The 63,084-nt window shown below is 47.5% G+C and overlaps 3 protein-coding genes across 5 annotated transcripts in view; 2 read left to right on the forward strand and 1 right to left on the reverse strand.

The window, feature by feature from the left end:
- Window positions 1-14,198, forward strand: part of TTC22 (tetratricopeptide repeat domain 22) — a 22,663-nt gene extending 8,465 nt beyond the window's left edge. The window contains exons 2-7 of the mRNA XM_072974373.1: window positions 5,384-5,439; window positions 5,644-5,759; window positions 6,404-6,522; window positions 7,850-8,011; window positions 11,179-11,331; window positions 11,858-14,198. Of these exons, the coding sequence (XP_072830474.1) occupies window positions 5,384-5,439; window positions 5,644-5,759; window positions 6,404-6,522; window positions 7,850-8,011; window positions 11,179-11,331; window positions 11,858-12,394 (1,143 nt within the window). The 3' untranslated portion in view covers window positions 12,395-14,198. The remainder of the gene's footprint in view (window positions 1-5,383; window positions 5,440-5,643; window positions 5,760-6,403; window positions 6,523-7,849; window positions 8,012-11,178; window positions 11,332-11,857) is intronic.
- A 10,792-nt stretch (window positions 14,199-24,990) lies between these two features.
- On the forward strand, window positions 24,991-29,808 carry PARS2 (prolyl-tRNA synthetase 2, mitochondrial). Of its 3 annotated transcripts, XM_072974374.1 has the most exons (3): window positions 25,003-25,045; window positions 25,413-25,459; window positions 27,114-29,808. In XM_072974374.1, exon 3 carries the CDS (start codon window positions 27,593-27,595, stop codon window positions 29,018-29,020), a length of 1,428 nt encoding a protein of 475 aa, XP_072830475.1. In that variant the 5' UTR covers window positions 25,003-25,045; window positions 25,413-25,459; window positions 27,114-27,592; the 3' UTR covers window positions 29,021-29,808. The 3 variants fall into 3 exon arrangements, with proteins under 3 accessions (XP_031540171.2, XP_072830475.1, XP_072830476.1); XM_031684311.2 differs by lacking the exon at window positions 25,413-25,459 and having other exon boundaries at window positions 24,991-25,045; XM_072974375.1 differs by lacking the exon at window positions 25,413-25,459 and having other exon boundaries at window positions 25,008-25,045; window positions 27,390-29,808.
- Window positions 29,809-38,256: 8,448 nt separating this feature from the next.
- TTC4 (tetratricopeptide repeat domain 4) lies at window positions 38,257-60,220 on the reverse strand. The gene is made up of 10 exons (XM_006200528.4): window positions 60,029-60,220; window positions 59,306-59,423; window positions 58,372-58,533; window positions 54,632-54,709; window positions 53,096-53,220; window positions 49,208-49,294; window positions 46,548-46,765; window positions 45,879-45,960; window positions 40,665-40,747; window positions 38,257-38,600 (listed from the first exon to the last, which is right to left on the reverse strand). Exons 1-10 carry the CDS (start codon window positions 60,137-60,139, stop codon window positions 38,498-38,500), a joined length of 1,167 nt encoding a protein of 388 aa, XP_006200590.1. The 5' UTR covers window positions 60,140-60,220; the 3' UTR covers window positions 38,257-38,497.
- Window positions 60,221-63,084: the final 2,864 nt, after the last annotated feature.

A 63,084-nucleotide genomic window follows, 5' to 3' on the forward strand; every position in this document is an offset into this window, starting at 1 on the left:
GGCCGCTGTTTCCTCACCTATGGAAGGAGGAGGGCGCATTACTTCTTGTCGGCCGCTGTGCTGATTCAGTATCACGATGCAGTAAAGTGCCCAGCAGGCAGTCCATGCTCGAGAAATGTTCATTCTCTTTCGTCCTTCTCTTCCCCCTTCCCCTGAAAGACAATTAGTCAGCTCTCAGCAACTGATTCTGAAAGGCAAAGTACAATGTCACTAGGCGCAAAGTTTGAACTGCAAGGCGAATATTTTCCTTAAGAACCAATAAGGACTTTGTATGGCAGACACAGAGATTTGTAAGCCGTTAGTATAGTAAGAGATCTTCCATTGAAATCTTCTAAAATAGCCAATCCCCCACAACATTTCCTTTTTTGGGGACCACCTCTTGAAGTAAGTGGAGTAGCCAGCCAAGACCCATCCTTTTATCTGCCGAGTTAGCACAGACCTCACTGTAATGTCCAGTCCTGATTCCAGTTTTCTCTGCAGGCTCTGCCAGCTCACCTACCTTTGTGGATTACCCTTCCAGCTGTAGCAGCTTGGATCTTCAGGCTTCCCCAAGGATCACAACTGCTGATCCTTTCACCCTTTTAAAAAGAGATACACTGGCCTGCCATTTTCACTCGGCTCTCCGCAGTCCAAGAGCCACGGTTCTACCAAATTCCCAGGTGATGCTGATGCTGCTGGTAGGGGGACCCCACTTTGAGAACCACTCGTCTAGGGTAGTTCCGTGCAGGGACCCTGAGGCTAGGCTGCTGGCTTCCCAGCTCTGCGACCTTCTAGCTGTGCCCCTCCAGGCCACAGTTGCCTCTTCTGTAAAGTTGGGATAATCATAACCCCTACCTCTTAGGTAACCCTGGAGTTAACACTTGTAAACTACGTGCCTGGTGCATAGTAAGTGCTCAATAAAATGTGCTATTATTAGTATAGCAAAAAAAAATGGTAGCACTTTCAGGTTTCGTTCTGGGCTTTGACACTGGCCATGTGACTTTGAGGACATCATCTCACCTCAGTGTTCCCATCTGTATTAAGACAGAGATGAGAACCCACTTTACATTCCACGCAGGGCTGTCAGGATCATGGCATCTGTGTGAGTGCACTTTGTCTGTGGCAAGTGCTGTACAAACACCTGCAGCAAAGTTTTGGGGAAATAACATGAAGTCAGAGAGACCTGGCCTGAAATATCAGGTGAAGTTGGCATGTATCTGCCTCTTTGAGCCTCACTAAAATGAGGGAATTCCTAGTCGGGGCCTCAGAGGAGCTGGGAAATGTCCTGAGAACCCTCACCTGAGGTCTGTGCCTCACCATCCCCCTCAGCCAGCACCAGGATGTAGCCAGCCAGTCAAGGTCAGTGCTGGTGCCTGGGTCTTGCCCCGCCCCTTCCCACAGAGCTGCCATGGAGCAGCAGCCAAATGTGAGCCCCTCTAGCTTGGGACCTGGGCTGACTCACATGCTGGCCAGTGCCCCTCACAGACCCAGAGCCCCCGGCTTATGGTCCTGATGAGGATGAACAAGAGAAAGGGTGGGGTGTCCTGCCTGAGCCCACACAGGGCAGGCCTTCAGTCCACATCCCTCTCCAGGCAGTGGTCCTGTCAGCCCCTCCCATGCTGCCTCCAAACAGATTGCCTCTGGGAGCCATCAACTCTGGAAGTGAATTCCTTGCAGCAGTAAGAGGTTTCACAGCAACTTCATTCTCTGCGAGAGAGGAGAAACAGCCCCTCCCTTCTCTAGGAAGGGAGGGGGCAGTCAGAGGCCTGTTTAATTTAATTTAACGCACCGTGGCTTGCCAGGTTGCCCCTGGTAACAGCTTCAGCTACTGCTTCAGTTACAACCAGATGGATTTTTAAAGAGACAGCCCATCTGAGGACCAGAATTGCACAGCGGAGTGAATGGTCTCCACCAGCTTCATCACAGGGATAGAGGATTAGAACTCAAGCACGATGAGGCCTCAAACCAGGTCTGTTTATACCATTAACTCCATTCTGAAGCTGCAACCTCATAAGCCCTCCTGCAAACGGTACTCTAAAGTGGGATCTGAGGAGGGGCCACGCTTGGGAATAATCATGGAGATGTCACTCAGGTAGCTACTTCTCCGAAAACAGTTTTCGTCTTCAAGATGAAGGGAAGGAGAGTTAACCTATATGGGTTGCCCCGCAATTCAGGCACTCTGCCACCAGGTGGTAGTATTGCTCGCTTAGTGCAAATCCTAACCACCTCTTGAATTACTCAAGACTTAGAGTGGTGGTGAAACCACTAGGTTTTAAGTCCTGATACTAACTAGTGTGTGCCCTAGGAATTTGCTTCACCTCTGCAGTCTCAGTGTTCTCAGAGATACAACAGGGAGATTGATCAAGATAACTGAGTGCTATGGACAAGGCTTGGGGCTAGGACTACAAAGGCATGTGTTTACATCCCAGCTCTGTCATGTACTAAATGTGTGGTTTGGACACAGAATTTCTTGCATCTTGAATACGAAACAAGGGAGTGGCTACGAACCAGGGACAGCCCTGGACACCACGTTGCTCTCCAACACTGGGAACTTATGGAGACGAGAAGGGTGCAGGGTCCTGGGGCCCCACAGAAGACCTGAGGCCCTGGGAGCACAGCAGAGGTTGGAGATCAGGGTGAGTTAGGGTGGCTCTGATTCCAGGGCCTGAGACCTTGTTGCCCCACCTTGAACTGAAACAGGGCAAAGCAGCCTCCTAGACCCCATAAGCCCTCTTGGCTCTGACTCAAACTAGGAGAAAGGGGGCAACATTTGTAGCACACTACTCACAATGCCCCTTTGCCGATAAGGACACAGCATCTAAGGGGCAGTGCATCTGCCCAGGGTCACCTGCCTCATGTGGCCAGGCCTGTTGGCCACCCAAGCCTCTGCTGTGTGCGTTGCAGCCCCCCCTGGTCTAGTACACCTGCTGTCCTTGTGGCCACACCTCTTCTTCAGGAGTCTGAAAGGGGAAGCGGGTTCTCCGTCTCTCCACTATGACTCAGTTTGGCCAACCTCAAAGCAGGCAGGGGGCCAGAGGTCATGAGATCACACCTACAGGCGGCCAGGGAGCCTGAGGCACACATGCCTTTGGTCCTTCACACAGTCAGGTCCTGACTTTATATCAAGGTCTTTGGCCAGCTTGGCCCACAGTAGGTGCCCCATGAATCTGAGTCCCTTTCTCACATCCCAGGCCCTGTGTAGGTATAGCAGGTAAGGTTATCTGGCAGCCCATCCCAGCCTTTTGCCTCTGCCGATGTTCCCCACTGAGCTCTCAAGGGTGCCCTTTGATCCTTAGGACCCGCCGCTCTCCCCTCCAGACAGTCCTGTTCCCAGCTAAAGCCCCCATATACATATTGCCGCCTAAGTAAGAGGACAACTCTTCAAGGTGATGTGGTTGCAAAAACACACTGGATCTTAGTACTCCCCAGCTCTAACCCCTTCCATGGCTCCCCACTGCCTTGCAGATGACCTCCCGGTCCTGACCCTGCCACTCAGGGGTCCCTCCTGATGTGCCCCTGCTGGCTCATCCCCCGCCCCTTACAGCCCCGACACACCTGCTCGCTCATCTCTGAGCTTTTGCACATGATGTGCCCTCCATCTGATGCCACCTCTCACTGTACCCACCTGGGTGGTTCCTCCTTGCCCTTGAGAACCCTGCTCCAGTATGTCCTCCTCCTCTGGAAGCCTTGGGGGGGCCCCCCTCCGGATCATGCAGGACACCTTCTCCCATAGCTCCTGGTGTTCCTTCTGCTCTGTGTCTTTCAGCTGGCTTTCCCTCCAGACCAGGCTTGGGCCTGGATTCAAGAATTCGCCCCTATGGGCAGTCACACCACTCAGTGGGATCTACTCACAAGTCTCCCTTCCTCTCTTCCTCCGAACCATCCAAGGCCGCCCCAGAGCAGCCGCAGCCTAACTTGCCAGCATTAGATCCCCCCACACCCCATTCCCACTCACCGTGCTCCATGCTCACCAGCTGCCCACACGTCGCCATGCTGAGCCCTCGTCTGGAATGTCCCTGTCCCCCACCCCACCCTCTGAACTACCACTGCTGTCCAAGACCCACCTTACAGCCTATCCTCTGTGAGACCTCCTGAGAGTCTCCTGGCTGGAAGTGGCATCTCTGTCCTGTGGCATTTGTCTGCATCTCCCTCGTGGCCTTGATCAAACTCTGCTTCATACTATGGTTATTGATAAGCCAGTGCCATGAGGGGTGCGTGAGCTTTGAAAACTAATAAATGGAGTTCAAATACCAGCTCAGACTCGTGCATGCTATGTGACCTTGGGCAAGTCAATTTACCTCTCTGAACCTATGTGCCTGTAAAATGGGATGAGCGAGCAGGTGTGTTGGGTCTGTAAGGGGCGGGGATGAGCCAGCAGGGGCACCTCAGGAGGGGCCCCTTATAAGTTGTGGTGAGACTGAGATGATGGGTGTCAGGATCCTGGCAAGTGGCAGACACTCTGTCAAACCCTGTGATTTATGCCTAAGTCTGTCTCCCCAGCCCAATTGTGAGCCCATGTGGGCTAGGGTGCAGGACCCATTCAGTACCACTGCCCCAGAACACCCAACACAGGGCTGCACAGCACAGATGCCCAGAAGTGCTGGCTGGACTGAAGGCTTCATCCTAGCTGCTGAGGGTGGGGGTGGAGGGAAAATGGGGGCCCTGAGCTGAGGAGGCCATTACGGGTTGGGGGTGGGGTGAGTGCAGAATGGAGACCAGAGATCAACCAGGGAGATGAATGCGGAGGGAGGGGCTGGAGCCTGAGGCAGAGCCGCTGAGATGCACTGGGGGTTTTATTGGTTTTCATTAAAATTCCTTCCCGAGGCAGGAGCAGCTACTCCCATAAATAACGGCATAAATATTTTATCTTGTGCCCCAGTCAGTCTAAATGCACGGCAAAGTTGGCAAGAATAACAATGGAAAAACAGTTCAGGGCGGTCCTGGGCTTCAGCCGAACTCACTCACAGGCCCAAAGGGGCTTTCTCAGGAAGGCGGAAGCTAAGGGATGGTGCCAAAGGGAAGAAGCGGGTAGATGGTTGGGGGAGAAAGAGAGTGACCTGTGGAGTAGGGGCCCTGTAGTAGGGGGATCCAGAGCACAGGTCTGGGAGCCAAGGGGAGGGGAGCTTAGCCTGGAAAGCAAGACAGAAAAAGGAGATGTAACCCATGCCTGCTTGGTAATGGGCACCTTGCTCGGAGCATTTACTCAGGTCATCTTGTCAAGTCCTCTGTGACCAGAGAAGTGAAGTGACTTGTCCAAGGTCACCCAGCCAGCCAGTGGTAGAGCCAGGACTATGATCAAGGGTATACTTGCTGCTACACAGGGTTCACGGAAAGGGTGGGGATCTATGAACAATGTCCCAAATGCCCTAATAACAGCAGTACGAGCCATTCTCTGCTTCCCTAGATCCCAGTGGAGGAGAAAAGGGGCTGGTACTTCACCATGACAACGCTCTTCATCAGGTCAGGCTGGGGGGTGGGGATGGGAAGGTGGGAAGGGAGATGGGGAGAGGTGGGGCCTGGAACCCAGGGGAGAAATGACTGAGCCCATCTTCATGGCAAGGGCTCCCCGAGTTCCCCTCCCTACGTCGGCCTGGGGAGGACTTGCAGCCCCGCTGGGGACAGCTGGAAGGGTGCTGACCAGCCGAATCCCCTTCTCCACCACAGGTTAGATGGCATCTTCCTGGAGCTGGGCAGTGAGGAGCAGAAGAGGCTGCCAGCCTTCAACCGCACGTTGGCCCTGCTCCGCCAAGTCCTCAAGTCCTCAGAACCCCACCACCGAGGTAGGGCCCATGGGGACTGGTGGGAGGGCAGCCTCTGCCCGGTACTCCCTGTTTCCGTCACTAGCCCTGCCGGTCTTGTCATTGTCCCCAACTCTAGCACTGTCTCCCTTTTTTGGACCCTGTTTCTCTCTCTCCTCACCTTCTGTCTCTCATACTCACTTGTTCATCTCAAGGAGCTCACACATCTGGTACAGGTGAGCGTGCCGACTGCAGAATGTGCTGACTACAAGCGCATGTGTCCAGGTCTGTCTGTGTCTGTGACCTAGAGGGTAAGAGAGAGAGTTCTCCCCCTTCCAGTCTCTTCTCCCCATTTTGTGGTTGGGGGAATGAAGGCTGTGTTGGAGAGGAGTCATTTTCTCACAGGGATTAGAACTGCAGAGCTGGGGGAGAGTTCGAGGCAGGAGAAAGGGAGGCATCCTATGTGACACAGTAAACACAGAATAAGCACTGAAATGGTTCATCCTTTCCCCACCCTTGTTTTTCTCGATCCCTGGGTGGCCCATGGTGATTTCAGGCCACTGAGCCTCCCTTTGTCTTCCAGGGGGCTGACCCTGGGAGGGGAGCCGGCCCCTCCCTCCTTGTGGCTCCCTTCCCTTTCTCCACCCTGCTGCTTCCTGAGGCCCCTCTCCTGCCCTCACCCCCAGCTCTGGCCTGGTGCTACCTCGGGATGCTGCTAGAGAGGAAGGACACCTTCTCCACCACCCCCATGGGCATCCACGATTGCGGCTTCTCAGGGACCGACCCCCTGGACTGCTTTGGCAAGGTATGTGCCCCCAGCCACACCCACTCTCCAAACCACCCCCTGGACTGCTTTGGCAAGGTATGTGCCCCCAGCCACACCCACTCTCCAAACCAGGACGGACCCCAGCCTCCTCTCCCAGAACCAGCTGCCTCTCTGAGTGTCATCCCCGCACCCATCCCCTACTCCGGAAGTGCTCTTACTCCAGACCTTTCTATCCGCCCAAACAAAACCAAAGTCCTCCCTTGTCCTCTTTGCCTATGAATCAGCCCCTCCCCACACCCAGTCTGGCCCCAGCCCATTTCTTGAGGCTTTTACTTTTAAGCTATTCATAACTTCCCTGATATATCCTCAGGCTCTTCTCCTTCGGGTCTTTGTTCACATGTCCCTCCCCATCCCCAGGAGCACAGTGGAAAGAAGATGGGTTTAACTGGGGTCCAGATGCCAGCTATACCCACAGGTCACAAGACCCTAAGACAACTCACTTCCATCTCCGAACCTCCTTATCTATTACGTGATCTGTCTACCTTGTAGGACATTGAGAGACTCAAAGGATGTGGTGGACGAAACTGTTCACTGTAAACTATAAAGAGCTGTTCAAGCTTTATTCTTGGCACCATGTTTATGTGGCAGTTTCCACTCTTTTCTCAGTTTTGAAGTCTTTCCTGGAGGCCAAGGACCCTGTAATTTTCACTCCCCTGTACTTTCAGCATGACGCCCTGCATGGGGCATGTCCCTAGTGTTTGCTGGTGAATAGTGAGCAATTTCTTGATGAGAGATCTTAGAACAGAGCGGAGCATAAACGCTGGTTCAAGTGTGTTCCGAGAGCTGTGTCCAGTTTAACACACTGCCTCTGCCCCTCCTTGGTGGAAGATGGGGCCCCTGCTCTACAGGAATTCACCATCTCAGGGGCAGCAATGAACACAAGGCAGGCAGCTGTCAGTAACAATACAGTGTTGGGGGGAGAAGTGCTGTGTCCAGAAGAAACACTGTGCTGTGTGAGGATGGGGGAGGTAGAGGCTGATTCTCGCCCTCTTCCCACCTGCCCTGGGAAAATGGGGGGGACATGCACCAGATGTGTGTGAGGAAGAGGGGTTTGCCTGGGGTCTGGAGGGATTCACTGGACCTGTCCTGTGAACTTGGCAGAGAGCATAGCAGTGAATCAGGGACTTAGGAGCTAAGTGCCAGTGAGTTGTATTCCCAAATGTTAGGTCCGATGATATGACCCAACATACTGGCAGGTGGATTTGAGGAATAAGAGCCTTGGGGTGATATGGCTCTACCCAGAGACCAGGTTCCAGTTTTGGCAAACCTGACGAATGGTTTGCTCTTACCCTCCTCCCTTACCCAGGCCATCGAGCTTGCCAAGGACCAACCCCCTATCCTGAATCGCCTGGCCAAAATCTTCCACTTCCTCGGAAAGCAAGACATGGCCATTGGCACCTGCAACATGGCCCTGGACGTCCTACGAGATCCAGAGCTCAACTGGCAGGCATACTGCACAAGGGCCAAGGTGAGTGGACCCACAGCTCCACCTCATCCTGCCATCAAGAATTGGACAACAGGGGCGAGGGGCAAAGACCCTGTGGCCAGAGCCCATGGGTCACAGGGCCTTCATGGTGGAAGGGGGCTTAGGCGTCAGAAGGCTCACAGTTTGTGTTCTCTAAGATTGCTGAGTGAGAGAATGAAGGAGCTTCCCCCACTGCACATCCCTTCCACAATGACCTGGCCAGCGGCCCGCCAGCCTCGTCCTGGATTAGCAGCCAGGGCAGTCAGACTAACCCGGTGGAATTCTTGCCTCTCCACTTACTGCTGTGGGACTTGGGGCAAGCCACTTACCCCTCCAGACCTCCGGTCCCAAAGATACGAATAATAACATCTATCTTAAAAAGTTATCAGAAGACTAAGTGAAGTAACATCTAAAGCATGTGCCTGGAGCACGGGAAGTGCTTGTGAAAGGCGCAGGGTGTGTTAGAGGTGGTCTAATGTCGTAGATCAGAGCTCTGGCTCTGAACACCACTGGTCTTGGCCCACATCACCACTTACATGCTACCAGACCATAGACAAAATACTCTTGCCCAAACTCCGAGCCTCAGTTTCTTCATCTGTAGACTGGAGGTGATTGTACCTGCTTCACAGAGTTGTTAAGAGAATTAAACTAGAATCTGTGTGTAAAACTCTGCACTAAGCACATAGAGTTCATAAGCGGTTGAGTACTATTATTAGGCGTATTTGTAACTGGCTCACTGTCTCTCAAGGCATCCACTATGGTCGCTCAGTTCTGCAGATTACTAACTTACTGAGAGCTGCTTCCCTCTGGCTGCCACCAACTGGTCCCACATCTGCCCTCTGGAGCCCCCACAGTTCCCATCTGCTTGGGGATGGAGCCCTGGAGCTCTGAGTTTACTGCTCCAGGCTAAACAGTCTTCTCCACTCCCTTTCACGAGACATGGTGGTGAATCTGCTCTCCTGGTCTTGGCCCATATGACACAATCATTTTACCAGCAGGTACTAGGCCGTCAATTCTCTCATTGCAGTTGATGTGATCATTATCAATAGTAATATTACTCCTACTAGTAAATAATAACACTTTTCCATAACACTCTGCATTTCACCCAACACTTCACGTTTGTAGTCTGATTTAATCCTCACAAGACCCTGTGAGAGGCCAGATTCTACTAAGGATGGCACAGAGGCTCGGAGAGGCAGTGACCTTCCCCAGGTCCTGCATTCAGTTAGTGGGAACTCAGACCTCACTCTCCTCCCCCCCATCATAGGTTGGCTTGTACTTACACTCACTGCCTCCCTGTACCTCCAAAGGTCATGCTTACTACTCAGATGACCAGACTAGCACCGGGATGGAGGCAGGGGATAGTGAGGAGGAAGGAACAGAAGGGAAGGGAGCTCAGTGTAAAAGCCTCAATCCCTGTTGTGACCCTAAGGCCCTACCTGGCCCACTACCTCAAGCCACCCCTGGCTCAGCGCCCTCTCTCCCAGCCCCACGGGGGTCCTTGCTGTTCCTAAGGCCTCAGGGCCTAGAACCTCTTTTCCCAAATATCCAATTCCTCCCTCCCTTCTTGAGGGCTTGAAGAAAAGGCAGCTCCTAGCAGCCATCTTACCGAAAATGTCAACCTCTCGCCAACACTTCATGTCCTCCTGTCTTGGTTGATTTTTCATTCTTAGCACTTATCATTCCCTAACATACAACTTGCTGATTCAGCATGTTTATTGTCTCTCCCCTCAGCTAAAATACATGCTCCGTAAGGACAGGGGATTTCGTTGTTTTGCTCTCTACTCCAGCCTCAGTACCTGGAACAGAAGCTGGCACACAGCAGGCTCTCGAAGACTTATTTGTTGAATGAATGAATGAAGGAATTGAGTACCTATCGTGTGCTAGGTCCTTTCTAGAATGTGTTCTCTCCAACATCATGGTAACTCTCAAGGAAGATTTTAGTGTACTTATTTTTCAGATGTGGGAAATGAGGCTCACAGAGGTCAAGCTAATAAAGAGAGGGAGGAGATGGAATTCAGCCAAGTCCAACTGGCTCCAGAGCCAGAGTGTCCCACTCACACCCCACCCCCACCCCATGAAGCTGTCTTAGAACCAGAGCCCCCAGACGGCTATAAAGCACTAATACCTTCAACAACAATGACCCCTTTTTTCTTTTTTTTTCTTTTTTTCTTTGTTTATTTAAAAAAATTTTTTTTCATCTTTTTTCCTTTTTCAGTTTTATTAGGTAGAATTATTACAGTTTGACTGTACATATATATTGCATGTAAATACATATATACAATATACTGCACTTTTTTTTTTAGTTTACATATGTGTACTTATCATTGTTTCTAAGAACAGATTAGAGCTTTAGCTTTTTAAACTTACATGGTTATCAAAGGAATATAGCCAACCACAAAATAAGAATCAACAGAATGTAGTTATCCAATCATAAAGGACAGAATGACCCGATTTTCCTTCCTCCTTCTCCACCTCTTCACAATCCCTCCTGAATCTCTAGATTTTCTGAATGCTTCAAATAAATGTGAGGAAAAGGGAGGAAGTGGTGATGAAAGCAAAGATCTAGGATCATTTGTAACGTGATGCTTGTAAGCTGGGGCCCCCTGCCATTCTTCTCACACTGCTTGCTTATGTAGACTCTCACAAAATCAGTGCTGCCATCTCATCTCAAATAACCCCTCTCCCCCAGTCCCCTCTATCCCATCACCCTGTTTATTTTTTCACAGCACTTGTCACCACTTGAAATGGTCCTGTTTACTTGTTTATGATCATCTCCCTGATTAGAAGGTTAAGTTCTGCCAGGGCAGGGACCTCATCTGCCTTGTCACCACTGCACCCCAATACCTAGCACAGGGACTGGCTTACGGTGGGCACTCAATACACATTTGTTGAATGAATGAGTGAGTGAATGAATGGCTCTTACTTCATCCAACCCCCTCCTCGTACAGAGAGGGAAACTAAGGCCCAGAAAGGGGAGTGGCTAGCCCAAGTTGGCGCACGACTAGGACCTAGGACTCCCAAGTTCCAGTCTCAGGGGCTTTCCACAGAACCATAGAACCTCCCTGATTGCTGCTGAGGGAAAAACAGGCTTTTTGGGGTGGGGGGTAGAAAGGAGGGCAGGGGTCCTTGCTTGGAGCATCCTTTCTGAGCGGACACTCTTTGGGCAGATCCACATCAGAGCCTATCTGCACGACTTGGAGCGAGGCAAGATGGGGCTTGGGGGCATACCTGATAGGAACCATCTGGCCTGCGCCAAGGCCGACCTCGAGGAAGTGGTCAAGGTGTGCCCAGGCTTCAGGACCTACCTGGACATCGGGCAGGTAAGGCAGCCTCTTGGCTTGGGTAGCATGGCTTACTGAAAAAACCTATTAACTCTCTGCCAGGCCAGGCCTGGGCACTGAGAACACAGGGAGGAATACTGGATAGTACCCACCTCCTGCAGCCATGGTGAGGATTATAGGATATAATACACCTAGAGCATTCAGAACAGGGACCGGTTCTTTCTAAGCACTCAGAAAGGGTGGACCATTATTCCGTATCCAGAAGTGCCTTCTGTGTACAGGGAATGATTATCAAGAGATGACAATATCTTAGGTATGAGAAAACTGAGGCCCAGAGATTGCCCTGCTCAAGGTTATAATGCCAAGAGCCGTGGGGCTGGAACTGGAATTGGAGTACTGTCTCCTTCTCCAGGACAGCAGTACCAACATTTATGATGAATAACTGTCGAAGGAAGGAGGGTGGGAATGAATGCATGGAAATTTTGAAACAGCAAGCGTGGGAATGGTATGAGCGGGGAGCAGCGATGGCAGGGGAGAAAGGCTCACCCCGCCACTGCTACCCCAGGTCTACTACTACATGGGCGTGGACGCCGTGCAGGAGCTGCTGGCGGTGGACGAGGCGGCGCTGAACCAGGCGCTGGTCTTCCTGGCCAAGGCCGGCGAGTCGGAGCTGGGCGCCACGCTGCCGGAGCTGCAGCTGCTGCGCGGCAAGTGCCTGCGCATCAAGGGAGAAGAGGCCAACGCGGCGGCCTGCTTCAAGCGCGCCGTGGAGCTGGACGACGCGGGCTCCAGCCACACCGAAGGCTTCCGCTGCCTGCTCGAGGCGCTGCTGGCGCAGTGGAGCCAGGCGCAGCTCAGCGACGCCGAGCTGGGCCACGAGGTGGACGCGTGGCTGCGCCGTGCCCAGGACAAGTACCCGGCGGCGCGCCTGCGCCAGGAGCTGCAGCGCGTGTGGCGCGGCCACACGGGCGAGGTGCTGGGCCTGGCCCGGGCCTTGGTGGCTCAGGGACGGCCAACGCTGGTGCGGCTGCTCCTCGAGACCATGGAGCGCAAGGGCGAAAGCACAGGCCCGCTGCGGGGCCGCCGAGCCTACTCCTTCTGAGGCCCCGTCCCGTCGGGGCGCCGCCCACAAATGATTGGACCTGGTCTGGGTGCTGGAAACCGGCTCTCGCTGCCATAGGCTGGCGGGTAGGCGGAGCCAATCAGATTCTCTTTCGAGAATTGGAACCGGGAAGTTGAGACATTGGGGCGGTTTGATGTCATCACAGAGGAGAAAGGGCCTGATTCAGGAGAGCAAGGGAGGCTGGAGGCAGACGCGAGGGGCCACTGGGAAACTGCCAAATCGAAGGACTAAATTATGCAAATACGCAGAAGAAACAAGATGGCTGAGAGTCTCCTAAAAGATACAGAAGATAATTGGCTCCATTTTGGCGACTTTCTAGTCCTCGAGTGCCCGTCTTTGGATTCCCGTGAGTCACTCTCCATCCTTACCATAAGACTCCCTTTACTTAAGTTGAGTGGAGTAGGTGTCAGGTCCTGCAGCCGAAGAAGCTGTGGCTAGAGCAGAGGGCACAGCCATCAGTGAGCAGGTAAGGGCGGGGCGGTGGTCTACACCTGGCTGCTCAGGGCCCTTTCCTGACTCTCTAGCAGTCTTCCAGCAGGCCTCATCCTCGGTCAGCTTAGACTGAAAGGCCCCCAAACTCCCTGAAATAAAGCCTATCAATAGAAACTTTGCTTGACTTCCCTGTTCTCGGCAGAACCTAGAGACCCCACCCATCAGGAAGTGTCACCTGCAGCCAGTCTCAAACCTACAAGAGAGTGAAGAAAATCTTGGCATTTTACACCCTTGGAATCGTAGTTGTAGAATTTTAGATGTGGGATTTTATTGTCAAAGACTTAGGCTCTGATTGTCAGCAAATCTTAGAATGGCCAAGCTGGATTCTTGTGGCCCTACTCACAAGAGCGAATTTAACCTGAAACTCCAGATTAAGTTCTTTCCAGACTGCAGGAATGCTGGTTGTACATAACTGCAATGGCAAGACTCCTTGCTGTAGTAATGGTTTGTGGTTTATTTTGTACTCTCCTCCCCCGACCTTTTTTTTTTTAATAGTTATACCCACTGCTTTGCTCATTTTCCTGATGCTCAGACTGTACTAGGGATAGGCCAGCTTCCCTACATCGCTTCTCATGTCCCAAGTAACAGATGGAGAACAGACTGAAAAGTGCAGTCCTTGGAGATCATGCACTCCAATCCCTCACTGTGCACATGGAGAGGCTGAGAGCGGTGGAATGAAAGTGGCTTTCTCAGAGTCACACTTCCTAGCCTCCCTCCCCCTGTCCCTCCAATTTTCAGCACTTTTCAGGTTTGGAAAAATGCTAATAAACTGGAAACACTAAAGCATTAAGTGTTTTATGTATTAAGGGTTTATGTGTCACCTGTCACCTGGAGCACGCTGACATCCACTGGGATAATGCTGGTGTTCCAGGCACCTGTGAAACCTGGGCAGTGAGACCACCCTTAGGCCCCTGAATTCCACCTTATAGCTCATCATGGCTCATCACTTTGGGTGTGATCTCTCCCTCCTTCCTTCCTCTCATCTCCATTCCAGCAGAAGCCAGGAGATGACTGGACAGCACGCAGCCTACACAGCCCTGTCCACTTCTCCCCCATCCCTTCTCCACCCGTGACTGTGACCTGTGACCTCCCTAAGGACAGGAATCCATCTCTTTCTTCTGCTTTCCCAGACAAACTGAATTCAATGTGGTTTGCTGGCGAAGTTGGAAAGTTGTTGATGTTTGTCCCTTTCCCAGGCTTCCCAGTTTCTTTCCTTCCTTACTTTTCCTGCCCTCAGAGTCATGCAATTCCCCCTCCATTGCCTCCTACTCCTGCCAGACCTTTTTTATAAACTTTCTTTCTGATAATCTCATTCACATTAATTGTATGAACGACAAACCACCACCCACTAGAGCTTCTCTCAGGGGTTTCTGCATGCTGGCCAGGAGCTGAAAAGAGAAAGGAAACCCCATTTCCAGGACTGCCTCCCATGTGCAAGGCACTTCATACATGGAAGCTCATTCAATTTTCTCACCAGTGCTGAACAGTCGGCATCGTGATCCTCATTTTATAGGTGCAGACACTGAGACACTGAATGAGGTCACAGATAAGCATGGGAAAAGCCAGGATTTGAACCAGATCTGCCCCATTGTGTGCAGCCTCCTGGGACACAGCGCTTCCTGGGAGATGTGTCACGGGTAGTCTGGAGTTGGGTCTGTGATCACCAACACAGCACGACCCCGCTTCTTGCCCCCAGTGTACTGGTCTCCGTGCTCCCAAACCACCTTACCTCTGTGCCTTTGTGCATCCTGTTCCTCTGCTGGCTTTTTTCCTATAATTTCTATCCCAAGTGCTCAGCTCAAAGGTGCTTCCTCCAGAAAGACTTGCCAAATCTCCAGCAGTCATTAATCACTTTGTTTTGTGCACAGGTCCCTCTTGGGGCATTGTGTCTCACTATGTTGCATGTAGTCCCTTGTCCTTGTATCATAATGATGTCAACATGTCTGTTGTCCCCACCCAACTCTGGTTCTTTTCAACAGAGACCACATCTGATTCAGCCCCATGATACTGCATGGAGCTTGGCACACAGGCAGACTCAGTTTTGGTTGTTGAACTGAGGGAACTCAAAGTAGGGGCATGGCTGCCTTAGTCCCAAGCAGGTGACTCCATCACCAGGTCCCCAAGGGCTGAGGGTGGGGCCAGGTCTGCCATCCAGGGGCCTTTGCAGCAGAGCCCTCAACCAGAAAGCACGTGCTTTCTTTCCACCTCCTCTCCAGCCTTAGCTCAAGTCCCCAGTTTTGCAGCTGGAACACTGAGGCCCAGGTAGGGAAACTGAGACAAGAGAGGGACTTGGCCAAGGTCAAGCAATGAATTGATGACAGTTACGAACTTGAACCCCACCTCCAGACTCTTGGGTCAGTGTTCTCTGCCCTTTTGGATAGAGATTACTTCTCCTTTGCCAAGTTTACTTCTGCCAACTCCAGGAGGGCTATAGGCCTTTCAGTCACTAACTCAACAGACATTTATTGAGCCCCAGCCAAGTGCCAAGCTTAGTGCCAAGCAGTGGGGCTACAATGGAGAAGGAAATAACCCTGCCCTTTGCCTTCAGGGAGCTCCCAGGCTAGAGCATGCAGAGCGGGTTATGCAGGGCCTCGTGGGGACAGTAGGGACTTGGGAAGCCCAATGGGGAGTTCTGGAGGTGTTAGTTCTCAGAGCTGGCTACCCCACCCTCTACAGCAGTCACTCTCACACTGTGTTAGTGGCTTTTCCCCAGCCCGGTGGGGAGGAGAGGATGGCTGTCCCTGGGGCTTGGGACCTGGCCTTGGCCACTCCTCTTCAGCAAACCGCTGCTGAGGCCAGGCCAGGCAGTCCCCCAGGACCATGGTAGGGGAAGGCTAGGGGCTGGGTGATTGTTTAATTCCAGCTTTGAGTCCTGTGGAATACCCCTGCCTACTGGGCGGCTGGGGGGACAATGTCTGTCACACAGCTGCACAGCAGGAGTTCCTTAGGGGAGCACTGCTGTGTAAAAAGCCCTAATGACCCCATAATCAGAGTGATGAAGATGAGTCATACCTTGTGCTGCCTGCCTATTCCTTCCTCTGTGTCTAGAAGCCAACATCAGTTGGTTAGAAACTCCTGTTTGGCCAGCATGAGCAAGGCATGTTAAAGATCATGAAAACAAGTGAGATTTTTCAGTTTTCGGTTTCTAGAATTTCAGTATTGAAAAGACGCTTAGTCTTCACCTCTTCCAGCCTCTCCATCTAAGTCAGAACTCCTCTTCACGGTGAATCTTCTGAAAGGAGTATCTAAACCACTTGCATGCCTCAGGCAGACAGGAAGCTCACTACATCTTGAAGTAATCCATCCATTTCTTAGCAGTCTAAGTCTTCTGAGTTTGTCTTTCTATTAAGTTGAAACGTTCTTTTATATGATTTCTATGTCGATTCAAGTTCACCTTCGCCACACAGAGCAGACCCCAATAAGCAGAGTGGCCTTGAATAAGTCACTTTGGCCCTCTTTCTCTTTTTCTGTCATGGCACCTATTACAGCGTTTGAGTTATTCAGAGGATGGCTGGCTACTCTGCCCGCAGCCAGGCTGAGCTCTGCCGGGGCCCAGCCTGGAGCCTGCACAGAGTGAGTTCCAGCAGCTGAAAGCTGAACAGAACAGGGCTTCTCCCCGTCCCTAATCAGGCCCCGGGGGAGCACCCTGTGAGGATGATGGTGGCTGGATGCCAAATGAAGTGAAATATCTCCTTTTCTCAGGCTGTTAACTTTTTTTCTTGTTTAAGGAAGGGGAGGATAATGACATTTAGCACTTTACAACCCAGCAGTAAAATGAGCAGATGGAAACAGATCCCCGGCATTGTGGGCATGCTTCCAGCAATAAACCCTCCCCAGCTCTGGCTCTGGCTCTGGCTCTGGCTCTGACTCCGGGGGCTGAAGTCACTGGCAAGGCTTGCTGATGGGGTTAGGGACACGGCCAGCTCCCCCCTGCCCAGCTCTTCCCACGGGCAGCCACTCCGGGCTGCACATCTTTACCTGTCCCCACTTCTTGCTTCTTGCCCCTCCTTACCCTGTTCCACCTACATGGAGCACCTTTCCTATCCCCCCAGGTCTGTTTAGAATATGACCTCCCCTAGTTTGGAGATGAGGAGGGAGCAGAGGTGGGGGTTGTGCTTGGAAAGACAGTGGTGAGCAAAAACTCCCGTGGAGCTGGGGAAAAGTTCCGGCTGGCCTCTAGGTGGCCACAGAAGAACAATTTGAGCAGGCAGGATTCCGCAGGGAAGTCAAAGAAAATCATCATCATCATTATCATCATCAAAACTATTTACTGAGAACTCGCCATGGGCCAGTCCCCGTGGCCCATGTTTCAAACACCTCACTCTCTTTAATCTTCACAAGCCCAGGAGCTATGTATCAGCATTGTCTCCATTTTACAGTTGAGGAAACTGAGGCTCAGAGAGGTTAAATAACTTTCCCAGGGTCCTTCCACTGCCCTGAGTGGCTAGCAGGCTAAAGAGTAGTAGTGAATGGCTTTTTAACTATTTGGGGTTTAGATTACTTTCTCTTCTTTCACGTATGTTGCTCTATAAACTGCACACTTAGAAAATCTGAATGCACTTTTCATTTTTCTGTTTCCAAACCAGTTAAGAGCTTTGTGATGGGGCTTGTTCTATTTTGGCATGTAAATTGTTTCATTAAACTGCAGCTCCACTGTGAGTTTTACTTGTCACCCACAAAGTAAAAGAAACAAACAGAAGAACCCTTACTGTGGTGGTGAGCTATTGCTTCCATCTGCCCAGCGCCTCTCCCTGTGGGGAATGGCACCTCTTCTATGCTCCTTCCCTAGTCCAAGTGGTGGCAGAGGGCTGCCAATCATAATACCCCGCCCCCTGACTGCAGATGCTGACATATGACCCAGGTTGAGCCAATCAGCGTCCTTTCCAGAGAGTTTCCCAACTAGATGCAAGGGACAGAAGATGCTCTCTGTCTGTCTGCTGGAACAGCTATTAGTGACCATCCCTGTTAGGATTAGGCTTAGCTGTGGGCATCAGAGACCTGAAAACAGTATCTCAGACAGGATGGTGTGTGCTTATCTTGCAAGGCCAGCTCAAGTATCACCTCCATGCCCGCCATGTCCCCTCTCCCCTTACCCACTGGGTACCTGCTAATGTCATCCTACTGCAAGCACCTGCCACTCTCCACCTGGCTGGAAGCACTGGGTAGTTGACGCCCTCAGGAGTAGACTTCAACCAAGGGGAAGTGGAAATTGGAGGATAAATACCCAAGCCTCATAAGCAGGGGTGGGGTGGGGGTGTAGGATAATTCAGAGGAATGTGAGACTGAGGTCCAGTGGCCCATAGTAGGAATCTGCTCATTCGTTATCACACCTTCTATTCATTTCCGGCCCCTTCCCTCTCTCACTTCCCTACTCTCCTACTAGTGTTTCCTGAGATCGCCTCCCAAATAAACTGCTTGCCCTTGAATCCTTGCTTTGAGGTCTGCCTCTCAGGAAGGCCGGCTTTAGACACCCTTGAAGTCCTCCCTCATCCCAAGAGGAGGACTTTGCCACCTTCCAGTACTTCCATGGGACCTTGTTTGTGCCTCTAACACAATACATCAGGGCCTACCTTGAATTTATTACATATAAAATAGAAAGGAATAAGCATTTTTTGAGTACCAGCTGTGCACCAGTGTACCAGGTGCTCATTCATTCATTTATTCACTAATTAATTCATTCAACAAATATTTATTGAGCATTTACAATGTACTAGACAATGATCTAGGCCAGGGGTTGGCAAACTATGGCCCACAGCCAAAATTAGGCCCGCTGCCTGTTTTTGTAAATAAAGTTTTATTGGAACACAGCCATGCTCACTTGTTTACATATTTTTATGGCTGCTTTCATGTTACAACAACAGATTGAGTAGTTGTGACAGGGACCATATGGAATGTAGACCATAAAATATTGACTGTCCCTGTGCAGAAAAAGTTTGGTGCCCCTTAGGATAGGCACTGGAGATGTCACAGTGAACAAAACAAACAAAGACCCTTGCCCTCCTGGATGGAGCTTACATTCTACTGGGGTGGAGTCAGGGGTTGGTTGAGGTAACATAACACAATAAACCAAAAACTAGATATTTAATATGTTAAATGGTGCTAAATGCTATGGAGAAAAGAAAGTAGGGAGAGAGGGTATCAGGAGTGCCGTGGTGTAGGGGTGTGGATTGTGGTGAAACTTAGGGTGTCAGGAAGTCCTAGCTATGAAGGTGACATTCGCGCAAAGACGTGAAGGAGGTGGAGTGAGCCATGTGGACTTGGCCAGGAAGAGCCCCCAGGAAGTGGAGCAGCAGGCGGGAGCCCGAACTGGAGTATTAACAATAGTTCATCCTATATTGAGTGCTAGGTACCCGGTGCCTTTCAAATGCTTTACATACATAATCTCATTTAATTACTTACAAGTCATCCTCTCATTACACACTTAATCTTACAAAAGAATGATCTGAATATATTTCTATTGTTAATATTAACACAGAACTTTCAGTTTACAAAGTTGTTTCGTAATGTTTGCTTGCTCTTCATAGCATTTTGAGATTACCGACCCCACTGTAGTGCAGCTGAAGACCAGAAAGGTCAAGTCCCTGGCCCCAGGTCACACAGTCAGTAAATGCAAAGGCTTGTTGGAAGGAACTAGATTGCCATCTTCCTTCCAGGTGAGAGTGACTAGATGAACTGCTCCAGTCACACCTGGAATTCACAGGCATGTCATTCCTTCTGTCCTGGGGCATTTACACTGTGCCCCAGGCTGCTCCTGGCTATGCCAGTGCTCTTCAGAGCAAACCCAAAGCAGAAGCTCAAAAGAGAGTTGTTTGGCAGATTAACTATTGCTGAGATTTTGTTTTGTTGCAGTTTAGCAAGCCTTTCTTATGAATGGAGGGAATTCTTCAGAAAGACATTAATTCAGCAAATATGTACTGAGAATTACAATGTGCAAACAAATTGAGATTTACTCTGTGCAAAACTTTTCTACATAGTGAACAGATTTACTACGGCAGGACTAGAGATGAATGGGACATGGGCCTTCCCTGCTCTGGGAGCTCAAAGTCTCTACTGGGGTGAGGAGACTGACATTCTGCATGTGGTAGATCACCAACTGTGCCAGGCACTGTGCCAGCCAGGCACTTTCATCATTAAAAATAATAGTAACGATAGCAAACATTTTTGAACCCTGACTGTGTGCCGGACACCGGGCTAAGCTGTTGACCTGGGCTAACTCCTTGATATCTTCATAACAACTTCACGGGGAAGATGTCACTACCATCTTCAGGATGAGGCATCCGAGCCTCAGGGCGGTCGAGTATCTCACTCACAGGCACATCCTCAGTGGGTGACAAAGCAAGGATTTGTACTCAGGTCTGTTTGCCCTGCCGCTTGTACACACTCAGCTGTGACACACCTGGGAGAGAGAAATGGCCAGAGGAGAGACCCAGACAGAATTCGAGGGGTCTCAAGATAGGAGCAGGCCTTGCCAGTGGGGGCTTCCAGGAAGGGTTCCTCAAGAAGATGCCATTGAGGTGGCCCCTGGAAAGCAGGCCTCCAGCAGAGGGGACCCCAACACACAGAAAGGGTCTCTTTGGGTGACAGCTCCCACAACTTTGGTTGTATGTTTGATACAAAAAAGTTGCCATTGGAGGCTCCCAGTGGGGAGATCGGGCTGGGCATCAAACAGACCTGGAGATGAATCTTTTCTGCCCCTGTTACTAGTTGTGTTGACCATGCACAAGGTAACCTTTTCCTAGCCTTGATTGCCTTATCTGTAAAATGGACATAACAGTGACATTTTACCCCGTGGGGTTTTACTGTAAGGATTTCATCAGACACGTGTGTAAAGTGTTTAAACACTGTTCCCCGGCACACAGCAAGGGCTCTACAGATGTGAACAGTGGTGATGGTGATGGTGATGGTGATCAGTGCCACACTCTTCAATTCTGAGGAATCTTGATTTAAAAAAGAGGTCCACCTTCCCAGCGCTCTCTGGGCTCTAAGCATCCTAGATTGAGCACTGAACAAATGAACCAGTGGGCACTCTGGGCCCCAGGGAAGAGGGCCCTGAAGACCGAAGGGTAGTGGCATCCCACACAGTGGCTGCAGTGGGGAGTGTGTAGGAAACAGAGGCTGCAACAGAATGCTGGTTGGTTGTTTCCTTGTGGCAAGCGAGGGCAGTCCTGGGGTCCCCAGAGTCAGAATGGGTTGAAGGGTGAGCCAATGCTTCGGTTACATCTCTCACTGACCCTTTACAGCAGCCCCATGTGGTGTGTTACGAGTTCCGTGTTACTGATGAGGAAGCAAGGAAGTAACTGGCCCAAGGTCACAGAGCTGGGAATTGGCTGGGCAGGACTCTGAGGCAAGGCCCCCTTTCCCTCCAGTCCAGTATCTGGGCCAGGCTGGACTAACATGTTAAGGGGTCGGCTCAGGAGTCCAATGGGCAGACTATCTCAGTGGTTCTCTGGAGTCTGTCCTCTCCTCTCCCACTCACTGCCCAACTCTGAGCCCTTGCAGGAGTCTCCCATCCGGCCTCTCTCCCCATCCTCTTCCTCCAGTCTCAGTTCACACCTCACTCAGGTGAAGACACACCAGGGAAATTGGCCATGTCCTTCCCTGGGGTAAAAGCCTTCCATTGCCCACAGGCCTGCTCTCACACTGGCCAGTGCTGTCAGCAGAGGAGGCAGCCATCTTCCTGCAGTGACAATTACACTTATTTTCAAATTATAACACATATATGCTGAAGACTGGAATGTAAAATGTCCAGGGATTTTTCTCAGAGGAGGAGCTGTTTGGGGCTAAGCCAGCAGGCCCTGGCACACTGGTACCCGCTGCCTTTCCAGCTGTGCTCCCCAGATGCCTGGGTGTGCTCTGTGCTCCAGCCACAACTGTCTTGAAGCCTTCCTTATAGCCAGTGTGACTTACTGCCTTTCTGACTAGAATGTCTTTCCCTCCTCCATTTTAAGCCTAGAAATCTCCTAGTAATCTTTTTTTTTTTTAATGGAGGTACTGGAGATTGAACCCAGGACCTCGTGCATACTAAGCATGTGCTCTACCACAGAGCTATACCCACTCAATTTCATGTCCCCTCCTCCTAGAAGCCCTCCCTGATCCCACCCCTTCCTTGTAAGGCTGCTCACTCGGCATCTTGCTCTCCCCTCTGCACAGCTTCTTACCACAGGCTGCTGGGACCGGCACTTTGAGAGATGGCCTCTCTAGGAGGTTATGAGTAAGTTAGGGTCAGGGAGTTCACCATGACCTCAGCCTCCACTATTCATTCAACACACACTCGGAGCCCCTCTCTGTGCCAGACCATGGGTTCTGGGTGCAGGGATGACTCAATGTGTCCTCAGAGGCATTCTGACGAGAAAGAGAGACAAACCATCCATTCATTTATTGATTGATATATTAAAACAAACAAAAAGCAAAACCTTTAGCTAAGCCTCGACTGGGCCAGGCCCTCTGCTTAGGGCTGAGGATCCAGAAAAGAGCCAGACCTGTGCCTGTCCTCAAGGGACTCCCAGTCTGGCCAGTGGCCGGTGGAAACCACCAAGAGCATAGTGAGTCCGGGGGACTGGGTGCCAAGGCAAGGGTGGGGTGCTTTGCTTTTGCTTTGTTGCAGATGACAATGAATGAATGAATGAAGTTTTCTTTTTCTATTCTAGGAAACTTGTGAGGTTTTAACCTTGAATGAACTCTAAAACAAGGCACCCAATAAATGACTGATCAATTAATTAATTGAAATGTCACCCAAGAAGTTGGTAGCAGCAATAGGGCTATATTCTGGTCTCCACCACCCTGGACTTTCTCAGTGGGAAGCAAATCTACCCTGACCATGGCTGCCTTGAGGAAACCCTGCAGCTCCTGGCTGCAGAGCCTCCTGCAAATTCACAGTAAAAGGCAGCAGCTCTCAGCCTGCTTCCCAAGGGAGTAGTGAGCATTAATTAGTTACCATTGGTAAAGTGCTCTGAAGATGTGGGGGTGTATAAACATGGCAAGTCATTAGGCCTCTCCACACCACTCTGCTCTACAGTCAGGTACTGCTAATTGAGAAATAATTAACACCTCAGGGTGCAGAGGACGGATGCCTGGCTTTTCCAGGATTGGAAGGGATGTAATAACGTGCAGGGAGAGCAGGGAGAAATGTAAGGCTACTTTGGATCCCGAAATACATTGATGATTATTTATGTTCTGTCCCTAGAGAGGAAGCATGGAGACTATTGCCCCAGTAAAACCTTTGGGATTGCACTCTTCGGAGAAAGCCCCAACCACAGTGCTGGGCTGCAGAGGCCGAGCGATGTTCTTAGAGCAAAACGGCTCCAGTCCAGCCCAGGTCTGCCTGGCCTTCCAGCTGATGAGCGGATGCCCCTCGTGGGGCCCATCAAGCTGTATTTCCCTCAACTGTAAGACTGGGATGATGATGACATGCATCTACCATCCCCCCGCTTCCCACCAGGTTGCCTGGTGCCCTTCCTCCAGCTCAGCAAATCTAGCCCAGGCTGCACGATAGAATCACTGAGGGACTACAAAGTGCTGATGCCCAGCCCCACCCCAGATCAATGACCAGCATCTCGAAGCTGGGGCTGGAGGAGGGGGCGCATATGATGATTCCTAGTGCAGTCAAGGTTGAGAACTGCTGCTTTGGCCTGTATGTCAGGCACTGTGTTGGGAGCTGTGGGAAATCAAGATGTAAATCCTACTACACCCCATGGTTCCCACACACAGGCTCATCGCTTCCTAATTCTACGTCTGTGAGTGTCCTGGACATTCCACCCACTCCCCCTGCCATTCTTGTGCTGAAACCCCACTCATCCTTCAGGCTCAGCTTCCTCCTTGGGGAAACACTCCTTCCCTACGCTCCCACAGGACTGCTCCAATACATCACTGATCACACAATGTTGTTCCTGGCAGATCCTGCAAGGCTGAGAGCCTCTTGGGGTCAGTATCAGAATCCCCAGTGTCTCACACTGGGTTTGGTACACATTAGGTGCTGCATAAACTATGGATGTTATCAGTTAGGTAGAGTTATATGGTATGCAGCTCCCACCTCAGGGCACTCCCATTTGTTGTTCTCTGTGTCTGGAACATTCTTCCCTCAAGGCTCTCTCATATCTTTCTGGTCTTTGCTAAAATGTCACCTTCTCCACCAGGTTTTACCTGATCCTTCTATTTTAAATGGCAACCACTTGACCTCCAACCTCGTCCCTTCCCTAATTAATTTTTCTCCATAGCATTTAACACTGTCTAATAGATCCAGTCTATATAAAATTTTTTAGATTTTTAAATTAATTAATTAATTATGGAGGTACTGGGGATTGAACCCAGGACCTCATGCATGCTAAGCATTCACTCTACCATTGAGCTATGCCTACCCACCCCCTATATAAAATTTTGATTGATTTGTTCACCATGGAGTTTTTGTATGATTTTATTTTTTATTTAAAAAATTTTAATTGCATTAAAATATCATTTACCTTGATCTTTGGCCTCCTTTTAAATTTCACTGTATTGGTTTATTGACTAGAATGTAAGCTACGCTAAATCTAAGGAACTTTGTCTATTTTGTTCACCATCTGACTATCTACAAGGAGCTGGTAGTAGTAGCTGCTCAAAAAAATGTGAATTAAATGTGAATTTTGTGAATTAAAGTTTGATTTAGTGTCTTAAAGACTAAAGAAAGGTGCCTCATTTCAACTGTTTAAATTTTTAAAATTTATTTAAATTGAAAGCCTGTAAAATCATAGGGTAGATTCTAAACCACATTGCCTATCGTTGTCATAGTTACCCTATCACCAGCTATTTACCTATTGAAGAGTTGGCCGGGCCCTGGCAGTGAGAGGGAACACCAGCTTCAAAACCCAGGAGATCGGCCTTGATCGTAGAGTTAAACCTCCCTAAATCCTAGAGGGCACTTCCGGGACGGTGATTTACTCAAGGCAGCCAGACCAATCTATGATCACGTTCTCTCTTCTTGGCTGTTTCCGGCAAACCTCTCACTTGCGTGTAGAGAGGGGTGGGGCCAGTACCAGTGAGTGCGGCTTTGTGATTGGCAGGGAGGGAAATGGGCGTGGCTTGTTGCGGGCACACCCCTGGCGCAAGCGCACTGGTCCGACGCGGAAGTCGGAGCGCGGTTGGCGTTGGCGGGCGCTGTAGTCGGTGAGCGTGGGTGACAGTGAGGGCTGAGGGGCTGGCGGGAGACTGCGGCGTGAAGGAGGGCTTGGTTCTGGGCGCAGAGACCGAGGACCCTGGTGTCCGTTTTCCCATGTGCATCCTGTCCTGGTATTGGGGAGGGGTCTCAATCACAAACTCTTGGATAACACTCGTCTCCTAGTCTGTTTTCTTAACGTTATGAAATGAGTGCAGGACTTCCCTTGTTGCCGCGGGTCGTTGTGACTGGGAACTTTTTAGAAATACAAGTTTTCTGCCCACACTCAGACCTACTGAATCAGAAACTCTGAGGGTAAGGCCCCGCAGTCAGTGTGTTAAGCCCTCTGGGTGATTCTGATGGTTGCTTAAATTTCAGAACCACTGGACTGCTGTAAATGGAGCTTTTCAACCCAAGTGGAGAAGGTAAGGGACAGAAAGGATAGGGTGGACCTGAGAGAAATCTTGGAGACAAACTCATTCGTTTTAGGAGGAGTCAAGGATGAAGGAGTTTCTGGCCTGGGCCGTGGGCCTGAGGTGGGACCTTAAGTAATGGCACCAAATGTGAACCTGCACTTTTCCACGCAGTCACATCAGGGCTCTGTGGCTGTGCCTTCCACCCTTTTTCAGGTCACAGGCCACATAGGAAATAATTATATTTGTACAGTGCCCTGGAGAAAGGGCTGAAGCTGCTTGAGGTTGGAGGGGACCAGCTGGAGGCTGTGAGGCTACTGAAAGCTGGCGGGAGCCACCTGGGGGATTCCAGCTTCCTAGAACTGAGAGGAGTCAGTAACCCATTCTCAGTGTACTGCCGGGGAGCACCCCCATGGGATATGCTGAAGATTTGAGGTGCTTACAAAGTCTGGCAGGATAAATAAAGAACCATGAAAGTTCATACCCTTTGACTCAGTAATTCCATTCCTGAAAACCTCCTGAAAATTTATTGTAGATTACGTATAGCAGAAAATTGACAGCTCTCTGGAGAATCGTTTTTAATCTAGTCAATCAGTGGAATGTTGTACTGCCCTTAGGAATGTGTGAATATTTTATAAAATCATACTGAAAGCATCATGCTCATTCATGAGACAATGTGTAGTAAGCCTCTGCTACGTGCAGAGTGATGAGCAAGTTAGATCTAGTCCTTGCCTATGCAGAGCTGAGTGCTTGGGGTAAGACCTGCAGCCAAATGAGCAGTAACTCCAAAGAGTGATTGGTATTTGATAGGGGCTGCTGCAGGAAAGCTGGTCTTTGGAGTATGGGGTGTGGGACGAGGAAGGCATCCTAGAGGACAGGGTGGCAATCCTGAGGCCTGGAGGATGAGTAGATATCGGTATGTGAAGGGGAGAGGCACATTCTATGCAAAGGGGACAGTGTGTTTTAATAGTGACCTTGCTGAAGCCGGAGAGGGTAATGGTGAGAGGAGGCCAGCAGGGACCGCAGCTGTTGTCAAGTGTGTTTTGGAAATATCGCCTGTGGCTGCAGCGTGGAGAATGGGGTGGGCCTGGAAGCTCGGAGTCCAAGTGAGGAGGCTGTTGCAATAGCCCAGGTGAAAGATGATTGTGGCCTAGACCTGGGTAGAGGCTGTGGAGGTGGAGAGAAGGGACAGAGTCAGCAGCAAGTGAAGAGGTAGGAATGCCAGGGCCAGTGGGTTGGTGAAGGTGGTGCATGGCGGGGTGAGCTCAGCATGGATGAACCCGGGTTTCTGGTCTGGACAAAGCGTGGCTTGTAGTGCCATTCAGAGTGATAGGCAGCACTGGAGGGGGAGCGGGTTTGAGGGGAAGATGCTGAGCTCCTTCAGGGGTGTTCTCCAGGAGGCAGTCGGATGGGTAGGTCTGAAGCTTAAGAGGCACATACAGAATGGAGATGTTGACTAGGAGTCATGAGCATCTGGTCGTGCCAGGTACTGTGTGCTGTGAGGGGGGATGAGGCACACAGCATTTAAGGACATTGAAAACGTGGGTGGGGTGGGGTACGTGGACAGACAAGGTTGGCAAAAGAGACAAGGGATCATCAGCAGCGGTTGTCTCTGGGCCAAGAGATTGTAGTTGATTTCCTTTTTATTTGTTTCTGTTTTTCTTAGCAAACATGGATTCAGCTCACAGAATGTGCCAGATACTGTTCTGATAACGTTTTATAACTTTTCTCTGAACTCCCACAATAAATCTACATGGTGGGTCCTGCTGTAATAGCATTTTATGGATGAAGAAACAGCACAGAGGGGTTAAGTCATATGTCTCAAGCTACACAGGGTGCAGTTGGTGGGAAACCCGAGCCTGTGGGGTCATCATGCGTTGGTGTCTCCACACTATGCTGTTGTATTTTTATAAATGGGAAAATACTGATTTTTGTTAAACAGCGGTAAGAGGTGAGAGAAGTCGTACTTGGATTTGTTGGGATATCAGAAAAGAAAGGATTTGCATCTGCAAAATCATTGGCTGCCATCGAAGCCTGTTTGAGACCAGCCTGTGCTGGCTCCTTCATGGTGTCGATCACAGTTAACACTTAGTTCTGCACAGCTCATTTTTCTTCAGACACAAGAGCCTCCCTGTGCCGGGTATCATGGAAGGGCTGCTGACAAGATGCAGAGCGCTGCCCGCCCTGGCCACCTGCAGCCACCAGCTCTCTGGGAACGTCCCTCACAGGTTTCACCACCGCACCCCGGGGAGAGGGGAGCGCTTGGTGCTGTCCCGCATGTTCCAGCCCCAGAACCTTCGGGAAGACCAGGTGCTCTCTCTTGAGGGCAGATCTGGTGACCTGACGTGTAAGAGCCAGCGGCTGATGCTGCAGGTGGGCCTGATCCACCCGGCAAGCTCCGGCTGTTACCACCTCCTGCCTTACACTGTCCGAGCCATGGAGAAGCTCGTGCGGCTGATAGACCAGGCGATGCAGGCCATTGGGGGGCAGAAGGTCAACATGCCCAGCCTCAGCCCAGCAGAGCTCTGGCGAGCCACCAACCGGTGGGACTTGATGGGCAAGGAGCTGCTGAGACTGAGAGACAGACACGGCAAGGAATACTGCCTAGGACCAACTCACGAGGAGGCCATTACAGCCCTGGTCGCCTCCCAGAAGACACTGTCCTACAAGCAGCTCCCGTTCCTGCTGTACCAGGTGACGAGGAAGTTTCGGGATGAGCCCAGGCCCCGCTTTGGTCTTCTCCGTGGCCGAGAATTTTACATGAAGGACATGTACACCTTTGACTGCTCCCCCGAGGCCGCCCGGCAGACCTACCACCTGGTGTGTGGGGCCTACGACAGCCTGTTCCACAGGCTGGGGCTGCGCTGCGTCAAGGTCCAGGCAGACGTGGGCAGCATCGGGGGCACCATGTCTCACGAGTTCCAGCTGCCAGTGGACATCGGGGAGGACCGGCTTGCAATCTGTCCCAGCTGCAACTTCGCAGCCAACATGGAGACTCTGGGCTCAGCACAGACAAACTGCCCTGCTTGCCAGGGACCACTGACTGAAACAAAAGGCATCGAGGTGGGGCACACATTTTACCTCGGCACCAAGTACTCCTCCATTTTCAATGCCCAGTTCACCAATGTCCACGGCAGACCATCCCTAGCTGAAATGGGGTGTTATGGCTTGGGTGTGACACGGATCTTGGCTGCTGCCATTGAAGTTCTCTCTACAGAAGACTGCATCCGCTGGCCTGGCCTCCTGGCCCCTTACCAAGTCTGCCTCATCCCTCCCAAGAAGGGCAGTAAGGAGGAGGTGGCCACAGAGCTCACGGCGCACCTGTATGACCACATCACAGAAGCGGTGCCGCAACTCCACGGGGAGGTCCTGCTGGACGACAGGACCCATCTGACCATCGGAAACAGACTGAAGGATGCCAACAAGTTCGGCTACCCCTTTGTGATCATTGTGGGCAGAAGGGCCCTGGACGACCCTGCACACTTTGAGGTTTGGTGCCAGAACACCGGAGAGGTGGTCTTCCTCACCAGAGAGGGAGTCCTGGAATTGCTGAGCCAAGTGCAGGTTGTCTGAACGCCCCCACCCCTACCCCAGGCCTGTCCCACTCCATCTTGCAGCCTTCGTGTTCGTTCTTATGCTGCATTTCTTATACTGCTTTCTGGGGCTGGTCCCCTCCAGAAACAGGACCGCTCCTGGAAGGTGAGACTAAGTTAGGAAAACCAGTTGTTACTCAGTCATTTGTTTGGACTATTTGTATTTAAAGTTGCTAACTTGACCCCTTTGTCTGCACTGGCCAGCTGCCACATGCCATTCCTTTGATACTCCATTGTGGAAGCTTCTGTTTCGAGGTAGAGAGGCAAGAAAGAGCCAAGCTGCCATCTGGGCCCTCAGGCGAGTCACTTCCCTCCTCTCAGTGGAGTTTCCCATGTGTAGGATGGGAGTGGCCGACGGCTGAGGCCCTTCTGGCTCCGGAAGTCTGACCATGGGCCTCTTGCCTTCAGTCCAGCTCTCCTCCATTAAGAAGCTGGGCTGAGGGTCTGGAGAGAAGAATCAGGACACCTGACTGCCACTGACTGACTGGCGACTTGGACCCTCCCCTGCTGGGGCCTCAGTTTCCCCATCTGTGACGTGAGAAAATGGAACTAGATCTGTAAGACCCTCACAGGTGTGACTGGCTGGTTCCCTGAGAGGTTTGTGACAGGCAGATCTGATCCCTCTGTTCCTCCATCATCTAAGCTACCCAGAAAGTTAATACAATTAGCTAATGGCTCAAAACCACCTCCAGAGACATGGCCCTATTGAGGCAGCTTAGCACTGAGATCATGTTGTATTGATTGAATAAAGTCAAACTATTGGGATGAGCCTTGTGTGTTAATTGGAACCAGTGGTAACATTTTACCAGCGCAGGACTTCCTGCCTGGAGACTGTTTCCTTTTCCATCGTTTCTCCACTCAAAAAAGAAAATTGGGTGGCTGGGAAAATGTGTTTTAAACCATTTCTTCCCACAAGTGTCAGGGGCAGCAGGCTTCAAGTGTCGTAGTGACCTTGTCCTGGGTGCAGAGTTGGATCCTGGAGCCATGCACCACAGCGGTGAATATTAAGAGAAGGTCTCTGCCTGAGTCCTGGGGAGAACTGGGAGCAGGCTTGAGCTTTCATTGCTCCTGCCCCTCAGGTTAGGAACAGAATCAGGTTCTCTGTCCTTGGCCTCTAGGGTCGCCTAACAAGAGTCCAACCTAACAAGAGTCTATCAGGGCCAAGCTCAAAGTGACTGCCTCCTGTAACATGCCCGACATTCCTGGCAGCCTTCCCCCTCCAGCTCCTGGCGCTGTCCCTTGCTCAGCACAGTCAGCCTCACTTCTTGCTTGGCGCACAGGTCGCTGTGGGGTGGTCCAGCTTCTTGTCGCTGATGGGATGATCAGCTCCCTGAGGCCAGGGCCTAGGCTGATTCCTAGTGCACTGAAGTTCTTGTCTCTGCCTTCCGAACAGCTTCCCAGCAGCTGGTGACTGCTGTACCTGCCAGAGTAACCTCGCCCCCAGCACACACCATCGGGTTTCTTAATGAATGTAGACACCAAGCCCTAATGACTCCCAGGCCTGCCGCTGGGCTCTGAGCCAGCATTCAGGCCAGGAGGCGGGGATTCTGAGAGCGGACCTAGAAAGGCTGGATTATAAGGCAGGGATCTTACCCTTGGCTGCACAGTGGGAATCCCGTGGGTCCCACTCCAAGGTTCTCTTCCAGGCTGTGGCCTGGGCATCAGCAATTTTAAAGTTCCCCAGATGATTCTAATGCATGAAGTCAATGGAGAGCTCAAGGTATGGGTGGCCGCCTTCTGAGCCTGCGTTGCAGGCGACTATTTGAGTGGTTTCAGTTGTGCGTTAGATTGATGTGAGTTCTGTGCTTTCAGTGGTTGGTCAGTTATTTGTTGAGGGCCTGCATGTGCCATTGTCTGTGAGGTACTTTTATATACTATGTTTAGACCTTAAAACTGTACAAGGTAGGTGCTGTGAAATTCTCATTTTACAGATGAGGAGACCTGAAGCTCCATTTGTGCAACGTCATCAAGGATGCACAGCTGTTTTCATCAGAGCTGGAATCTGAGTATTGATCAAACCTGTGCCCTTCCCACTATACTGCTTAGCCTCTGCCTGGGCGAAATGATTCCAATAAATAAAACCGGATTATTTACATCTGTCTAATTCAAGTTGGCCTAAAATAGCTGAGAAATTAGTATTTATGCAAACGAGTTCTTTTTTTATTTTAAATTTTTGCTCCATAGTTTACGTATTTATAGAAGGCTAGCCTAATGTAAGCGCTTTTAAAAACTAGATTCAAGTAATCGAGAACCAATTAATTTAAAACTCTTCATAAAAGTGTACATTATAGAGTGATTTGATGGTGATGTAGAACTGTGGACCGTTAGAATGGGAGGAGAACTTGGAGCCTGCCTGTCCAACCCTCCTTTCACAGATGGGGAGACAGGCCTGGAGTGGGAATTAACCTGCCGCATCCCATCAGACTGGCAAAATGCCTGATTGCAGGCCAGGTGCTACGTCCCCTAAATTAGGCTACCTCGGGTCGATCTTTTTGCAGGGAGAGATGTCTGGCTGGATCAGCCTCTGAGCTGCAAAAAGCCCTACAGGTTTAAAACAGATACATGTCCTCTATTTTCCAAGGGAGACAGATACAGGGAGCTCAGTGATTTGCCCAAGGCCAAGCTGAACTGAAACCCGGGAGTCCTGACTACTTAGCCAGTGTTCCTTCCATTAGCCAGGGACAGTATAATTTGGTGGAGAGATCAGAACCTTGAAGAGACAATCCTAAATCCACCAGTTAGCAGGAATATGACCTTAGACGAATAACTTGTGCTTGTGCATCTCAGATTCTTCATCTATAAGATGCGCTCAGGATAGTGGTACCCACCTCCTAGGGTTGTCTGGGGTTGGCTGAGCTGACTTAACATGAAATGCTTAACCTTTAGTGTGCTCTCAGGAAACCCTTCCCTTACATGGGACAACTTAGTAAACACCACCATGGGGAACTCAGGTCCCGCTGTTAACGTTTTCTGGAGACCTGGGTTTTGTTTTCTTGAAATGATGCTTCACAGCCTTCCTGGAGAGTGCCACGAGCAAGAATTAGGTATCGCCTGTGGAATGGTTCCATCTCTGTAGAGGCAATATTCAAATCTTGTACCTTCCTCTTTCCTTTCTAAACTTTCTAAACTTTCCCTCTTGCCATAAATTGATGAAATGGGGTTGCTGGCAAAATAACAGGTACAGACTGTGTTATCATTGCTCATTCCTCAGGGAGATGGAGCAGCAACTGGCTGGGAAATATTTAGCAGAATTAATACTTGGGGACAAAGTCTGGTGCATAACAAAACAATCATGTAAATCAAGCTTAGAATGTAAATCAAGGGCTCCATTAATATTCGGTGTTTTAATGGAATAAACACCTGCTGGGCTGTCAATAAAGGAGCTTTGCAGAAATCTTGAAATTGTCATTTCCTTAACTACTTGAGCGCTGGGCCTCTTCAAGGAGTTCCCACCATCCATTTCTACAGCGAGGTGCCAGTTGCTTTTTAGAAAGGATTGCCACACATTTAAGGGCACACACGGCTTTGTTTTAGAGTTAGGAGAAGGATTTTTTTTCAAGTTTTCTATAATGTGGAAAATGGGAAAATAAAGATTTTTATGATGTTATTGCAGACTTTGGAAACATTTGAAAAAAAATCAAGGTATTTCACTTAATTTAAAATAATGACTTACATCATAGTGACCTGGACTAGAGACTCTGGCGTCAGACTGCCTGAGCCACTTAGTAGCTATGTGACCTTGTGCAAGATGCTTCTCACACCCCTTGTGCTTCCTCATCGGTAAAACGGGGACAGCAGTGCCTGCTCACAGAGGTGCCTGGGAAGTGGCAGCTGCCGTTATAGAGGGCCAGTTAGCCCCCTGCACACAGCAAGTGGGTGGGTGGTGCACGTGAGCCAACACAGCGGGGTGGCATCTTTGGGCTCCCTCGTTCAGGCACCATCTCAGTGTGGGGATGGTGTCCATTCCTGTTAAGCTGGCAGCTCCCAAGACTGCTAGTGAGCTTCCATGGTTAAAGCTTAATTGCCTTTGGCTAATTAAAACCGTGTCAGCTGGGAGAGTGAGGTGGCGGTGCTTACCCATTAGTGGTAACTGAGGACGCCTCATGTCCAAGGATAGGACTTGTCCAGCACACCCAGAAAGCTCTGGGCTGACGGGAGCGCCATGGGCAGGGTATCGGGCACTGTGGGGATCCATCTGTGGGCCCTAGCAGGAGTTTCTACAGACTGGATCCTCTGCCCAGGCAGACAGGTCCGGGACGTTGCAGGTCACAGTGAGCACCAAGTCTACCATAACCTCGGAGTGAGCCGGCAAGGGCCTTTGGATTTATTGCCAACCTGTTACTATTGCTGTCTGAGGGGCTTCAGGGAGGTCCTGAGCTCAAATTCTGGCCCCATGCTTCTCTAGTTAGCTGATGTTGCAAGTTACCCTCTTTAATGTCACTTTTCTTATCAGTAAAGTGGTGCTGTGAAGCTGCTCACCTCCAGAGATGTTGCGAGGATTAAGTGAGCCAGTCCATGTGAAACACCTGGAATGCTACCTGGCACTGCCCAAGTGCTCCAAAGGTGGCGGCTGTTACTCCAAGCCAGGCCAGCATGTGCACTACCCGTGAAAGATGCCCTTTCAAGGTTCCTCACCTTTGCTCGAAGGCCCTCCCACCTCACCCCACCCCCCCACCAGTCCCTTCTTCAGCTTCATGGCCCACATCCATCATGTGTGGTGGCTCCCCCCACCCCCGATCTGTTCAGAATTCATCATTCCTCTGTGTCATAGTCAGTAATTGTTGTGCACCGACTATCTGCTGCGCAGGTGCTGTGTTAGGTCCTGGCAGTACAAAATGCACAGTTCAGGGTCCCTGACCCAGTTTTCAGAGAAGCAGGAGCAACCATCGGGTAATCAATCACAGTGCAGTGTGCTAAGTGTAGGGATGCAGGTGTCATGGGATGTGTGGATAAGGGGCCAGGAGGACTCACTGGAGGAGTTAGCCAGGCCTGATTGAAAACTAGGTGTGATGTAGTAAAGGGGGGAACCTTGGGGGTGGAGGAATGGGAACAAGTGGGAGTATATCTTCTAGACAGAGGGAACAGAATGTGCAAAGGTCCAAAGCGAAGAGCATGGCAAGATTGGAGAATAAAAAATGTGTCATAGATTAAACATTTGGTCTGAGACAGGCTGTGTTCCATTGCTACACATAGATTAATTCATTTAATCCTCACAGCACCTGCGTAAAGTAGGTGCTGTTTTGCTCCTCACGTTGCAGACGGGGAAACTAAGGCACAGTGCCCTGGGCCACTCAGCTAGTGAGTTGTGGGGCTGGAGTTGGAAGGCAGGCAGCCTGGCTCCAGAGCTGATGGTCTCGCCACTGCACCCACCTGCCCCACAGCAGAACTGTGTCCGGGATGGCTGGGCTAAGGAGCCTGGAAATGGAGGGAACCGAGGAGGTGGTAGGGGACTTGACTCTGAAGGGCCTTGAATGCCACACCAAGAGTGTTATGAGGGAATGGGGAGAGAAGGTGTGGACAGACTTGCTTGTTGTGGCTGGTTTCTCTTTGCGGAGCAGTTCCAGCCCAGACTTAGGTTTATGATGCCTACTCAACAGCGTGACCCTGAAGGCAGGGGATGCCTGATGCTCTTTGGCCTTGATGCCCTGCCCTTGGTGCCAGTTAAATGTTTGTAAAGCAAACCGAATAAAAGGAACACAGGAGAGGAGGCAGGTGGGCTCTGGAGGGAGATGCTTGGGTTCAGATCCTGGCTCTGACACTCACTGGTGAGGCTACCTGCCCCCATCTTCTTATTTATAAAATCAGGTCATAGACCTGAAAATGTGGCTGCTAAGTGAAATGAGAGAATTCAGGTACACGGTTTGTGCAGTGCCAGAACTCAGTGTTGACAGCCAGTCATCTCCCTGCCTGTTCTTGTGCACCTGCCAGCAGTGTTTCATCAGGGTGGCTTAAGGGGGTTTTGTCCCTTCACTCAATTCTCCAGCTGCCACCCCAAGTCCAGAGGTAACCAGAGTGGAGGGTCCCCTCCATCCCTGACTCTGGCCTTGGGAAGGGCCACACTCCTCTTGCAGGGGAGGAGGGGCCCTGGGATGGTGTGAAAGGCTCCGCCTCAAGTCCAGGATGCCTAGGATGCTGGTTTCTTGGCTGTGCCCTTGTCTCCCCTTCTCTGGGCCTAAGTTTCCTCATCTGTAAAATGAGGTGGGGGAGGGTTAAGTCCTTGTGGGGAGCTCTGACTCGGCTCTGCTAGAGTTCCATGCTCGGGCAGGTGGCCAGAGAGGCATTGCATGAGGGCCAGGCCCATAGGCCCCACTACACACATCCACCTCCAGGGCCACCTGTCCCCAAGCTCTCAGGCCCCGCCCTAAGAAAAGGAGTGCCTAGGGCCCTTCCCCCATACTCCTGGCTGTGCTCAGCTGGGCTGGGCCGCCCACCACTGCAGGCAGGCAAGGCTGGACCTGGCCTTGCACTCCACAAGGGGGTGTAGGCACACGTGCCAGGCCTGTGGGCCCCACGGGGCCCCCTGCTCCTCACCCCAGCCAACTTATCCTAACTTCCATGGGCCACTCCTAAGTCTGAGCCAGATGCACCCTCCTGGCAACCCATTGAGGATGGCAGAGCCATAGGCTGGGGAGGCCAGGAGACTTCCTGGAGGAGGTATAAGGTGACGATGTTGGGCATGAGCCTGGGAACGCCTTTGTTGATGCTTGTGTCTGGGCAAGTGGGGCCCTGGGACAGGACTCTGGCTTTCCTTTTTTTTTTTTCCCTAATTTTAAAAAATTGAAGTATAGTTGATTTACAATGGTGTTAGTTTCTGGTGTACAGCAAAGTGATTCAGTTTTATACACACACACACATTTTTTTGCATTGTGGTTTATTACAGGATACTGAGTATAGTTCCCTGTGCTATACAGTTAAGACCTTGTTGTTTATCTACTTTATATATAGTAGTGTGTCTCTGCTAATCCCAAGCTGTTAATTTCTCCCTCTCCCACCCTCTTTCCCTTTGGTAACCGTGTTTTCTTTGTGAGTTTGTTTCTGTTTTGTAAATAAGTGCATTTCTTATTTTAGATTCCATATTATAAGTGATATATGGTATTTGTCTTTCTGAGTTACTTCACTTAGTATGATAATCTCTAGGTCCATCCATATTGCTATAAATGGCATTATTTCATTGTTTTTTACGGCTGTGGCTTTTTTCTTCTTTTTTTCTCATTCATTAGTTTCCTCCTTCATTCTTCCATCCACTCATCAGCACACACCCTGAGTTCCCACTGTGTGTCAGGCCTGGACACTGACAGTCCCCACCTGGCCCCTGCCTACTAAGAGCTCGCCCTCTGGAAGGTTTATTGCAGCCTCTCTCTCAGCATTAGTGACAGTTGGGGCCAGACAATTCCGTGTTGTGGGGACAGTCCTGTGCACTGTAGGATGGTCAGCAGCATCCCTGGCCTGTACCGACTAGGTGTCTGTAGCACTCCACCAAGTTGTGACAACCAAAAATGTCTCCAGATAATGGGAAGTGCCCCCTTGGATGCAGAGCTACACCTGGTTGAGAGTCACTGGTCTAGTGCTACCAGTCTGCATGGGTGTGCCCCTGGGTATAGCTGAGTTAAGACCTGGTTATTGAATAATTACATGCCGGGCACTGCACTGAGCACTTTGCACACAGTATCTGCATAAAAGGGCTTCAGACACCTGAGAGGGGAACAGGGAATCATTTTACAGATGGAGTAGGCTCCGCACACAGTCCCTCAGTCACAGTCAAAGCAAGTCAGCATCACCAGGATCCTACCTGTGGTCTAACAGCCTGCCATTCCAAGTCCCTTCCTCCTCTATCCCACCCCAGCCAGAGCAGGGCAGGGCCTGAAGAGAAGGCGGGGCAGAAGCGGCTGAGGACCTGGCTGCCACGAGTCTTAAGAAAGGGCTGGGTGACGGGGAGGAAGGTCACATAAGGACCATTCTCAGGTGCATATACTTTTGAATGTACAATTTGCCCTCATCTGACATCTCACCCCAGCTCACAGTGTCCAGAAGGGGGCAGGGTAACTAGTCTGTGTTGCAGATGAATACGGCGGCAACTTGGAACCTGCTTTGTCCCATGCGAGCGTGGTGGCTGCTGCAGGAAAACCTGCAGCACCTGTTAAGATTGCTGTGAGCCAAACGTGAGCCTCATGCACAAAATGCCGAGTCTAGCTGGTAAGTGAGAGAGGATGGCCTCAGCATGGCCTAAGCCAGGCTTAGGATGGAGGCTGGACTTCAGCTTCCCGGCCGCAGGCAGGGGCCTGCACCTGGAAGAAAAGCTGCCTGGTTCTCTGTGAGTATTCCACAGCAAACTGCCCTTCAAAGACACAGCACCAAACCCCAAAGGAGTCTATCTTAAGGACAGCAGCTGGTTTCAGTTTAATGATGTATTAGTTAGCTTTGCTAGTAACAAACAACCCCCAGATCTCAGTGCTTATTACTACAACAAACTTTACTTTCTCATTCATGTTAGTCAGTGGCTGCAGGCCAGCTGCTTTAGCTCTGCTCCACGTGTCTTAGCATCCGGCAGCCAGGCTGAAGGAACAGCCCCTCTCTGGGAAACATGTTCTCCTGGCAGAGGGAAAAGAGCAGGAGCCCACCACACAATGACTCTGCAAGCTCTGTCTGGACACGTCCACTCACATCCTTTTGCATCAGGAGCAAGGAAGTACACTCCTCCCTGGGGAACGGGGTGAGCACTGCAAGGTAAGGACAGACAAAACCCTCCAGGAAGGAAGAAGCAAATTGCTGCAGCAAAAATACCACCTATGACAACGACTCAACACGCAAAAAGATTTTCCAGTTTAAAAGGCACAAAATCCTAAAATGTGAAAACTGGAGAGGAACTCAGAGTCCACTATCCCAAGTATGTCACAGTTCTCCATGCTGCAAAGATGAGGAAAAGTGACCCCAGTTTGTAGGTCTTTACAGATGCAGAAAGAGGGCCCGGTTTTCCGGGCCCCATCTCACCCCACGGCATCCCCACAGAGCAGCCCTCTGTGCTTATGAAATAACAGGAGGCCCGAACCTCTCAGCTTTAATACCTTACAATTACACACATGGTTTGTGTATACGTGAGGCCTCTGACTCCACAAAGGTTCAGAACCATGTCACTGGATCCTGAGTCAGCATCCTCTGGCCAGTGTGCTTCTCAGGTCAGTTGCTGTGTGCTGGTCCCTACAGAGATGGAGGCTGGTGGTTGACACAGCTCACAGTGAGTCCAAGGAGGTCATGACCAAGGCATGGAGTTTTGTATCAAAGAGGAGAGTGAAGACCAGCTGGAACTTAGCACTCTGACCAGAAGAGGCTGCAGTTCAGGAAGTCAGCAGCAGCTCCCCAACCACAATGTGGGGAAGGCTTGTCTCCAGGGTGACAGAAATGATGTCTGGACTCCAGGCTGAGGAGGGGGAGGGAGAAGATCCAGGGTGGCCTGGCTTAGTCACTTCACCTGGCGCACCTTTCTCCCCTGGAGATAATTCCTGCAAAAAGCAGAGGATCCTACACAGACCAGAAATGCTGGCGTCAGGGCTTTTACAAAGTACCTGCAGTGAACACAACAAAAGAGAGGGGTTAACTGAACTGCAATCTTAATCGTCCATGGATCATCCCAGTAACAGTCAAGGTGAACCTTTGGATATGAGTCAACATTAAAATGCAAGTTTAGCACATTTGTTTGGTTGTTTATAAATCTGCAAATTAGCATGACCCTCTCCCCCTTACAACCTTTGGGCCAGTCCTCTAGCATCATATCTGTCTGTGACTAAATGTGAAATAAAACAAGAACATGGTTCCATTCCTTCATTCAACAGCCAGAGCCCAGAGTAAGCCAGGCCCAAGCTGAAAACACAGATTAAACTACAAACAAAAACCACCATCCATGCTCTCAAGTCCTGAGGGGAGAGAGAGAAGTAATCAATGACAGCAAGGCACAACTGTGCCAGCATTTGTGAGGTACAGTGTTAACCCAAGGGACATGATTCCCTCTATGGGAAAGGGGAATCAGGAAAGACTTCTGGGAAGATGCCGTGTCTGCACTTGCTTTAATTTTTGGTGGGCATGAGAGAGCAAAAGCCCGGAGGTGCAGGTCACTAGAGCGTTGGCAGTTGTTGGGCATAAAGCAAATGGAGTGGGCAGGTCGGAGAGCAGGCAAGGCCGTGGCCTCCTAGGTCAAGAGGAATTAGCATCACCCAGAGGGCTTGGGTCTGGACAGGAGGCCTGTATCTTGGCCCAGCACCCAGTTCAGGGTCTAAAGTTGCCATAAACCTGTCCTGGCTAGCCTCTTGCCTGTGCTAGTCAGTTAAAAAGTAATCACTTCCAATGCATTTACACTTTCTGAGAAGCATGAAATTGGTTTTCCTCCACAGATCAGTCTGCTTTCTGTTTAGATTTCGCTCCCATTTTTGGGGAGATAGGGTAGAGTAAACCTCAGGCCTTTAAAGAATTCTGGGTAATTTGCTATAGAGAAAATGAATAGCTAAAAATTTGTCTATAAACTAGAAGGGAGATTTGAAGCCAGAAAAAAAACACTGCCAAGAGAAGTCATCGGTCATATCTGAAGGAATCGTCACCCCCTGCCTGCCAAGCCAAAGCAGAAGCACCAAGACCAGTGGGACACCTGCACCGAGTCAGTCGATAGATCACCAGTTCTCACCCCAATCTGCCTCCTACATTTGCTTCCAATCCATCCCCCACATCATGCCTCTTTAAGTACACTTAAAATCTGTACATCACTTGGTAAATTGTACCTAAACACCCTTGTCTGTGGCTCCATACGCCCCCATCAGCATACAGTTCACGCCCCTTCGTAGGGCATTCAAGGCCTCTGCCCTTGGCCCTCACCCAGTCCTCCAGCTTCATTTTTCCACCACGCCCAACCACCCTCATTCCTCTAGCACATCAGGCTCTTTTAGCCTTAATGCAAGACATTTACTCTGCTCAAAGCTTAGGGAAAAGTAGCCCAAGAGTCAGCTTTAAGCTACTGAGGGCATCCCCTTACTGTCCAGGAACACCCCTCCTCCCAAGCTGAAGACAGACAACTGCTAAATCCAACTGGCTGCCACTGTGACTAACAAAGGTGCCCTTTCGTGGCATGATCACCCTTTACAGTTTATAAGAGCACTTTAATTCCTACTCTCTCAAATACCTGAAAAACATATAGGCAAGAGTCATTATCCCCATATTAGAGATGAGGATACAGCCCCAAGGAGGCAGCATGTGCTCAGAGTCGCACGGTCAGTAAATGATGGTGTCTGACTTCAAGAGCCAGTGTTCTTTTCATATAACAGCACTGGGGACACAGGCACAACTGGGAACAGAAGGGCCATCCTGGCGGTCTCTGGTACAAAAGCCAGGTAGCTTCTTCCTTCTCAGGCTCCTATCTGAGGGTGTCGTGGCTGCGGTGCAAATGGCTGAGTTGTCAGCACTGCAGCCTGTTTGGCCAGTGGCCTGCACCAGCCTCCACGGTTGCTGTCTCACGGTTCTGTGTGCGGGGAAGGAGGGAGGGGAGTACGAGGCAAACACTCAGCAGTGGATGAGAAGCCGGCTGGATCGCTGGGACGGTGCCTGAGTGTCTTCCCTGGCCTCTCAGCCTCAGGAAGGTGGCTCACCTGGGGTGCTGCAGCACTTGCAGCAGGGTGCTCTTGGGAGGCACCCGGTATAGTTCTGCCCTGGCCTCATCCTCAAAGTAGACCTACAAGGTGAACAGAGGAGCAGGAGTCAGATGTGAATAAAGGGCTTCAGCAGCACGAGGCGTGTTGAGGCCAAGTCTAGGGAAAAGGTAAAGAGACGGCAGCTGTTATTAGTGAATGCCTCCTTTACAGAGTTGTGGAGTATAAAGCACTCAGTCCTCCCCTGTGACACTAAGAAAGGGAATACTGGCTCCATTTTCTGAAGACAGAGACAAGGCTCAACAGAAGGAAAATAACTCACCAATTAAACCCAGCTAGTAAAAAGAGGAAGACGCAAGTCCAGGCCTAGGAGCCTTCCCTTCCCTAACATTCAGTCCTAGCGCTATCAGGTGTGGGGAAGGAAAGCAACAGTGGCCCAGAGCAAGGGAAGAGAGACATCCACACAGGGGACAGCCCTGTGCAAGTATCAAAGCCCAAGCAAGGTGAGGAAGATGTCTGCATAGGAGGGCTGCTGGTGGGTGAGGAGTGTCAGAGCCTGGACAGTGGAGGAGGGCTTCCTCGCTGGGGACCGGCCAGCTAAGGGTGAGAAGGGCAGCCACTCACAGCAGAGGGTGGTCAGCTGAGGGGAGTGAGGAGGTCGTTCATGCAGGATGGCTGAGCACTGTGGGGTGTCAGGGTGTATGTAGGACGAGAAGGGCTGCTGCCTGACTGGGGGAGTCAGGAGGCCAAGTCGGGTGGGAAAGATTCCCCATGGGAGAGGGGACACTGGTGGTGACAGGAGGGGGATTAAGTACAGAGGCCTGATCAAATAGATATACTAAAAATAACAGAAGCCATGTTAAAAATATAGGAAGGGAGAAAACTGGTCCTGTGATACAGGGTTAGAACTGGAGATACCAGTGAGAGCTCATGTTTTCATACACATACACACGGCCCTGGAGCAGTGAGCACTTCCCTCCCTTGCCCCTGTACTTATGAGTATACCTACTACTAGATCTTGACTTCTAAATACCGTTTTCCACTAAAAAGAACCAGGGTTCTAGAGCTGGGGCAAGGAAAGCACAATTTGAGCCTGGAACATCTTTTGACAGAAAGCAAGGAAGTGCTTTAAAAATGGAAACAAGTTCAAAGGACACAGAAGCAGATTTGAAGGCATTCCCACTGACCAAATCTGGGACAGTTTGAGCATAACATTCATAGTAGTAGATTATAGCAAAATGAATAAAATAGGACCCCATAAATCCACTGATATAAACAATTATGTTGAAGGTTCAATGAACAATAAGATACTTATATTGTTTCAATATAAACAACCCTTATAAAATACTAATTACAAAGGGGAAAAGAGTAATTTTGCAGGAGAGAAGCCTGGCAGACCCCTACCTCAATCAGGTGATCAAAGTGAACACCATCAGTAAAGGAATGTTTGAAATTATGTGTGCCTGACAGGATACAGGGAGAACACAGCATCGCTTCTGTTATATTCTGGTCAAATATGCATAATCCAGGTCATAGTCACAGGAAACACAAGACAAACCTACACTGATGGACTTTCCACAAAATAACTGGTCTATAATCTTCAGGAGTGGTAAGATCAAGAAAGCTGCAGAAAGACTGAGAAAGTGTACACACCAGCACTGCCACAAGAACACGCAGCAGCTAAACACTGGCTCTCAGGTAGACAGGCCCTGGGAGAGGACTCAATCTAGCTACAGAGACAGCCTGGAGGGCCTGTGTGATTCAGAGGGAGGCACAGAGCCCACTGTCAGCACATGAACAAAAGTAGCGGGTCCAGGTATGGCAGACATTGTCAGCGTGTGCACCAGACGATGCCACAAGAACATGCAGTGGCTAGGTGCTGAATCTTGGGCAGTCAGGCCCTGGGCAGGAGTATGCGGTGATCATTTCCCAGTGGAAGGACCCCAGCTCCCCACAACTGAGCACCAGATCTGGGGTGGACGGGTCCTGGGAGAGGTCTGCCACAGAGCCCAGGTCCCAGGTGTAGCACAGCCACCTTGAATCCCGCAGCCACAGGGCCCTGACTCTCAACCCCAGCCTATTCCACACCACAGGATGGTTTAACATACATAAATCAATCAATGTGATAAGCCACATTAACAAAAGGACAAAAACTACACACGATCATCTCAACAGATGAAGAAAAAGCATCTGACAAAATACAACATCCATTCATGATAAAAAGCTCTCACCAAAGTGAGTATAAAGGGAACATAACTCAACATAATAAAAGCCTTTTATAACAAACCCACAGCCAATATAATGCTCAATGGTGAAAAGCTGAAAGCCTTCCCACTAAATTCTGGAACAAGACAAGGATGCCCACTCTCATCACTTCTATTCAACACAGTAATGGAAGTCCTAGTCACAGCAATCAGGCAAGAAAAAGAAATAAAAGTTATCCAAATTAGAAGGAAAGAGAAAAAACTCACTATTTGCAGATGACATGAGATTCTATACAGAGAACCAGAAAAGTCTCCACACAAAAACTATTAGAACTAATAAATGAGTTCAGCAAGGTAGCAGGATACAAAGTAATATACAGAAATCAGTTGCATTTCTTTACACTAACAATGAGATACAAGGAAAAAAAGTTAAAAAAAAAAACCCACTTAAAATCTCATCCAAAAAAAAAAAAATACATAGGAGAAATAACCAAGGAGGTGAGAGACCTATACACTGAGAACTATAAAACACTGACAAAGAAGACTGAGGTGATTCAAAGAAATAGAAAGACATCCCATGCTCTTGGATTGGAAGAAAAAAATGGCCATACTACCTAAAGAAATCTACAGATTTAATGCAATCCCTATCAAAATACCCATGACATTTTTCACAGAACTAGAACAAATAACCTAAAATGTATCTGAAACCACAAAAGATCCAGAATTGCCAAAGCAATCCTGAGAAAAAGGAACAAAGCTGGAGGCATAACCCTTCCAGACTTCAGACTATACTACAAAGCTACAGTAATCAAAACAGCATGGTATTAGCACAAAAACAGATATAGAGATCAACGGAACAGAATAAAGAGCCCAGACCCACACCCATACACCTACAGTCAACTAACCTGCAACAAAGGAGGCAAGAATACAATGGAGAAAAGACATCTCTTCACAGCAAGCGGTGTTGGGAAAGCTGGACAGCTACATGTAAATCAATAAATTACAACACTCCCTCACACCATATACAAAAATAAACTGAAAATGGTTTAAAGACCTAAATATAAGACATCACACCATAAAACTCCTAGAAGAGAACATAGGCCAAACAGTCTCTGATATAAATCATAGCAATATTTTCTTAAGTCTCCAAAGGCAAAAGAAGTAAAAGCAAACAGAAACAACTGGGACCTAATCAAACTTAAAAGCTTTTGCACAGCAAAGGAAACCATCAACAAAATGAAAAGACAACCTACAGAATGAGAGAAAATATTTGCAAACAATGTGACTGACAAGGAGTTAATATGCAAAATATGCTCATACAATTCAGTATTAAAAAAACAACCCAACCAGATGGGCCGAAGACCCAAATAGACATTTCCCCAAAGAAGACATACAGATGGCCAACAGGCACATAAAAAGATGCTCAACATCACTAATTATTAGGGAAATGCAAATCAAAAAACCACAATGAGGTTATCACCTCACACTGGTAAAAATGGCTGTCATCAAAGTCTACAAGTAATAAATGCTGGAGAGAGTGTGGACAAAAGGGAACCCTCCCACACTGTGGGTAAGAATATAAATTGGTGTGGCCACTATGGAAAACAGTATGGAGGTTCCTTAAACAACTAAAAATAAAGCTGCTATATGATCCAGCAATCTCACTCTTATTCATATATCCAGAAAAGATGAAAACTCTAATTCAAAAAGATACATGCTCCCCAGTGTTCATAGCAGCACTATCTACAATAGCCAAGACATGGAAACAACCAAAGTGTCCATCAGCAGACAACTGGCTTAAGAAGATGTGATATGTATACACAACGGGCTATTACTCAGTCATAAAAAAGATGAAATATTGTCATTTGTAGCAACATGGATGGACCTAGAGAATATTATACTTACTTAAGACAGAGAAAGACAAATATTATATATCACTTATATGTGGAATCTAAAAAACAATACAAATGAATCTATATACAAAATAGAAACAGATTCACAAACATAGAAAACGAACTTATGGTTACCAAAGGGGAAAGGGAGGGGGAGAAGGATAAACAAGGAGTATGAGATTAAGATATAAACTACTATACATAAAATAGATGAGCGACAAGGATTTACTGTATAGCACATGGAGCTATGTTCAATTATCTTGTAGTAACTTATAATGGAAAATAATCTGAAAAAAAAAATATATATATATATAACAATCACTTTGCTGTAAACCTGAAACTAACATAATGCTGTAAATCAACTATATGTCAATTAAAAAATTAAAAAATAGTATGTACAAGAAAAAACATTAGTGGGAAAATTTGTAAAAAGTGAATGGAGTCTGAGGATTAGCTGGTACTAGTGTATCAAAGTCAATTTTCCAATTTTGATGATTGATCAGAATCATGAAAGAAAGTGTCCTTGTCTGTAGGAAACAGACACTAAATTATTCAGGGGTAATGAGGCATTGGTTGGCACCTGACTCTCAAATGGTTAGAAGACAAATTCTTTGTTCTGTAAGTTGTGATTATTTTTTTCAAAATTACAACAATGGAATGTTATTCAGCTTTAAGAGGAAGAAAATTCTCACATGTACTAAAACATGGATGAACCTTAAAGACAGCACACCAAGCGAAATAAGCCAAATACAGGAGGACAAATACTATATGACTCCACTTACATGCGGCACCTAGAGTAGATAAATTCAGAGACAGAAAGTAGAAGGGCAGATACCGTGGGCTGGGGGGAAGGGGATATAGGGAGTTACTGACTGATGGGTACAGAGCTTCACTTTAAGATGATGAAAATGGAGACAGACGGTGGAGATGATTGCACAACAATGTGAATGTACTTAACACTACTGAACTGTGCACCTAAAAATGGTTAAAATGATACGTTTTATGTTCTGTATATTATACCACAATGTTAAAAGGCAGTGAAACCTCACTGCACCACCTGTCCCCACTCCCCAGCCCCCACCAATTCCCACAGAAGAACAAAATAAAACTTCTCTTACCTCTAAATTATCAGGGCAGTATTTTTGCTCTAAATCCCAAGAGGGCGTTTCACCAAACATCACCATTAGATGATCAATAAACCTAAGGAGATATGACATGTACTTTCTGGGTATCAATAACTCATGATCTGTTTTCCCCCATCACAGTCCCCAGACACCAATTCACAGAGATATCAAGAATGTATAAATCATGAAATGCAGGCTTAATCCATTTTGACAGCAGTGCCCAAAGTGTGTGAATCACTATGACATAGTAATTCTCTTTGAACTGACTGAGGATTAACAACATTCTTACATTTAGCCACATTCTAAGCATTAACCCTATGAAATCACATGTTAAAATGGATAGTTTTATGCTTTCTAATAAATATACCCTTCAATTACTATGCATGTACTACCTCCAATGAGTTCATCTCTCACCAGAGACAAGTACTAGTGCTTGACCAACACTGTACTATGGTGTTACTCAGCAAGAGGGTGAGACCGTGTCTGTCACTGCAAAGCTACTCAGTGAAAGGACAAATCAGCTATGTAATTATGTTAAACCAGACTCTGTCAAACCCTCTCTATTCTCCTCGCTCCTCAACCAAAAATCCACCTGTCTCTCCATCCAAGGCAGCAGGGAAAAGCACACAAGCACGAGCAGAGGGTACCTGGGGAAGGAAGTACCTGGAGTCCTCGTGAAAAGCAGAGATGAAGTCCGACTGGGCATACTCCGGGTACAGAAAGAGCACAGGCCAGCTCAGTCTGCCCTGGTCATCCACACTCAGCCTGGCTCCGTAAGGGTTCTCAGAATTCAGCCCATTCAGGACAAGCTCACTGAGACCTTCAGAGGCTGAATCTTCGTCCTCTCCGGCAGCTTCAGAGATTAGCCTGATGTTCCTAGCCTGGGTTAAAGGCAGAAACACACACACACACACACACACACACACCCCTTATGTGTGGAAGAATGCAAACCCCCATCACTAAAACAGAGAAACCATACCACTGCGAGCTCCCTGGGGGCCAGCTCTACACGTGATTCATCTTCATTATCCCTGAGGCCTGGCACAGAGTCGGCATCACTTGTTTAACTCCCCTTTACTAGGCATCTACCACATGCTAGACTCTGTCAGAGATGAGCTAGACATGGTAAAAAGTACAGCATAAAGTAAGAAGTAAAGCTGTGGAACTGCAGACCATGAATAATTAATTCAGCCTGGGGGCTGGAGGTGACTGGGGGATGCTAGGCCTTGAACAATGACTTTGAAAGGCAGAAAAATTGAGGGGCAGGGGTGTGGGAAGGGCATTCTACCCCAAGAACAGCCAAGGAACAGCATGTGCAAAGGTATAGGAAAGATCATGAGCAGCATGTATAGAAATGGCAGATGTTTCACTTTAGCTAGGACATGGAATACTAAAAATAATGTACACACTGACTTAATCTTAACTGCCTCATGGAAATAAGGATAAATCAAAGATCTAAATAGTAGTCACCTCTTGGGTATGCTGGGTGGAAGCTCCTAAGGCTAGCACACAAGGGGAAAATTATACAGAAGCAAAATCATCTTGATCTATCTCCTAAATCAGGGGTTGGCAAACTTTCCCTTAGAGGGTCAGATAAGAAATATTTTAGGCTTCGCAGGTCAAATGGTCTCTGTTGAAACTACTCAATTCTGTCATTGTAGTGTAAAAACAACCACTGGTAACACATACACCAATAGGCAGGGCTGTAAGCCACGGCTGCAAGCCACGGCTGCAGCTTGCTGACCCCTGCTTTAAACCATTAAAATATAGTATACATAGCTTTGTGTATACTAGTGTTGAGAGTAATTCTTACATTGAAATTTGAGATGCAGTTAGGTTAAAGGAGAGAACAAAAATAAAGTCTGTAAGCAAATGTCTGGGTCGTCCAATATTCTACATTTCAGAAAATGACCAAATCATTCTAAAGTATTCCTTTCTCTTTAATTTGTTAATGTGTTAACAGATTGCTTGTTGTGGGGAGGGACCAGTGCAGTACGTTTTAGTAATGTGTAGTTCTCAGAGTCAGCAAGTACCTATAAATGGGTGCATAATTTAACTCAACAAAGGATGAAACCAATTCCGTAGGTTGTCTTTTTGTTTTGCTTATGGTTTCCTTTGCTGTGCAAAAGCTTGTAAGTTTAATTAGGTCCCATTTGTTTATTTTTGCTTTTAATTTTATTGCTTGGTAGACTGCCCTAGGAGAACATTGCTAAGATTTATGTCAGAGAATGTTTTGCCTATGTTTTCTTCTAAGACGTTTATAGTGTCTTGTCTTACATTTAAGTCTTTAAGGCATTTTGAGTTTATTTTTGTGTAAGGTGTGAGGGAATGTTCTAACTGCATTGATTTACATGTGGCTGTCAGCTTTCCCAACACCATTTGCTAAAGAGACTGTCTTTACTCCATTGTATATTCTTGCCTCCTTTGTCAAAGATTAATTGACCAAAAAAGTCTGTGGGTTTATTTCTGGGCTCTCTATTCTGTTTCATTGATCTATATGTCTGTTCTAACTACTATATATAAAATACATAAATAATAAGTTTATACTGTATAGCACAGGGAACTATATTCAATGTCTTGTAGTAACCTATAATGAAAAAGAATATGAAAACGAATATATGTGTGTGTATATATATATGCCTGAACTATTAGGCTGTACACCAGAAATTGACACAACATTGTAAATTATTTCAATAAAAAACAAAATAAAATAAATAAAATTAAAATAAAAAAGAATGAAACCAAGAACCTACCCTACAATTTCATGGCAGGTTTACCTCCCCTGTGAAGGCAAGGCTCAACAGGTGACGTGTTGGGTATCCAGATGAAAGCAAGATTTGGGTCAGACTACATTCATTTAAAACACAAGAAACAGAGGGAAGGAGAGGCCAAGTTTTGTTGTTGTTATAGTTAGAGGAGCAGCACCCTAAAAATTCAGACTCCCTCAGGATGCAGTATAACACAGGGGCCAAGAGCAAGGATGCAGCTCTGACACATATTAGCTGTGTGGGCTTTCTTCATCTCTGAGACTATGTGCTCATCTAGCAAAACAGGAGCAAGAAGACCTACTTCAGGAGGCTACTGTGAAGATTAGATAGTGCTTAACCCATAGCAACTATTCAGGATCTGTTACCTGACCAACACATGGACACAAGTGGGAGAGCTGACCGAACTCAGAGGGCCTGACTTGTCACACTGCTTCACCAAAAGCAGAAAGAAAATGAACAAATCATTCAGGTAAAGCATCCTCAGAAAGGTTCCCAACAGGCTACAGGATTAGTGGACTTCACAAGACCATAAATGCCTAAGGTTTGAGAACTCACCTTGATGGCCTGGAGTAAAGCCTCATTCTGATTCTGCTCCTTCTTTTCTTTAAGCTTTGCTTTCCTTATATCTCTCTGTTCAGTTCGCTGAAAATGAAATTCAGATGCATCAGCTCCAGGGACCCTGCCTCCTCGTCTGTTACCCCCGCCTGATCCTAAATGACTATTTCTGATCTCTATTCAACCCAGGCTCCTGTATCAAGGGATACCAGTGGCTGGATTCAGTTCAATAAACACTTAAAAAGCACATGTCTAGGTGCCAGGACCAGTGGCAGCAGAAATGTTAAAATCTACAGTTCCCACATCCAAGGAGCTCACAGTCTACTGAGAGGGTCAGACACGTTAAAGGTCTGTTACATGTTACCCTGGTGGTGTGAACCAAGTGCTATGAAACACAGAGGAGGGAGTGACAGAATCTGCCCCATTGAGGAGGTGGGTTCAGACAGAAACTAGGTGAAAGAGAAAGGGCATTCTTGGTTGAGGGAATGACATCAGGGCCTGTTTTGTTGGGTTTTTTCGTTTTCTGTTTTCTCAAAAAATGTTATATATCCTGGCTCCTCCTTACTTACTCAGAACAGTCCCTCAGAGCTATCTGAGAAGCTATATCTAGGCCTTAAGTCCCCAGTTAAGTCTGCTGAATAAAACTTAATTCTCAACTTCTAGGTTGTGCTTTTATTTTTTCAGTTGACAGTTCTTAGAACATGTTTAAAATAACTGGTTTAGAGGAGGGAGAGTACAGCTCAGTGGTAGAGTGTCTGCTTAGCATGCACGAGGTCCTGGGTTCATTCCCCAGTACCTCCACTAAAAATAAATAAACATCTAAACCTAATTACATCCCCCCCCAAAAAAAATAATTTAAAAATATAAATAAATAAGTAAAATAGGTGGTTTAAAGTCTCTGTCTGTTAAGTACCATGTCTGGGCTTCCTCAAAGACAGTTTCTACTGATTTCCAGCCCCACCCTGGGTATGGGCCATGCTGTCTTGATTTTTGTAATATTTTGTTGAAAACTGCAAACTTAAAATAATACATCATGGCAACCCTGCAAATCACATTCTGTCTCCCCTCCCCAGTGTTTGCTGTTGCTGCTGTTATTATTTAGTGACTTCCTTAAACTAATTCTGCAAAGCCTGTATTCTCTGTTGTGACTACTAACGTCTCCAGTCAGTGAGCTTAGTGGTCAGGTAATGACTGGACAGATTTCCCTAAATGTCTGAAGCCAGAGAGTCTCCCAGTCTTTGCCAACGGGCAGTGCATGCTGGGACAAGCCTTCGACAATCACCCTAGCAGTCAACTACTGGGCCTCCATCTTCACTTCCTGCTTACACAGAGCTTCCAAAGCAGTCAGAGGTGAGAGCTCAGGACCTTCTTAGATCTTTACTGAGCACACATGTGACTTCCTAGAGTCCCAGGAATATGTTGGAGCTTTTCAAAGCCCCTATACAAATCTCATTTCCCAGCTTTTCCTTTTAAGATTTCTGGTAAGCCTATTGTTTGCTTCAACAGTTTTTCACTGACTCAAGCAGCTGCAACCTTAAATAACTACCTTGAATTGTTTTTAACAAATGCCTCCCACACCCACCCTCTGTGAAAACACTTCTCATACTGGGATAGCTCCAAGATGGGTCAAATAAAAACAGCTTATGTGTGGGGTCTCCTAGGGAACCACCAGATGGTCAAATAATGACAGCCCTCTGGAGTGGGGCTTTGAAGGAGCTCTAATCCTGTTCTGCCTCCTCTGGTGGCTGCCAGGCTGCTCAGTCTCACTATGATTGTGGGCTGTTGGCTTTCAAGGCTACTAGGAGGAGATGGGAATAGGGCAAGTTAAAATGCCACAAAGCTTGCTATTCTCATGAAGGTTCAGCCATTTTTCTTGAATGAACACTCCCTAGACTGTTGCAAGCCTTTGGTTCATTTCAGAGTTCTGAAAAAGTCAATTCTGACCATTTTTGCCAGTTTTCCATTGACTTTACAGATGAGAATTTTTGTAGGTCTTTAGTTGACCGTTTTTGCTGACGTCACCTCTCTTTACTGATTTCTTTATCTACTTATTATATCAATTACTCTGAGAGAGGGATGTTGCCATCTCCATCTCTCTGTACTTTTGTCTCTTCCTTCTTTGAGTTGTTAACTTTTTGCTTCATGTACTTTGAAGTTCTGTTATTAGGTACATACACATTTAGAATTATTAAATATTCTTGATAAACTGACCTTTTCATCATTTAAAAAAATGCCTTGCTTTATCTCTGGTAATACCCATAGCCTTGAAGTCCATCTTGTTCAACATTAACATAACCATATGAGGTCTGTTGCTTACATATTACCAGCACATAGGAATCCAGAATCAATTTATACTCAGATAAAAGGGAATAATCCTGACACTCAGCAAGCAATGCCACCTACACCTAGGTCAAGCTTTTGGACCCTGAAATCTCTCTTTAATTATGCCTGTGCTGCAGGACCTAGAAGCTTTCATTTAGCTCCCATAAGGGCTTTTCTGTGGTAAGCTTAGCAATGGCCTTCCGCAGTAGCCCTCTGGACACTCTGTCCTATATATACCATTTTTAGAAATTCTGGCTCACACTCAGTTACTTAGGCTTAGAATTCTGTTACTGAGCCATGTGGGTCTAGACATATCTATTTTTCTACCACTTCACATGACTAGAATGACTTTGACTAAAACTTATCCCTGTTCAGGGCCGTCTTGAGGCTCCCTTGGCACTGAAAATTTACATTCTGTAGTATAAGCAGTGAAGAGAGACCTGGACAAGGAATCAGAAGAGCTCAAGTCTTGTTCCAGGTTTGTACTGAACAGACATGTGAGGCAGTAGTGCACAGGGACTGAGAGTGTGGACTCTACAGCCAGACTCCCTGACCCTGAAGCCCAGCTTCGCAACAGTTGTGTGACTTAGGCAACTTCCTGATCTCTCTGTGCTTTAGCTACCTCACTAGTGGAAGATGAATTTAAAGTACTGCCTACCTTACGGGGCTGTGTGTGGTTTAGCTGGACTCATATAAGTAAAGTTTTTAAACAGCACTGGAACATACACACAGTAAGTGCTATCTACCTGCTGGATATTATTTTTGGTAGTGACGGTAGTCTGTTATTATTGTTTTTATCATCATTGTTGCTATTATGTGCCAGAATGTAGCATTTCATTAGCAAGTTATAGGTGTCGATGCTGGGAGCTACACAGTATTACAGAAGCTTAAGGTTTTGCTTAAACGTTTAACTGTCCTTTCCCCTTCTCTCTTTCAATAACTTTACTCAGTGTGCATACTAGACTATGGCAATAGTCTATTTATTCAAATCAAAATAGCCACAGATTTATCAAGTCCTTACTAATGTCAAGAAATTTGCTAAGAAATACACATACACACACACACTCTCTCTCTCTTTAATCCCTATAAAAACCTTTTGTATTATGTTCACTATATTCAAAGAGGGGACCTGAGTTTCAGAAATATCAGGAAGTTGCCCAAGGTTATATAGATCTGCTTTCTCCCATCTGGAATGTTCTCCCCCACATCCCCAAGCCAAGTAAACTCTTGTTCAGTCTTCAAGAGATTAGACTCAGGCATCACATCTCTCAGCAAACCTCTGCTACTCCCATTTCTGCCTTGCTTTGACCAGGGCAAAGTTAAATACCACTACTATATATACTATATATTCTTCCTTGCTTCTATCATGTTATAACTATTTATTTACTTATTTGTTTACTTATCTGTATCCCCCAGAGTCCCAAGGGTAGGAACTGATTTTGGGTTTTAAAGAAGAAAAAGTTTACAGTGACCCAAGACACAATCTGGGTAATGCTAATTAATTAATTAATTAATTAATTAATGCTAATTAACAAATGCCAACTGGCTACTGGTTTTGCCACCAACCTTTAATTTGTCTGCTTTAGCCCTCATCTCCAGAAGCTTCTTCTCTGTGGCATCTATTTGCAGCCCCTCATCGCACCAGCTCACAGCCTCCGCATAGTTCTTCAGTTCCAAATGGCATAAGGCACCTGTAGAAGCCAGCACCCTTAGTATCCCTGGACAACATGCATGGAAAGAGCCATCTTTGAACAGGACTCCCCACCTCAACCAGCTACCAGCCAGCACCCTGAAGGGAAAATGCATGACAAAGCCCCTTGTAGTGCATTTCCCAGACAAGGAAGAGTATTTTTTGTATCTTAGAAATTCAGTTCAAAACTCCTGTAAGCCTGGTGTCAAGGACTATTAAAGAAGGGAAGGCTACAGCTTAGTGACAAAGAACATAGTCTTTGGAATCAGACAGATTTGGGCTGGAAATCTGGTTATCACTTACCAACTACACATTAGACAAAGAATTGAGCAACCCTGAGCTTCAGGTTCCTCATCTATAAACAAGACTAAAGCCCCACTCAGATGACTTTTTTTTAAATGGAGAGAAAAAATAGAATTTGCCTCAGTTATTCATAAAAGCAATAGCAAGACCAAAACACTAGGTCTCTCCAAAAATTGTTCCTGATGGCTACCAGTTTAAGCTGCCTCTCCTTTAATCATGTGTTTTCCTCCAGTTAGCCTCTTTGAACTTTCCACAGTATTTAAAAATAATAGAACTGTAAGGGCTTAGATGTCAACAGAATCCAACCTCATCTTCCAGAAGTGGGCAAACTGATACTCAGAGTGGGTGTCTTGCCAAAGTCACACTGCTAAGGTAAAATTGACAATTCAATCAAGGTATTTCCAGCTATGGCCAATTTCACAGGACTACAATTTACTTGCCCTTCTTTGTTTAGTACTTTCTCTGCCTATAGCTGAAGGACTTAACCCCCTCCCCAACCATGAATACTTAAGGAAGCATAACTTTGATAAAGCATTTTAAGTTAATCCATGGGGATATAGAGATTAATATATGATGAATAAATTAAAGTTTATAAAGTAACTCTGAACTTCTCAAAGAAAAGGTGAAGTACAAAAATAATAAAAGCACTATCATTACCTAAAAAGGTCAGGCTACAAGAGAAAAAAATAATCTGGAAACATCTCAGCACTAGTGTTATCAGCAAAAATCCCATAACTTCTCTTTTAATTAATATTAACATGGCATTTGAGATCTTGCCTTTCAATCAGCTAATTTGGAAAAAAAATTCGAATGTGGCTTTTGGAACTGCTTTGTTTTAATTAATTTTACTCTTTATTAATTTAAATCGAGTAGTTTCAATTTCTCCACAAATTCTTAAAACACAGAGGGTTGGATTATTCTGTGGGGAATTCTTTTAAAAATGGCATGTTGCTATTGATAAGGACCAGGAACTTAATATCAAGATTGCAAAAATAAGGTCACTTCATTAGTATCTTAGCACTTTTAATACCAAAGCTTAAAACATTTCTGGTGCAGGGTGTGCCAACTTTTCCATAATGATAATCATACTGTCACTCTACAAGACTTACCTCTTACTACTGCTTTGAGATGGCAGGGTTTTAGTTTTCTGGCAGCCGTTACATCATTGAGAGCAGAACGAAAATTGCCTAACAAAACACCATTTAGTAAAAGAGAAAACAAGTTTTGAGTTCAGATTATTTCCCAAATTTTGTGTGTGGAAACAAAAACACTCTTCTACAGTCTTGGAGAAATATAAACCAGAGCAATTGTTTATGGGAAAAAAAAAGTAGTTGTGCTCATCAAGAGCCTCGGAAATGTTTGTAACATCAGGCAACCCACTGAACAACTATAAATGGCTAGTAAGCACATGGAGAGATGCTTAACATCACTAACGATTACGGAAATTAAAATTAACATGAAACTGGTAAAAATTAGATACCAGTAACATCCAATTTTGGTGAAGATATGGGAAAAGGGCACTCTAGGAGTAAATCAGAGAGCAAATTGGCATGTGCTTTGTGTATACACTTTGACCCAACAATACTCTTCTAAGAATTTATCCTTAAAAATGTTTGTGAAATTGTGCAAGGATAAGTGTAAAAGCATGTTAACTGAAGCATTACTTTTAATTGTGAAAAGCTGGAAATAACCTAAATATCCTCAATTCAGTAATGATTAAATAAATTATGGTAACTCCATACTACTGAATACTATGTAGTCATTAAGAAGAATAAGATAGATCTGGTTGGCTGGAGCCCAGCAGCAAGTGTGAGTCAGTCAGAACCTGCTTCCAGGATCCAGAGATCCAGAGAAGCTGGGGTCAGAGCAGGTAGCTCCTCAAGAGTTACTGATCTATGAAATGCTAAGAATGGAAAAAACTGTGACCAGAGACCTGTAGCAATGAACAAGAAACAATATAATGGAACTTCACAAACATGTCTTCATCGAGTGAAAAGAGAAGGGATCAGGAAAAAAGGCAGAATATTGTCCTGTGGAGACAGCCACTCATTACCTTCCAGTATTTTTCTCTGGAAATCCTAGTAATCTTGAAGGAATGGACCTCAGAGTAAAGAGTTTTCCATTACCTTTTATATAAACCTAATTTACTAATTTTAGAAATCTTCAACAACTTCCTATTCCCTGTCACCTGCTCTATCAAAATGAATTAAATTTAGAACGTTATAGGAAAAAAAGGGCAAGATAGAGTTGCACGGAAAAGGCACAACAGGATGTGTTAAGTGGTGGGTCAATGTGTACAGAAGTCTATCTTTGTAAAATAAACCAACATAAATATACAGACACATGTACACACACATATATATTTGTAAGTGCGTTTTAAAAAGGTGTGCAATCATACATGCTGGTTATCCAAAGTAGGAGGCATGAGGTCGATTTTCACCTTTAGTTTATCCTGTAAATATTACTTAATTAACAGTTTGGTATTTAACTACTAATTTCACTTCTAAAACCCTAGCCCAGGGGTTAGCAAAATTTTTCTGTAAAGGGCTATATAGTAAATATTTCAGACTTTATAAGGCTACATATGGTCTGTTACACATTCTTCTTTGTTTTACAATCTTTTAAAAATGTAAAAACCACTTTAAGCTCACAGGAGGCCAGGGATCCAGACGTGGCCTGTGAGCCAGTTTGCCAAATCCCGCTTATCCAAAAGAATAATTAGAATTATTGGAAAAACTTTATTAATAACTTTCTTCATTTTTGCATTACTTAAAAAAACCTAAAAGCAGCTACATACTCAACAACAGCAGAATAGTAAAGGAAATAGTGTAAAGAGTGGTATATCCATATGATGCATCTTTATGCAACTATTAAAATAGTATTCACAAATAATTTAATGCTAAGTGAAATTGTTTATGTTATAAAATTAAGTGAAAAGAACTAAATACAAAACTGGAAGAACAGTATGATCTGAACTATGGGAAAAAAACATATAAAAGAAATCCAAAAACTTCTGCTTAAAGGCAGTAGACTGAACACGTGCATTTAACTCTATCCCTACCACTCCCACCACCCCAAAAAGCCATAAACCCACAGAGACAAGAAAAATGAGAAGAACACAGAACACATTTTAAAGCTGGAAAACAAAGAGACGGGCTAAATGACTAATCAGGCTTGAGAAAACTGAATTCCAAGCCAGCAGAGGGAAAACTCAAAAGCCACCCGAGCTGTACTGCAGAACCTACAAAGCACTCAGGACTGAGGAATCGACAGCACCAGGTGCCACTCCAAGTGTGGGTGAAGGTGTCTTCCGCTTGGTGTATTCCGAATCAGAACTGATTCTGCATCCTAATCCTAGCACTGTGTACCCTCAGGTAATTCATTTGACTACATTTATTATATTTACTACAGTTTCTTACTGTGATAACTAGGGATAAAACTGTTAACCTCACCTATCTTACATAGTTGCTATGAGGTCAAGAGGGAGAAAAAATGTGAAAGTGCTTTGGAAGCCATACCAGTGACATCACTTAAGGAATGTTTCTGATTATTATGTATTTGCTCCTCTGGTATAGCACACACACGTTTTTTTCCTTGCAAGGTGCTTTTGGTCTTACTAGCCCTATACATGACATTCTTTAAGTTCCCCCAGGACAGGAACTATGTAGGTCTTATTCACAGTGCAGTGCCTACCGCACAGGAAATGCTTTATATTTAGTAATCGACTAAGTAAATGAATGAAACTACTTTAGGGAAAAGTCAGGTCTTACTCATTTCTATGATGCTAGTGCCTAGCACAGAGCAAGAACTCAGTTTGCTGAATGAAAAAAATGTATTCCTCCAGAAGTTAGAAGACTGGGTTTTTAGTACAGGTTTTGGCACTAACCAAAAGGTCCCTCTCTGGGCCTATGTAAAATGAGGGGGCCAGTTAGCTCAAATAATCTCAAAAGTTATATACCACTCTTATTTTGGGGATTTTATAATGAAACAGGCTAAGGGAGAAAACACCTGGAGCAGATTACAACTGGGGAGAAACTCCGCTCAAATGGTGTTGAGTCCCAGCAGGCTTAGTCTAGCCAGACTGCAGGCTTATTCCCTGCCAGCCCCTCAGAAATGCCTGAGGTCATTCCCTGGTCCTCTCTAAACTCTGTGATAAGAAACACGGGTCTAATATGACCAAGACTAGTCACCAGCAATAATGCCACCCAAATAATCAGTGTTCCCCAAAGTCATGTCTGCAGAACAGCACTCCATGTTAATAAGTGTTACCTGCAAAGGGGGCTTATGAAACCTGAGAATCACGGGGTAAGGTTCTTTGCTGTAGGTTTTCTCAGCGTTTTAACATACTAATGTGCACTGCAAATCTCTAATGAAGAAGCAGCCCTTTCCAAATTTACTTGTCCAAAGAATATTTTTTACTTCAAATGTCCCACAGAATACTCTGAGAAATTCTCCCCTGGATTCATATAGTTTCTCTCACACAAAGAACTCTATTGCCTTAATTCTTCTAGCACCCTTGAAAAGAGGCTAAAAGGCCAGAAAAAAAAAAACCTTTTTTTTTGAAAGCGTAGAAGCATTTTGGCTCAAAAATCCGAGATCATACCAACTCATGTATTAAGGCATTTGATGTTACTTATTTGGTTCAGATAGTAAGAATTACACAATCTACCTGGTTCCTCTTTTCGCGAAGTCTACCTAAAACAGAGTTCAATTAGAGTAAACTATCCTAGGTTTCTGGGATAAGCAGCTCCTCTTCCTCTGACACTCTCAAACCCTCCACTAGGCATCATATAATGGTTTTTATCATATGCTAATGTTTTAGAAAGTACTAAATAATGAAATAAATTACCCAGATAGTACTGTGCTGCCGCCCGGTTGGTATAAAGAACAGCATTCAGCTCAGGGTCTGCACATTTCTTCTTTAATCCTTCGGTATATGAAATCACGGCTTTCTTATAGTCTTTTTCTTTAAAGTAATCATTGCCCTCGTCTTTATAGGTCCTGGCCTGTTCTGTAGAGAAGAAACAATCACTATTTCCTATTTTTCAAAGGGCTTATTAAAAATAAATTCTAAAGCATGCAATAATGTAACATATGATAAACCAAACAAGAAACCAACAGGATAAGAAAACTCAAAAATGCTATAAAACTGGGTATTAACATGGAGAAACAGTTATATGTACTTAAAGCTACAATCAATTCCAAATATGTTATAAGGTAGATTATTAAGTGCTTACCAGAAAAAAAAAGTATAAAGGAAAAAGAATACTTGTCCTAGCTCTTGAAGAGAGGACTGGGTTTTTTTGTTTTTTGGGTTTTTTTGTTTTTTGAATTACTGAAGAGGGGAAATTACACTTCTACTATTGTGTATGTTGTTCCACTCCCTGGAATGCAAATTTCTCTCCTCACCCTAGCAAGAGCCTACAAAACTGTTAGAATTCAGTTCAAACTGCTAATCAATTGAAAGCCCACTCCTACCTCCCCCACCTTTAGTGTTTCAGCAGCACCTAGTATATAGCTACATGTTGGCTCTTATCACACACATTTGTCCTGATTCTTTATGACAGTTTGGCCTATCCACTGGTATGTGACCTCTGAGGGCAGTCTTATTCATGCCTGTATACCCAATGCCTAGCATTCAGTAGGTATTCAAATAAGTATACATGGGATAAATAGTGACAAGTGAGCTCAGGCTAACTACTACTTGTTATCAATCAGAACCTTTCTGACTTTATCTCAATTCAATGGAGGATCAAAACAAATGTCAAAGTCATTGAAGATACCTTCTGGAGATCGCTCTTCATCAAAAATAATTGACTGGAGGCAAGCCAAGTCAGGATTCTCTCTGGGATCAATTTCTGATGGCGCTTTCTTCATAAACAGGGGGATTTTTTCAAATTCCTGGAGGTTGTTAAGAGAAGAATGAACTATACGAATAGGAGTTTCCACTAAGTAGCTCCAGTTCCATGTCTCTATATTAAAAGTTTTCTTACTCATCATGATTTGCAAATCATCATGATTGAATATACCTCTCCCCATTCAGGCCTCAGTCTCCCATTTGTAAAATTAGAGTGTAAGATAATAATCCCTAAAGATTTTTCAGTTCTCACATGCTTACAGGAGTGGTAGTAAATTGAGCGCTCACATGTTCCTAGCACTTTACCCACCCTCTCACTTCAGCTTTCCCACAATCTTCGGAGACTGGTGCTACAGTTTGGGGAATTTTACAAATGAGACGACAGGCTCAGAGAAGTGAAGTAACTGAGCCAGTAAGACAGCCAGTAAGTGGTGGAGTCACAGGTTTCTGACTCCAAGACCTGGACACCTAAATGTACTGGCAGCTTAAGAAGACCTTCAAAACCTGGAGGCCGCTTTTTAACACTCAAGTAGAAACCACCTATCCGCTGCAGCGCCAGAGGTCGGGGGTGAGGGACGTGTCTCGGCCACACACACACACACACACACACACACACACACACTCGTGCGGAATCCCTGGGCCCGCCCACCTCCTCCCACTGGTCCTCATGGAAGCCGCCGCGGTAAGGCTGGCTCTGGAACTTTTCCAAGAACGAGTCCATGGCGTCGTCGGCGGCGGCGTCTGACTCGGGCCGCTCCATGTCAGCTCCTCCGCGATCCAGCCGCAGCCCAGGCCCTGAGAGCAGCTCGGCAACTTCCGGCGGCGCGGGTGCCCTTCCCTCAGCCTTCCGGGCCGCGTCGGTCCGCGCGTCTCGCGTTCCGCAGTTCTGGGGGCGAGGCCGACACGACTCCACCCCGCCCCGCCCGCCCCTTCAGCAAGCGCTTGCCCCGCCCCGCCCTCCCCTGAGCTGTGCCTCAGCCCGCCCTCCCGAATACGCGTGGTCGTGGGTAGGCCCAGTGCCCTATAATACCCCACTATCACTTCATTCACTCATTTGTTCACCCTGTCGGTCTACACATAACTTCCTAAGCTCCTTCCGTGTTTCAGGCCTAGTCTAGTTGCTGGGTGTACACTGCTGGGCAAAGCACGTAAAACCCCTGCCCTCTAGCAGTTGATAAAGTAGAGGGAAGAGACAGACAGTAAAACAAGTAAGATGTGAGAGTTGGTCAGGTGATAGCAAGAACTATGGAAGAAAAGTTTTAAACAGGGTGGACAGGCATTCAAGCAAAGAAAGAGGCCTGGGATTGGCCAAGGGGTGTCTGGGGAAGAGCATTCCCCATGGAGGCAATAGAGAGGGCCAGGGGTGGGGGATGGGGCAAAGAGTGTGAGTAGAATGTAGGTGGAAGGGATAATGGGCCCTGATTCTTAGGGCTTGGGTTGGCCTTTAGAGTGCAATAGGACCTTTTGGAGAGTTTTGAGGAAAGAAATGATGTGCTTAGACTAGTCTATTTCTGAAGTTAACCACCCTTGCACCCAGCCCCCACAGCTGAGATGGAAACAGGGCCTCTGGGCCAGGTGTGCCTTCCAGCAGCCACTGGATTGCCCAGCAAATGGCCGTGGGGCCTGAATTAGGTGCTACAGACTTGGGAACTCACAGCCTATTCTAGAGGGAAAAGAAGACAGGAGAAGACCAACCTAAATCCGGGCTGGTCACAAGCCTGCACGGTGGAGGCACAGAGGAGTGCCTGTTCCCTGCAGGGTTCAGGGAGGTTTCACAGAGGTGATGCAGAGCTAACAGCAGAGAAGGGGAAGGTCTCACAGACGGATGGGGCCTGGAGGGAAGCTGGGCATTTTAGGCAGTGGGGGTCCATCTGCAGAGAGACATGGAGGTGGGCAATCGCCTGCATGCTGGGTAGTGCAAGACTTAAAGGGAAAGCCAGCAAAGTGGGTGGAGGCCAGAGGGCCAGAGTAGCCCTTTATCATAAAGACATGAAGGTAAATTTATCTTCCAAAGGCCTGGGTTGCCACGGGAAAGATTGATGGGGGAGGCTAGGTTAAGAGATTGACAAGGAGGATGCTGGTGAGAGGCCAGGGAAGAAAAGAGATCTGAAGCCCAGAAGCAGAGGTGGCAGGCTTACTCATTATTTGACACAAGAATGACAGACAGCAGGGCTAAGGATGACACACAGAGGGCTGTGAGCCTTCCAGGGCCAGGACTGTGTCTTTTCCCTTCTAGCCCATCCACACCCAGCAGAACACCTGGTCCAAATGCTCCCTTTCCTCCAAATACAAACCTCCTTCTCCACCCGGCCATCCTTGACATCCCCCTCTCCCTCCCCTTCCTCCATCCTGTCAACCACCAGATTCTGAAAATACTCCATCCTCAGTCTCCTGCAGGTCCAGCCACCCTCTCCACCCTGCACTGTAACCCAGGTCCCTGCAAAGCCTCTGGCCGTGTCTCCCTATCTGTGCTCTTGTCCATCACTCCCCTCCCCACCCCTTGCCGCCAGCCCTTTCACTCCACTACTGCGAGAGCTTTCTTCCCTCCCTTTTTTCATTTGTTCCCTTTTATGCTCCAGAGCCCTCCTCTTCATCCCCTCCCATCACTCTAATGTGTTTTAGTATGCATTTTCAGTTTGTAAGTGTTCTTGCAAAATGCGGCTTCTTTGGTGCATCCGTGTTTTACGTACATTTTTCCCTCAGCACTAGGTCTTAGGTCCCATCAGTGGTGCTACATGTACCCCTACTACCTCTAACTGCTGCGTGGGACTCCACAGTACCCGCTCACTTCCTGAGGATGGATACCCAGACTGTCTTCTCTCCCAGGTACTGCAAATAACACTAAGATAGACTTCCTCATACCTCTCTCCTTATGGACCCATGGAAAGATTTCCCTGAGATGCGGAATTGCTGAGTCATGGGCATGTGTAAACCTAATATGACTGAACGATGACAGATTCCTGTCCAGAACGGATCCACTCTCTACCCTCCCACAGCACTGCCTGTATCCACATGAGGGAGGAGCTTTCTAAAGCAGACATCTGCCCACACCTCTCCCCTGCTTGCCCCTCCTGCTCCCCACCATGTATTCCCATGCTCTCTGAAGACTCCAAGGCCATAGTGACCCAGCCCTTGTCCCCCTCTCCCCTCCCACTCTGGGCTCCAGTGCATCTGTATATCTGCAGTCGGTCCTTGGTCTCATGTGCCCTTCTCTTCTCCATACATGTCTGTCATCTTTCCAAGCTTTCTGACAGCCCCACCCCCAACTGGTCTATGTACCTCCTCTGGACTTCACCACCCCCATGCTGCCCTTCTTCACAGCACTGACCTGCTGGGCAGTTGGTGTCTTTATACATCTCTGATACTTCCATTTGGCCAAAGTTTCTCAACATTAGCACTTTTGACAGCTTGGGATGGATAAGCCTTTGCTGTGGGGCTGTCCTGTGCACTGTATGATATTTAGCCGTATTCCCGGCCTCTACCCACTAGGTGATGATAACATCCCCCTCCACAAGTTGTAACAATCAAAAATATCTTTAGACACAGCCAAATATTCCCTGGATGTCAAATCACCCCTAGGCATCAGACTCTGAACTGCCCAGGGCCTGGGACTGGGTCTTGTTCATGTCTGTATCTCCTGCACCCAGAGCAGGCCTGGCCCAGGCAAAATGTTCAACAAATGTTGCCTGAAAGAGTGGTGGCCAA

The sequence above is a fragment of the Vicugna pacos genome, chromosome 13 (assembly GCF_048564905.1).
Source record: "Vicugna pacos chromosome 13, VicPac4, whole genome shotgun sequence".
Lineage (NCBI taxonomy): Eukaryota > Metazoa > Chordata > Mammalia > Artiodactyla > Camelidae > Vicugna > Vicugna pacos.

Coding starts and splice junctions, on each gene's coding strand:
- PARS2 (XM_031684311.2), top strand. CDS start 27,593: ATGGAAGGGCTGCTGACAAGATGCAGAGCGCTGCCCGCCCTGGCCACC.
- TTC4 (XM_006200528.4), bottom strand. CDS start 60,139: ATGGAGCGGCCCGAGTCAGACGCCGCCGCCGACGACGCCATGGACTCG. Junction 58,534..59,305: donor TGAAGAGCGATCTCCAGAAG/GTATCTTCAATG, acceptor TCTTCTCTACAG/AACAGGCCAGGACCTATAAA. Junction 40,748..45,878: donor ACTGCCCTGATAATTTAGAG/GTAAGAGAAGTT, acceptor TTCACCTTGTAG/GTCTACTTTGAGGATGAGGC.